The sequence below is a fragment of the Cenococcum geophilum genome (assembly GCF_001692895.1).
Source record: "Cenococcum geophilum 1.58 unplaced genomic scaffold K441scaffold_43, whole genome shotgun sequence".
In the NCBI taxonomy this organism is placed as follows: Eukaryota; Fungi; Ascomycota; class Dothideomycetes; order Gloniales; family Gloniaceae; genus Cenococcum; species Cenococcum geophilum.
Window position 1 is genome coordinate 292,957 of NW_027137601.1, and position 72,089 is coordinate 365,045.

Below are 72,089 nucleotides of genomic sequence, written 5' to 3' on the forward strand. Positions count from 1 at the left end.
GGCTAGCTTAAGTAAATGGGAACAACAGTTAACCAATAGGAATGCTCTTAAATTGCCTTTGTTATCGCATCTGCCGGGTTATCTTGGCCATTAATCTATTGAATTTTAAATAGTTCTTGATGCTCTATAAGGACCTCCACGAGGACCTCTACGAGAGCCTCTACGAGGACCTCTACGAGAGTCTCCACGAGAACCTCTCTGAGGACCTCTATGAGGACCTCTATGAGAACCTCTGCGAGGACCTCCATAAGGACCTCTACCAGGACCTCTACCAGGACCTCTACGAGGACCTCTGCGAGGACCTCCATGAGGATCTCTATAAGGGTCTCCACGAGAACCTCTATAAGGGTCTCCACGAGAACCTCTATAAGGGTCTCCACGAGAACCTCTATAAGGGTCTCCACGAGAACCTCCATTAGTGCTTTATAGCCGATATTAATCGTACCCTCTACCGTATTCCAATTCCCTGCTAAACTTCTCCTAATCTTGCGGTAGTAACGTAGATCTAGGTTATTGCGGAGGTTATTACGGATATTGCTACGGAGGTTACTGCGGAGATTGCTGCGGATATTACTGCGGAGGTTGCTGCGGAGATTACTGCGGAGGCTACTGCGATGGATATAGAACTAAAGATAGAGGTGGATACTAGGGAACTAAAGACGGAGGTAGAAGCGATAGATACTGGGAAACTAAAGATAGAGGTTAAAGTGATAGATGCGGAACGGAGGAACTTATGCTTAAATTTCATTGTAAGCTAAGCTTCTTTTAGTGCTTAATCTCTTATAAAGTCTATTTGTGCTCTTCTTCTGCGTTAAGGACTTGCTTCTAAATATTGTTTCTAATAATACCCCTATCTATAGGGATAAATACTCTACTCTCCCGAAGAAAGTCTTAAAAATTCTTAATAATATTAATATTGCTAAGCGCCTAGGTGTCGGCGGTCTATCCTATAAAATCCTCCCTAAAATATTCCCATAGTTGTAAATCGGCGTAGTATCTACTTTGGTAGAATAAAATCCGGTATAAGAGAAAGCTATTAACTTATTATGCGGTATAAGTTGTTATATTAAAGGCAAATTTATCCTAATCTTTATTAATGAGTTCCGCGTATATAGCTACCCCTAGTAGTAAGGAGTCTCTCTAGTTATTTATAGCCATGTTTTCAGAGGAAGGGAAGTATTATTTGGTACGCGTTTATGATATATATTTGTGATTATAGGGCTCAAAACCAGTTCTGGCCTTAAATCGCGAAGACTTATAAAGCGTGTTGTTCTGCGTAATAAACGCAAGAATCTGTAATCTAGGGAAGGCTTAGGACCAGTTCTAGCCTTTAGATCCTTAGATTCGTGGAAGAGTTCTATTTAAGGTTTAGGACTAGTTCTGACCTTAAAAGACAGCTTCCTCTAGCACGAGTAGTACTGGTATAGTGGCTTGTCTCTTCTTAGTAAAAACCTTACTATTCTATAGTATAACAGTAAAGTTAACTACTAATCAGTATTAGACTTATAAGGGGATATTACGTAGCTACGGTTCGTAGATAGTATAATAGTTATTCTATATATTTTTAATAGGAATAAGGAAAGGGGTAAGGAACCTAAGGTTCCTCACTACGCTAGGGCCACGTTAATACGTAACGACCGCTTACCTTATTCCCAACTGTCGGGAATAAGGCAAGTTGCCGCCACGTACGGCAAACTGCCGTCACGTAATAGCAAGTTGCCATTACGTGTCGCCGCGGTACTAGCGTGGCGAGGAGCCTTAAGTTCCTCGCCTTCCCTTATTCCAATTAATAAGCTTTATTAACCAATATCACTATAACCCTACTCAAGTAATTGTTATTGGTGAGTCACCCTATATAACTAATACTAATTAGTGGTTAAATATATAGTTAACTATAAAGTAGCTAGGTTTTTAAATAGAAGAGACAGTCTTATATAGGGGTGCTATATACGCTTATATGGAATAGATCCCGGCAATATTATGCTACTTTAGACTTACGGAAAACTAGTAATAGAAGTATTACTAAGTACTAGAAGATACCAAGTTGCGTCTATTATATAGAACAACCGCGTTTACAAAGATTTGGTTAAGTACTTTAGGTTAGAAGTGTCACTAAACCTAAGGTCCTAAGTTAACGTCTAAAACGCATTAAACAACATCTTAAATTGCCTACCTTTTGACAGCAAACCTACGAGATTCTATAAAACCAAAAATCCTACCTACCTTTAACATACGACACCCCGTCGATCTTCTTACCTACTATAGCATTAACCTACCCAAAGAAGTATAAGGAAGATATTAACCTAAAGATATAAAATAAAGCTATAATTAACCTTGCAAACGCTAATAAATAAGACTTAAATGGATTTTTATTATACCGTATAGTATATTATAAGGACAGTAAATATAATAATACCGCGCTATAGGAATGTATAAAGGAGGACTTTGTTAGATAGATAAAGGAAATATAGGCTCCTGTGAATAAGGATATCGTATAGGACTTTCGTAACTTCCTTTAGGAGAATAGAGTATTTGTCCCTAAGGACGGGGGTATTATTAGAGACAATATTTAGGAGTAAGTTATTAATATAAAAGAAGAGCATAAATGGACTCCATAAGAGATTAAGCACTAACTACGCACTATAAGGAAGCTTAACTTATAATAGAACCTAAGTAATATACCTCTAAAGACAAACCTACCTCTGCCTTTAACTCCTTTATATCTAATTTAACCCATAACCTTAACATCGGATACTATACCCTAATAAGAGCAGGTATAGAATCCTATTACTTTATAATTTAACGACCTTTAGACTCTACCAACTAAACCTATGTCCCTACTACAGCCTATAATACAACTCCTACCTCCTCTACCTTAATTTTAAATTGGAGGTAGTTTAAAATTGCTTATAAAGCTTACGAAGCTCTACTCAGATTAGGAAAAGAAGTTTGGTGGGGAATTATATAATATTCTTAATTCGAAACTACGTATCTTTTATAACTGTTACTAGAAAATAGGAATAGAGTCTAATTAATACTATAACGCCTATTCCGTTATGCTTAAGGGCTAAGCTAATACCTTCTATTATAATTATTTAGCAGGAAAAGGATATAATTTTAACCGCATAATATATATATTAAGATGCCACTTTAAAACAGAAGAGAATAAGTAGCAGTATATATTAGAATAGAGAGAGACTACCTTTCTAAGGATTATTGCTACAAACCTAGGTGTCCCTTAGCTTAATTATCTTTAAAAGCTCTTTAATTAACTTTAGATAATTTAGTGTGGTTTATCCGAATTATATTAAAAGGATTTTAGCCTACGTAATTAAGTTATTAGCATATATTAAGGCGTTAAAGAATATAACCTTACTCTCTTTAATCCTGTAAATACTTACAAAGGAGTATATACTTAATTAAGATCTTCTATTAGCACCGCTCTATATTCTTAAAAAGTATAATAATTTAACGCCCAACTCTAACCTACTTTAATTAACCCGCCTGGCTAATATAATTATAATTAGACTAATTAAATATACGGTGGCCATGGTGGGCAATACAGCAAAGGGTATAATTAATAACTATAAGGCAAAGGTGGAGGTCCTTATAGAGGTTTATTTTGAAGTAATCGCTAGAAGAAGTACTATATTTATAAGAAACTAAATTACTAGTTAACTAGGCATTCTCTTAATAAGCGAAAGGAGGTATATAATAAGTTTCGCTAGAGTATAAAAAACGTTGGAAATTGTAAGGCTACTACGGCTTACTTTTAAAGCTTTCTAGTTTAATATAAAGGCGTAGAAGATCTTAAGGGTAAGGTTAATAAGGCTAAATAGCTCCTTATAGATATAGAAATTAAGGACTACTCTCCTAACTAATACTTCACTAAGTATAGTAAGGTAAATAGCACACAAACCGTTACTGTTTTTAATAACTAATCTACACTCTATTCTATTATGAAGTTAGATATCTTTAATAAGCTAAGGAAGAGTTCCGCGTTCTCCTTTAATAACAGATACTCGGTAAACGTCTTCTATAGTATTATGCTAGATACTAGAGCCGCAGGAGTATTTATAGTAGGAGAACCTTAAGTTTAAGCCCTTTAGCAGCTTAATAGCTCTGTCCAGATTAACCATTTAACGGTAGGCCAATACACGATTTGTTTTAGTAAGGGTACTATAATCTCTTTTAGCATAATTAGGGTCCAAACCCCCCTAGGGTATATCACTTTCTATATTATCCCTATAAACACCCCGTTTCTATTTTACATTAGAGATATAAATAAATTAGGTATTAAGCTTAATAACCTTAAGAATATACTTATTTAGGGAGATAATCGGGTGCCTATTATACGTAAGTAGGGTCACCCCTAGTTGCTCCTTTATTAACTAGAAAAAAGTGTTACTTAGAGCTACCTAACTAAGTTAGAGTTACGTTAACTATACCGTCGTTTTAGTCACTTATCTGTTTATTAATTGCTTAGGGTTCTTTAGTAAATAGGCTATAAAGTTAAGGTTAAGGCAATTAAGCACCTTATAAAGTACTGCTATAACTACTAAATAAACTAGAAGTCCCCTAGCCGATTTAAGTTCACCTTTAAAGATAACTATAACTTTAACTTCTGTATTATTGTCGACGTTATATATCTTAGCAGCAAGCTAGTACTCTAAGTTGTTAACTTCTTAACCTCCTTTTAAGCCGCACGTTTTTTAAAGAATATATTAGCTAGGAACACATAGGATACCCTTTAACTATACTGGATTAATGTCTACCTAGGACCCCCTAATTAAATTGTCTACGACGTAGGAAAGAACTTCTTATCTATGGAGTTTTGATAATAAATAAAGGCAATAGTAATTAAGGTTAAGGAAGTCCCTATTAAGGTATATAATAGTATTAAAAAAGTAAAACGATATTACGCGCTATTATGCCGCGTATATAAGATTATCTCTTTAGAACTAGAGGACGCTAGCAAAGAACTTACCTTATAAATGGCTGTTAAAGCTATTAACGATTCCGCTGGCCCGGATAGACTCGTACCTATATTGCTAGTCTTTAGCGCCTACCCTTAAATGACTAATAATTCTCTACTATCTCCCTTTATCATATAATAAGCTAAGGCTATTTATAAGGCAATAAAGGAGGTATAATATCTCTACGCTATACGCCAGGTTAACGACGTACTAGAAATAAGAAATGGCCTAAATACCTTAACTACGCTTAACCTGCTACTCTAGTCTAAGGTATATATATAGCGTAAAAAGGGAGGATAGTTAGGCCTATATTAACTTATTATAATTAATGGTTAGACTTATACTATTTAGATGCCTTATAGACCTACTTAATTCCGTTTAACTGTTATTAAGCCTTACTATAAAGATAACAGTTCCGAGCCTTTATAGGATACTATAAAAAATGCCCTAAAGGAGAGCCACGATTAATATGCTCTAGAAGGCGATAACGATTCTAATATAATTATAGTAGATACGCCGCAACTATAACGCGGTAGAGGTCGCCTAAAGGGATCACAAAACCGCTAACATCTTATTAATTTTAAAAAGTAATTTATTGCCGCTATTAAGAACGGAATCGAGCTGTTAATGGCCTTTATAATAACTAAGGAAAAGGCTAACTTTAAGCTTGCAAAATAGCTCTAAAAGGAAGGTTATATTATAACTCTAGGAGCTCCTTTTTAAGTATCTAATAAGTAGGAGATTGATAGTCTTATTATAAGAGGAGTCTTTAAATTCGAGAAGTATAACTATACTAAGTTTAATAGAGTTTACATCTTTAAGTTAAGAATAGTTAACGAGATTAAGGGTAAAGCTACTAATGCCCTATTTAAGAAATTAAGGCTTATTATCTAAGGCTATAACAATAATAGTAAGGAGGTAATTCTTATATAATCTCCTATAATTTAACAAGCTAGTTAGCAAGTTATTATTGCGCTAGCTTCCTCCTTAATAAAGAATAGAATGGCGGTTTATTTATAAGATATTACTTAGGCCTACACCTAATTAGAAACGCACCTTTAGCGCTTAATATTAGCATACCTTTTAGAGCAAATTCGCTACTAATATCCTAAGGATACGATTATGGTTGTGCTTAAGCCATTATATAGAATCGCAGAGGTAGGAACCCATTAGTAGGCTACCTATAGCAAGCACTATAAAGAGAAACTTTTAATAACTACTTCTATATTCGATCTATACTTCCTTATTATAACTATAGGAACCCTATTTAGAATTATNGGNATANAAACTAATNATATAATTATNTTAGGAGACGACNNATTCTTANCNCTTAAAGAAGATAAGCTAGTAAGGGCAAATCTTATAGTAAAGCTAAAGAAAAAGCTTAATTTAATAACACTATTACTTTTTAATAAATGCATCCTCTCCCTAAATAAGGATTTTATTGCTTTACGCCAGAAGGGTTAAGGTAAGAAGATTAACGTTATTAATATTAATTTCCTAAAGCAAGGATACGTGGAGCAACGCGCTTACGGAGCTTATATTGCTTCTATCTATTAACCTAAGGCTTTATTTAATCTCTCTGTTGCTACTTAATACTAAGAACTAACTAAGGATGACGTTCTTGCCCTAAATAAACGTCTTTCCTGGCAAATAAACTATCTTAATTAGGGACTACTTTATATGCCTATTAGTCTTCCTACCACTAAACTCTTTGTATTTATTAATAGATCGTTTATAAATAATAAAGATTTTAGCTCCTAGTTAGGATATAAGATTATTATTATAAATAAATCTACTAGAGAAAACAACTTTATGATCTACGGCAACCTTATCTATTAAAGCTTAACTAAGAGTAAGTATGTTACTTAAAGCGTTCTGGCGTTAGAGATATATAGAATAGTTAGCGGAGTTAATATGGCAATTATAATTAGAACTACCCTAAAGATAATTATAGATTAACTCGAACTTCCTGTTATCCCTATAATTGTATATACCAACTTATACTCCCTCTATAAGTATTTAGTTAAGCTTAGTACTATAAAGGAGAAGCGCCTTATAATTAACATTATAGCACTTTATTAATCCTACAAACGTTAAAAACTCTTTAAGATTTAATGGATTAATGGCTAAAATAACCCAGTAGATGTAATAACGAAGGCGAACCTAAATAAGGCACTAGAGACGTTTGTTAACACGAATACTCTATATATATAAGTTAAAGGTTAGGTAAAAAGAGAGTCCCTAGAAATGTCTTAGTTATATAAGGCCTTAAGATATCCAGAAACTTTAACTGGCGGTCAAAGTTATCTAATTAGTCAGATTCTATAGACCCTAACTTAAACCAGCTAATTAGGATTTTCCATCCCTAGGATAAAAAATCGCTATTGGCTTGCTTATAGCTAGTGCCTTGGCGGCCCTAACGGCCCTAACATAATATCTACCTATAACTCCTTAGTAAGAAAGCACCGCGTGCTAAGAGGTAAATTTTGGGACAGCGAGACTTATACTATAATGGCAATAGTAAGCGAGGAGGGTTTATATTTATTACGATAGTTAAGCAGTATTTGTATATAGATGGCAACCACAAAAGAAGAGTTACTAGTGTTAGGAATAAGGCAAGTTGCCGCCACGTACGGCAAACTGCCGTCACATAATGGCAAGTTGCCATTACGTGTCGCCGCGGTACTAGCGTAGCGAGGAGCCTTAAGTTCCTCGCCCTCCCTCATTCCAATTAATAAGCTTTATTAACCAACATCACTGTAACCCTACTCGAGTAGTCGTTATTGGTGAGTCACCCTGTGTGACCAACAATATTAATAATAAGTTATTACTTAGAGGCAAATTTGATAACTAGACCGCCAAAAAAGGTATTACAGTAGAGTACTTAGCTTTAAGTATACTAAAATAGAACGGTCCTACAAAATATTTTAGGGGGGTAATTATAACGAAGTCTTAATGTATGCGAATTAAAGCACAACTACTAGAGGAACTCTGGCCTAAAGTTTTTAAAGTAGTAACGTATATAACGAATAGGACACTAAGCCAATAGCTTAACTAGAAGACGCCCTTTAAAAAGCTTTAGTTAGCAATAGGTCTCTTATTAGCTAAGCCAAATATAGCTTACTTATATACCTACAGCTATAGAGCCTATCTACTTAAATATAACATTCTACGCACTTAAAAACTTACTTCTAGAGCCTATATTAGGTATCTAGTGGGGTATAATTTAATAAATATCTTTTAAATATATATACCAAGCGAAAAAAAGGTAATTTAAATAAGAGACGTTACGTTTAATAAGCGACTCGTTTATAATAATAGCAAGCCAAATCTTGTAAATTTGCTTTAAAAGAAAGCCGATTAAATACTAGAGGTAATTAATATAATTAACCTTAATAGGACGCTTTAAGAAGACTTAAATAAGGACACGAATAAGGAAGATGAGATTTTTAATAAAATTCAAGTAAGTACTAATGGAAATCAATAGGTGGATTCTAGTGGAAATTAAGGATAAATCGTTGACCGTAAGCAGATAGATACTTAAGGCGATAACTTAATTATAGTAGATACCTTAAAAGATAATCCTTTACCTAGCCTTCCTACACCAGAACTAATGCCAGAACCTTAATTAAATCCTATAAATATAGGTCCCTTAAGCTCCTTAAGCACCTCCAGATCCTCCACACCCTCTACCTATTAACGCCCCGGTTTTAAATACGTTAAAATCAACCCAGAGGAGTTAAAGAAAGGAGACACAGCTAAGGTCTCTAAGGACAACATAATTAAAGGAAGAAGATTAAAGAAGCTACCTAAACGATATAGAGCTTATTTAACTTACCTTAAAGAGGTAGACACCTTCTAACTGCTTTAAGCAGCCTTTTACGTAGGGCTTAAATATTAAAGGAAAATATACTATAATAAGCTTCCACCTCTACCTAAGAACTAGAAGGAGCTTATAAGACACTAGTATAAGGCAGAATTTCTAGCAGCTGCTATAAAGGAGTATACGGATCTAGATAATCGTAAAACATTTAAAATCGTAGATAAGACTTAATCTATTAAAACGGTACCCATTACCTAGGTATTTACCTATAAGATAGATATTAACGGATATCTTACGAAGTTTAAAGCTCGACTTTATATAAGAGGTAATCTATAACAGTTAATCTATAAGGATACGTATGTAGCAACTTTAGTAGCTAAAGTCTTTAGAGCTCTCGCAGCAATTATTATAGCATTTAATTTAGATATCTGGTAGGGTAACGCTATTAACACATTCGCAAATAGCCTAATTAACGAAATTGTCTATATTAAATATCTAGATGGATTTACTATTAAGGGTAAATATCTACTACTACGTAGAGCGCTCTATAGACTTTAATAATCGCCATATCTTTAGTATAACAACTTTAGTAATTAGCTCGTTAAATTAGGGTTAAAGCCTGTTAGTGGTGAGCCGTATCTCTACTACAATAACTCACTGATCGTATTCTTCTACGTGGACGATATCTGCGTCGCCTCTACTAAAGAAAATCAATTAGAGCTCTAGAGCTTTAAGGAAGCACTAATAAAGAAGTATAAGATAAAGGATCTAGGTAACCTGTCCTAGTTCCTAGGAATTTAAATTATAAGAGACAGAACTTAAAGAAAGCTTTAGCTCTATTAAGACTCCTATATTAAAAAGATTGCTAATATATTTTACCTAACTAACATACGCTTAATTAGTACGCCTATAGGCACTAACGAGCTCCTACTTAACCTAGAGGAAGCTTTAAAATAGGATATCTACGTCTACCAAAGGATGGTCGGATTACTACTTTATATGACCTATATTACAAGACCTAATGCAGCTAGAGCTTTAGGTAAGTTATTGGAGTTCCTACGCAATCCCTTACCTCTACACAACGCCGTAGCTTAATAAGTAATTACCTACCTATATTAGCATAAGACCCTCGTAATTAAATACTTAGGTTAGAATGTAGGAAGCTAAGCTTTTACAGGAGCAAGTAACGCGGTGTTTGGAGACGATTTAATAAGCAGACGCAGTATAGAAGGATACTTATTTACCCTATTCGGAGGGGCAATTAATTGGCGCTCTACTAAGTAGATAATAGTAACAAAGTTAAGCACGGAGGCAGAGCTTACGGCTCTGTTTTATGCAGGAACGGAGTTAATCTAGTAGAGTCGCTTCTTTAAGGAAATTAAATTATCCTTAGATAAGGAACAAATAATCAGCTATAATAATCTATAGACGATTAGACTGCTTACAAAGAACGGACAAGAGCTCACTATAAAGCTTCGATACGTCGATATACACCACTACTGGCTTCGCCAAGAAGTACGTAATAGCCGAATTAAAATTAATTGGACGCCTATAGCTGCTATAGTCGCAGACGGCTTAACAAAGGCCTTACCGCGTTAGAAGCATAAGGCGTTTGTTTAATAGTTAAATCTCGTTAATATTAAGGATCTAATTTAATTCGATTTAAATAATATTAGGTAAGGTAACTATAGAGGATTTCCTTTAAAACTTAACACCAAATTGCCTATCGTGACTTTTCGTTTTATTTTCTATCCAGCTGCTCAGTCAAGACTGAGCAGCTGGGGGGGTGTGTCGACCGTTGAGGTCACTCTCAGGTATCACCTTATGACTCACCACCTTGTTCTCGTATGTCTTACTACTGTCTCGGTCAACGACTCGGTCAACGACACGGTCTACGACTCGGTTTACGACTCGGTCTACGATACGGTCAGCGAAGTAGTCTACTACCTATTTTCCTTATGTATTTATAGAGGCTCTAGAGCCACATTCAATAGACAGAGTTCTTCTCAGTGACTTGTCCGTCCGACAGCATCTCTCTCGCACCTTACTCCTAGTAAACGCCAGGCAAGTGGTTTGACTACAGTGATTGCTTCAACCGTTACTGTTGCTCTCGTTCCAGCCAGTTCTTGCCCACCCGACTACAACCCGAACGTGGCGCCGACGCCGGATTGCTTTATTGAGGCTGGACCTATTCGGGACGTGTTTGCCGCCATGGGAGATTTCTTCGGTTCAGGAATCGGGGCAGGAAAACAATGGATGGACCTTGCAGAGAAAGACCGCTGTAAGCGGGGAGATCAGTCGGTTGGCTACCAGCTTTACTTGGAGCCGAACTGGTGGTGGAACCCTCATAACCACCACGACGTGAACTATACCGCTTGCTCTGGCTCCAAATCGTCCGACATGTTCAAGGATGGTCCGGACTTTAAAGGGGAACCCCCATAGAATAGGCAGTTTGCAGCAATCTAAAACGATGCTGCCGTGCTCTGGATTGGTGGAAATGATGCTCACTTTTTCAAAACCCTGGATGGTTGCGTGTACAACTTTTATGGCCCATTTTCGATCGGCTGTACTGATGCCATAAGAGACACTCTGCTTACACTACAAACGGATGAATTCCGGCAGCATCTCACAACAGTATACGCGGAGATCCTGCAAGCAGCGAACCCGAAAGCTGAGCACTTTACGCTCTATGTATTGGGCTATCCGCGCTTCTGGAACCAGGATACCAGCGAATGCGACACTTCCCGAATGGCCTTTTGGAACTGGTACCCTGGTCCGGAACTCTTACAGGAGAATCGAAGAGACATGAACGACTTGACTCTAGAGCTCAACAACGTGATCAAAGACCTGGTCGCACGCATCGGAGCCGGGCTGGTGGGCGATTCGCGAAGGATCCGATATATAGACACTGACCCAGTGTTTGAAGGTCATCGGTTCTGCGAACCTGGATCCAAGGAGCTTAATCCAAGTAATCCGAATAACTACTTCTTCCAGCTCTATGATTTGGATCTCTCGCCAGACGGAACCCAGCAGGACAATTTGCCCTTCTGGCCTAACAGTAGCAGCACTGGGGTTGCTAGCCTACCTAACGCAGATGCGTGCAAATTTGCTCTCCAAGAACCTGGAATAAGTGAATTAGATTATGGTGAGATTGCGACGTGTGAGATATCGGTGGTCCTGCAACGGTACCCAAATGTCACCTTGGACGGTAGCGCATATAAAGCGGCTCGAGGGTCTGATTATTCGCAGGCGGCGTACGGTCGGATATTCCATCCGAAGTCGATGGGGTACACTAAGGTGAAGGATTTGATCATGGCTAAGATAAAGGCAGATGAACAAGGGTCAAGCTGAAGGTTTGGAATTTCCTACAATCAACTACTAGAATGATGATGCATCCGCTCACCGGCAAAATATTTTCGCTTACAGAAAGACTCGGGTTGGACTCCCAAAGCTCTTTAACCTTTTTTAATATAGGCTTAACCTACTTTGCTTTCCAGTTTGCCTTAATATACTTTATACGACGGTTTGGATGGGGAATAAGGGCGACGACGTAAAGGGGTAAGTCGTCCGTTTTGCTATAGTACTTATCGAAGGTCTCCCACCCCTTTCTAATTCGAGAGCTGAACTCCTTGTTAGAAGCATATTTAGACTATTATACGGTATTGATGTCGTCTAATCTAGGAGGAAGTCTACTGATAGGCGCGGCTTTAGAGTACCAAAAGGCTGGACGGAGGCTACCAACGCCGAATGGCCCGCCAAGGCTGAGTGCATGGTATAGTACGAATGGTTGATGAGAAAGTGGATCGCGAGAGGGTGAGGGACGTGACCAGACCATACCGAAATGACCGCCACGACAAGCTACGACGTTCGAGATCGCCTTGGGAGGAAGGACATGTATGGCGCTCTGCTCATGTTGATGATTGTCGGAACTGTCAGTCTTTCCCTCGCCTCCAAGGCCGCTGTAAACTACGTTAATGTCCTTGAATAGGTAGCTTCATAGTAGGTATTAACGGAGATCAGAATCGGAGAAGATAATCTATTAAGGCAAAGTAGAATGAGGTGTTAAAAATGATCACTCTGCTAACTGTTCGTTTAGTGCAGTCACAACCGTAGTATTTGTGCCTTCGCATACCAGGACGCCAAGACTTGAGCTAAATGCTAATGATAGATTTGCCCTAAGACCGCACTGTGCTCTCGAGTGGCGCAAGCTCGTGAGTGCTATGCAACGAAGTTTCGTTCCATGGCTTCCCGTGGGAAGTAACCGGGATGGTTAAATCTATCGAATCGTCCCTGAGGTATAAGATTTCATCTGAACTACTCAGATCTAAAGACCTATTGCGAGCCTATTTGGGAGAACTTCTTTGGCATATATGCAATACTGTCTGAGGGGAGCTAGAAATTGAACAGGTCCGACGGCTCAGAAATTGTGGGCTTTACTCTCTGATCAAATTGGAACACTTCGAGATTGGGTTGACTATCCTAGAAATTTGCAAAGCGAGGAGGACCTGATGTCCGACCAGATTTTGCGTGGTAATGAAATTCGACGCGAGGGGCGCCACCAACGGTCTCTACCTCATCTACGATTTCTGCCTAAATTTTGTTTGGAACCCTCGACATCTGCTGGACTGAGATACGGCAAGTTCCCTTCTACACTTCAAAAATCTTCTGAGGGCTCTTCGTTTGGCCTTGGCGTCGGATTACTTTTAAAGCAACCCCTCAATGTTCGCATGGAAAGAATGCATCATTGCCCCAGATCACACTACCTTCAGTAGCAAAATCTTGCATTTCTTTACATGTCTGGCGTGCAACGACCCAACCCTGAAGCGCTTTGCCGACCAGAAACCCTGGAACCAATAAAGCTATTAGCATCCATTTAACCCTACGCTAAGATCCTTGGGTTTTCTTTCTGAAAGGACTGCCAGCGGTCGGTTTTCCATCTTTAGAGAGGTTTTGCTGGGGAACATTCAAATGCTGGACCATTCACGTGCAGATGATGAGTGTGAAAATGGAACTCCATAGAATGTTCAGAGTTCCTCGCACTGGTGGGCTAGAAACTAACTTAATTGTATGTCCTGGCAGTGCGTAAAGGAAGAGGCAGCTGGGGTCTTCAGAAATGAGCGAGGGGAGCCGTATAAAGCAGCCGTGCTGAGCTGAGCTTACAGAAATAACTAACTAATGACTTGCGCAGTAACATGAAGTTTTGTGATTCTAGCAATTTTGTAAGGAGAGGTTTCCGGTGCTTCAATTCATCGCGCTGTCGTATGTCTGAAGGAGATCTGAGACGACGAGCAAGGCTCGAAGAAGACACTTAGCTGAATTGGTTTTACTTAGCTGAGACTCAGCCCCCAGCTCTCAGCCCCAAGGTTGCGGCTGAGAGGTTTCGTAAAATTCCTTTCTTATAAGCATGGTGTTGGTGGGCGGCTCAGCCAACCGAACGTTTCAAAGTCTTGGCTGGTCAGTGAATCTTTTGTGCCTCGCCCGCCCACAATGCTTTTCTTTCTCCACACCGTTCGTCCGCTGCAAATCCACGCGTGTCTCTTTGCGCCCTACCGCCCTCCTTCGGCAGTCCAGCTGTTGTCTCGTGCGCTGTACTGTGCCTGGAAAAGTAACCCTACAGTACACGTCATTCCGATTCTTGTCCGTTGCTCCAAGCCGAACCGCTGTCCTCAGCTGTTGAATGCCTGTGACTCGGACAAAGACCAACACCAACAACTCTAAGCTGTATATCATTCTGTGACTTTGACTAGTCATGGCTGTTCTAACCCAGTTGGCCTGTGAGTTCTGCTCGGAAGCGTCGCCTCGACCGCTTACTGATTCATGCGTGCTCCCACTAGATCGCACCTCGAAGGGCATTGGAATACTGAATGCCGCCCCAGTATACGAATCATTGTCTGCCTTTATTCGGTAATGAAATGACCCTTCAATTAAATGAGGTTTTTGATGCTCATTATACCGGTGTCACAGACCTGAAGGCAATCTCCGATGCTGCTGCTATTCTCCAGACGGTAGATACTTTGCATGGGCATCACCCGAACAGTAAGGAATAGCCAAGTCATAACAATTGTGAACATGTTTAATATTGCTGGTGGATAGGGTTTCGGTCATTGATGCCTCGGTCGGCCATATTATCACCACATTCCCTACTCCAAATGTTTACGAGCTGGGATTCTCGCCTTTGGGTACCTATATCATTACGTGGCAACGACCTGCCAAAGACGAAGATGGCAATGCCACAAAGAACCTAAAGGTTTGGAGAATTGTGACTGAAAATATTGACGAAGAAGAGCAGGTGCCTGTTGGCCAGTTTGTGCAGAAATCTCAAACTGGCTGGAACTTGCAATACACATCGGATGAGAAGCTATGTGCCCGCTCGGTAACGAATGAGGTGCAATTTTACGAACCTGGAGACTTGGGGGCTGTTTGGAACAAGCTCCATGTCGAAGGAGTAACCAATTTTGCGGTCTCGCCTGGCAAGAACCATTCAGTTGCCGTTTTTGTCCCAGAGCGAAAGGTATGGCTGGNTTCATCAGGCATTTTCTGGCATCGTGCTAACCTTACTCTCCTTCAGGGTCTCCCAGCTGCAGTCAAAGTCTTCCAGGTTCCTCAATTTAACTCGCCGATATCGCAGAAGACATTTTTCAAAGGAGATAAAGTTCAGTTAAAGTGGAACGATCTGGGCACAAGCTTAATTGTTCTTGCACAGACGGAAGTTGACAAGACAAACAAGAGTTACTACGGTGAGACGAACATGTACATTTTGAGTGCAAATGGCGGATTCGACTCTAGAATTCATCTTGGTACAACTCATCTCCTTGACGAAGTTGGGTTTGTGTTGACTTTACATTATAGACAAAGATGGTCCTATCCATGATGTGTCCTGGTCACCTAACTCGAAAGAGTTTGGTGTTGTGTATGGATATATGCCTGCTAAAACCACTATTTTCAATGCTCGCGCCGTTGCCACCCACAGCTTCAACCTTGGACCTCGCAATACTATACTTTTCTCTCCCCATGGTCGTTTTGTTCTCGTGGCCGGATTTGGAAACTTAGCAGGACAAATGGACATTTATGATCTTGAAAAAGATTACACTAAAGTCGCCACAGTTGAAGCCAGCAACGCTAGCGTGTGTGAATGGAGCCCCGACGGTAAGCATATCCTTACTGCTACTACAAGCCCGCGCCTACGCGTTGATAATGGCATCCGTATCTGGCATGTCACTTGGCGTCCTCAGTCAACACTTACTCATCCGCTGGAAAATCCACTCCATCCGGTACCTACTCCGCACGCGTCTGCTTTTGCCTACTTAGGTACAGTAAAGACGCCTTCTAAGCCGGCAGGGGCATATCGTCCACCCGGAGCTCGCGGAACAAGCACCCCACTTCACTTTAAGCGAGAGGATGAAGGTGGTGCGGCATATATCAATAATGGCATTTCATCAACAGCAGGGGGTATGTCTAATGGCTTTGGTAAACCTCGACGTCGCGAGGTTCCCGGTGCCGAAACTATTGAGTCTCTCCCATCCGGTGCGGCTCCTGGTGGAGGCGTCAGCCTCACTGGCACTGGACAAGGGGAGGAGGCGCTCTCGAAAGCAGCGCTGAAGAATAAGAAGAAGCGTGAGGCTAAGAAAGCGAAGGAGGCGGCCGAGAAGGCTGCGAGCCTAGCTGCGAACCCAGACGGGGAAACGCCACCCCCTGGAGGTGCAACACAAAATAGGAGCCCGGAAAGAAGGGGCGGAAGAGGCCATGAGAGGAGCCGTAGCAAGAATGGGGGTTTCGCGAACCAGGGTGGTCGCAGCACGAGTCAGCAGAGAGGGTATCAGGGACAAGGACATCATAACTCGCATCATCGGCATGGCTCGGGCTATGATGAGAGCCACAACCACAATCACCACCAACATCAACATCAGCATCAGAACCAGCATCACCATCGCGCGGGGTCTGGATTTTCGAAACCACAACCAGAGCAAGCCCAGCCTATCCAATTGCAGACGCAGAATCAGGCACCTACCCTAGCATTGGCACCTGATCTTACCGTCACGTCTCCTGGAGGTGGGAGCCCGCAGGATAAGAAGGTCCGTAGTTTGCTGAAAAAAATTAGGGCGATTGATGATTTGAAGATGAGGCAGGCTGGTGGTGAGAAGTTGGAGGATACCCAGGTTAAGAAGATTAGCACCGAGGATTCCATTAGGAAAGAACTAGAGGGCTTGGGGTACCAGGCATGAGTGTCAAGTAGGAGACAAGCAGGGAAGTTGTAAAGTTTAAAATTTTGGAAGGGCTTGGCAAGAAGAGTAATTTTTGCATTCCTAGGCGTGCTGGCGCGCAGGTGGCTCGTAGCGCGCGAAGCCTGGTCTGGTGCGATTTGTGATCTACTATTAGGTATTTGCATGCAGTGGAACGGGGCCAGCTGGCATCCGCAGGCGCTGTTGGATGTTGAAACCGGGTGTTTCCAGGAATGAGGTGTGTACAATGCCCTCATCGCCAATTCAATGTAGATGGTGTTAAGTAAACGAAAAAAAAAAAACAATTGGAAATACATATCATTGTTCACCACAATCGTCAATAACCAGCCGGCATGCCGGATTTCTAAATCATTCATATTGATTTGAGATGTAGCAACGTCCCATTACACTTAAGAGTCTCAAAACGACTCCAAGTGCGCCGTCACCGTCATCACGAACAGCGCTCTAAGGCGCAGCCGCTCAAGTTCCGGTAACCCTACCTGACTACCGAAGCGGCGGTAGGGTTGGGTTAGGAATGTTGCGGGCCCGCGAGAGCTATCCAGACTTGCTACTAGCCCTGAGGGACATTCGCTTATCGGCGACTACGTCGGGCAGAAAGTTTGATATATCGCGTGTAAATACTGAGCTTCAAGGAAGGAACTCGCCTTGTGCTCCACCTTGTACCGCGAAGAAAGCCGTGCTTCTTTGGAATTGCTGAAGATGATTGTAAAAGTAATATTTTAAAGGAGTGTCAGTCGGATTAACGGAACGAAACTGAATTGTACCGAACAAAGGGGTATATTGACGTTTTATTCAAAGGTCCGTAGAGCTAAAAGTTTGGAAAGAATGGACACTATTTTTACCGTGGTAGCTTGCTTGCTTACCTCATTTCTAACACTCTGTTGTCTATGCTGTGATGAGATCTCATGACGCGAAAAGGACCTTCCTAGGATTCCCCAATCCTGAAGTCTTGACATCTGCGGCGCTAGACTCCATGCTGTCAAGCAAGCGATCCATGCCTCCAAGGTCTAACTCTCCCTGGGCAAGCAGTGTCTGATCTGCCCGCCTCATATCATCCTCCTCCGCTCGATCTTTGTCAAATAGCGTTGACCCAAGGTCTCTGCCTGGCTGCGCAATCGTACTCGTTAGTATAACTAACCTGTGCTCAGCTACAACCAGCAAGTCTCTTGGTATCGCCATGCGTGCTGCGGCTGTTGTTGTATCAAATTGCTGGATGGCTGTGACAGATTCTCCGTGCAATTTTAGGCCCTGGATTCGTGCGAGACCGGGGCCGTAGAGTGAGCCTCCGCTCCCAGACGCGCTGCGCGCCCAGAACTGGCTTAGATTCGGGATTCGGTAGGCGTCAGAACCGTACCATAAGATGACGGAATCTTCAGGCGCACCGCCTGGGGTGGAATGGAGAGTTGCAACAGATATACCACCGCGTGCGATGTTGGATTGGTTGGAGGTGGAACCCTGGAAGAGGCTTTCTTCTTTCGTGCGGCGTGTATTGGGAGTCATAGGTGCTAACGAGGAGCGGTTGCCTCGAGGTTTGGCGCTTGAGGCAGTTGTAGAAATGCTGGGTGACGCATTGATGCTGACGAAGCCACGGAGGGAGAAAGCGGAAGGGTTTGCAGGAGGACTTGGGCCGGATTGGTCAACATCCCAAATCCCCCATTCGCCATCGGTCAGGATGGCAATGATGCTCCGTCCGTCAGAAGCCCACGAGGCATCAAGGATGCGTTTGCGATGTGCAAGGCCTGGTGCTGCAGGTGAAACATGTTTCGGGATTTCAAACGTGGTGTAGAAAGTAGATAGCCATGCACCCAGCTCTGCGCTAGGTTCATCTGATCTTAATCGCGAGCGATTTTGTCGTGAGGCAAGTGGATCGTACACTCTTACAATGCCCTTGGGTTCCACAACCAGAAGTTGGGAATGCCGCCTCTTTGGGTACTGAGAGGGACTGAAAGTTACATGGGAGGCTGGGGAATTGAGATATTGTGTCCTATAAGGCAGGATGGGGCTGGCCGAAACTATCCGCGTTTTGGATTCATCTGATTCAATAGGAAAACGCCAAACTCGCAGAAGTCCGCTAAGCTCCGCAGAGTGAGACGCAACTAACAAATCCCACCCATCGTTTTCACTAGTTTGTCCTGAACGAGACCGGTTACGCATCACGCGAGATGATCTGCTATCTCGACATGCATGCTCGTCTTCATCATCATCAGGCGCCTCTTCCTCAGAGTCGTCCACGAGTGTTGATTGTGTCCTCGAGGTCCATGTCATTGTGATTCCACTTGGTATGCTTTGGTGCCCTGTTTGGCTCTTGATCTCTATTATTTCCTCTCCCCACCGGTACTGGTGCTTTCCCGCAGCTAGCTTTGCCTTTGTTGCGGCGGAGGGAGGGCTCAACGGTAGTGTGATGATTCGGACACTGTAGTCTACACATGCGACTGAGATTACAATCTTCTCACTAAATATCCGCGGTATTGTATCGGACGGTCGCAATGGGGTGGCTGGAGGTACTCGTGGAACAGCGATGTGCAGGGTTTCGGTGTTGAGCGACACGTCAATTTGTTGTATTATTGATGGATATGGCTCCTCAGGGTCGAGCTCCTCATCTTCAGATTCGAACTCAGCTTCGTCTGAGGGTTGGTGATTGGCAGCTTGCGCAGGGGGCTCCTCATCATCGGAATCAATGATCATGATGCTGTCGTTGCCCGTGCCGTTGACCTGAGGCGGCTTTGGCTGGTTTTTAGACTGAACATTCTGCTTGATTGGCCGCCCCCCCCTCCATAGTATTCGAATCCCACTATCATGGCCATATACTACAATAGTGGAGCCATTAGGAGCTTTGACGGGGTATATTTTAGAGTCATGAACTCGGTGCGGGAGCTCATAGCTGTGTGGAGATAACTAGTAGTTAGTAAACCTTCCGCTAAGCTGGAGATGGCTGGGACTAGACCTAAGCTGAGTTGCCTTTCCTTTCCTAGATACTGCGGGCTTCATCTGAACCATGTAGTCTTTGTTAGAGGTCATGTGAAATGGATTGGTTAATTTTGTGGTAGAAGTGGTTATGATGGAGACAAGCCAAGCTCTAATGGTCAATTTGTTTGCGAAACGAATCAACGCGTCGACCCGCGATTTCTTTCGTCGAGTCCGCCGACCCGCCCACGAAGCTCTACAAAAACAAATAATTGTAACCAGCCTCCTCCCCATGTCACGACGAACAGATAAATGGCATCTCTACGGTCACTGGGCGTCCACAAGCCCTCCGCGCTCTCATACCTAGTCGCCGAGTCTATTCTCTCCGAAGATGCAACCGAGGAACACTATACCTGGGAAACTTTTAACGATGATGAGTCGGAGGATTATGGGGAAGAGGAGGTGGTCACAACTGACTACTACGTAGTCTGGTCCCGTGGTGGTGTTGTGCGGAAAGTTTTCAATTTCGAAGTTGAAGAAGAGAAGGTCGTTCAAGCTATTCTCACCTGGTTTCCCTCTGATGAAGCTCCTACGTCTGGTACTCGGGTCCAGAAGGGAATAATAAATGGAAGCAATGAGAAATTGAGGACATCTCTTGCCCAGGGAACACAGCCCGCTACCAATCCAAACGATACAGGCCATTATGCGTCTTCTCAAGGATCAGCGGAGTGTCGCTCTCGAGCTTTAGTCGTTCTTCTCAAATCTCAAGCACACGTATTCTTTCTGTCAGGGTCCACTCATATTGTTAACCTTCCTTTTGAAGTAGAGAGGGCATTTCCAGCTCCCCGTGGCTTGATCCTGCAGCGGAAAATTCCCCAATCAGAAATTGTTTCTCCAACGCCAGTCCTCCCACCAGCTCCCCAGAACTCGTTTCTCTCTTCTCAATCCTTTTCTCAACCTCATCGTCGATTCGGGTCATCCTTTACCACCGTGAGGCAAACCAAATCTCTGAAACCGGGGACACCAAATGCGCTCTTTCTGAAGGATCTCATCAAGAATTCTACTTCTCCAGCAATGGATGGTCTTCCTCGGCTCTTCTCCTTCACAGATCCGTTATCAGAGCTAGGATTGGTCGTCAATGTTGTCTCTTCTCCAGAACGAAGTTCTCTGCTGGCCATCAATAGCTCTGGTCATCGAAGTCTGGAGCCAGTTGAGAAAACCGAGGAATTGGTATATGTCTCCGCACAAAATGAGGTTTCTTTCGATAGAGAGAGTGGGGATAAACCATTGATTTTGGTTATAACGGCAAACTACGAAACAAACTTTTATACAATGTGGACCGCATCCTACATCGAGCTCAAGTCTATATCATCCGTAGGCCGGCGTCGCCAATCTACTTTACCAGTTAGCAAAGTAAGACGTCGTAGCTCTTATGGCCCTACTGCTCCGGGTACGGGCGCCACAACACCTGCTCTGAGGGCTCGTGATGGAATGAGGGAAAGCTTTGGAGGCGTTGCTAGGAGCAAGACTGTTCCTGCATCGTTCAACGCGAGCACTAACCAGAACAAAGATAAGGCCTCTGATCAGACGGCAGAAGATGCACTGGCTTCGCAACTAGACCCCGATTTTGATCTTTCAAGACAGCCGAAGGAGTCTAGGCGCGTGAGCTCTCTCCTTTCGAGAGCCGAACTTTCCACAAGCTTTGACAGATCAGCGTTCCAAGATCTTGCGACCCATCGAACCAGCATGGGTGCGAGCTTTGGCGCAAATTCTCGTAGAGGACCGTCATTTGGAGGCTATGCCGATAGAAATAGCTTCGGAGGTCCGTCGCAAATACGAAATAGGGTGTCAACACCAGGAAGTATATCTCGATTGAGTTTTGGAGGTGCGTCCATTGACGACACTCTTGAAGGTATCATGGATGAGGACAGTTATGACACACTTGACGACTATGACGAATTGGATGATATGTTTGCTGGTGGAGGCTATGGGGGTGCATTCGAACAAGGTCCTATGAATGGGTTGAGAAAAGAACTTGTTATGAGTAAAATTGCTGAAATACCTATTGGCGACCACCGCTCGAAAGCCAGTGCACCAACGTACAATGGCACTGATTCCGCAAAGGTAGACAATTCTCCATTTAGCCAATCTAAGGCACTTCATAGTAACCTCAACCTAACCTGAATTGTTAATGAATAGGACTGCCTGAGGATTTTCACGTTACCAGCACCTTGCAACTCTGGCGCAATACATGAACGTAGACTTTTCGTTCATATTGTAAACGGAAAAACCCAGAGCCATATAGAATGCGAGTTTTCCGTTTTGCGAAAGCGGTTACCTACGTCAACCTTCATCTCTAGACCTCACAGTAAAGATGTTGTTCCCCGACATGCTCTGATTCCAACCCTTCTAAATTCGCGGCGGCTGCCGAAAAATGTCGACGCACTGAAAATATCTGACCGAGGAATTGAACGAGTGTTATGCTTGAGTCGAGAAGAATCTGGCGAATCTGTAATTTCACTCTATACAGGTTGGGGTCAACATCTACCTATGAGATTTGCTCTAGGTCCCCTCAAGCTCTTTAACCCTTACAAAATCGAGAGCGATTCGCCGTCATCTAGGAAATCAGCGGGGCAAAAGAGAACATTGAGTGCTCCCCGAGACCTGCAGAAGCTGCTTTCCCCTGGACTAAGCGGTACCTTTGACGTTTTAGACGGTGAATGCAGTAGGCATCGACTCCAGTTGCAGCTCGCTCCGCGCACAGTACCTGTTTCAAAAACATTTGAAATCTGTTTAGCTGTCCTTCCAAATAACGTTGGTGATTTACTTATCGGAATTTGGTGGAGCGTTTGCAAATCGTTACTAAAGAATCAAGTTCTGAACGTCGAGTGGACAGCATTAGTAGTTTCTCTATTTAGCCTAGCAGTCCCTTTCATTGATCAAAGCTCAGTAAAACTAACAGACACCAATAAACTGTCTCAGAAGGCGACCAACTCACGTCAAACGACTTCTCAGGCCAAGGCAACTAAACTCTCTTATCCTTCCGCATGGGACACGATGTGGAACCATGAAACCACTCGACCTATTGCAAAGAGTTGGGAAGCTGCATCCTGGTCATGGATAAGGCAACCTAAACCGCTGTCTTCCTTGATGATTCCACCAAAGCCTTGCTCGTCCACTCGATCTTCGTCGGACTCTGAGATAATCCCCCAGCAATCACGGGGCAAGAGTGATTTTATTCCTTTTTGTGCGAGTTTCGCACGCAAATTTACACAATCTCCCATTGGCAAAGCTGCTAACGATCACTGGAGACGAATTTCTGCCCCAGAAAATCAAGATATGAGATGTTTTTATCTGCCAAAATTGTTGGTAGCACTTCATCTGCTGCGGGAAGAACGGAAACTTGAAATTCTTTCCCAAGACTACTCCACGACCGATGTAGGGAACCTTACCCCAGTCCTTGCGCAATTGGGCCACTGGATTCAGTGGGATTCTTGGAATTGGAGTCGAGGGGACTATTACGACCTTGACGGAGGAGGGGCTGATCAGTGGATCTTTGAGGAATGTACGTCAACTTTGGAATACCTAGGTCCCAGCGCATCTGGGCATGATAAATATTCCCTTGGATTTCTCGTCTTACACATTTCATCGTAATCCTTATTTCTTTTTCTTATTATGTTGGATGTGGGTGAGTGGAAGCTGAGCCGTATAGCAATTATGAAAGCCGACGTTATTTCCGCACCATGGGAAACGCCTCCCTCCATTTTTGAATGGCTCAACAGGGCAGTACACCCAGAGCTTTCTCCGCAATTTCCAACCCTCGCTTTGCTCATGAGACAGCCAAAGAGCTCTCCTCGCCCGCAACCGGATATCGAACAATATGTGTCTACGATTACTCCAAGAACGATTGCTCTTGGGAAATATCTCAGGAACGTCCGTTCCAACTCAGATTCCTCCGTCAAGGCTGTCGAGTTCATGGCACAGTCTGGTATAAGCATTAGAATGCTAGAGACATTGCCCGAAGCTGCAATGGCCCCATTACGAGAAGCCATCGTGAGATGTCAGACCAGTCCACCCACTATATGGACAAGCTCGCTCCTCAAGCTTGTTCAAAGAGAGGATCTTGATCTCCATTCAACATTTTCGGCAGAGTCAATGCTTGACATGCAGCAGGCCTCGACTAATATAATTGGCGTTCAATCGAATCTCCCATCAGGAACGCGAGATGTTCATTCCGTTTGTCAAACCACCGAACAGCCGGAGCCACTTCAGTCTGCAGCTGAAGTGGAAAGGCATTTGATAACCCGCCTCATATTCTCCGAGGATCGTCGTTTCTTTGAGGCCTACAAACTGCTTGAACCACTGAAGCAAGCGGTAGCCGAATGTATACCAGATAGTCGATCGGAAGAAGCGGCTGTCCTGGACGCGCAAAAGAATCTCATGCAGTGGGTCATGGTGCGGACCTTTTCGCTGCCTTCTGGAAGTGCTATGATTAAGTATAATAGTAAAAAGCCTTTACTGACTGAGAAATACCCGCTTTATGGCTTCACGACTTCCTGTCTGATGAAACCGATGAACAACGTTGTAACTGCAGACCGGTCGAATTATACGGAAGAGAAATTTGGCTGGGCTTTCTTCCACGCAGGAGTTGCTGCTGGCCTAAGTATCTCACGTGAAGCTCAAGGTATCGACACATCTTGGATCATGTATAACAAGCCCGCTGAACTTACAAATAAGCACGCGGGCCTCCTATTGGGCCTTGGCCTCAATGGTCACCTGAAGACGATTGCCAAATGGCTTTCGTTCAAATATCTTACTCCCAAGCATACCATGACCTCCGTAGGCTTGCTGCTGGGACTATCGGCATCCTATTTGGGGACCATGGATACACTTGTAACCCGATTATTGTCAGTACATGTTACTCGTATGCTGCCCCCTGGCGCAGCGGAATTGAACCTTTCACCTTATACTGAAACAACCGGTCTTATGGGTATCGGACTCTTATATTACAACACTCAACACCGCCGCATGAGCGAGATAATGCTGTCTGAAATTGAACATGTTGATCATCCTGATCCTTCAGAATCTCCCGACACTCTTCGCGACGAAGGCTATAGGCTTGCAGCAGGTTTTGCTTTGGGTTTCATTAACCTAGGCAAAGGCAAAGACTTGAGAGGCCTTCATGATATGCGCCTTGTTGAGCGCCTCTTAGCAGTTGCGGTTGGCCCAAAGCCCGTTGATATCGTTCACATCCTTGACCAAGCCACAGCTGGTGCTGTCATAGCAATTGCACTGATATTCATGAAAACCCACGACGAAGCTGTGGCGCGCAAAGTCGACATCCCGGACACACTCCCACAGTTTGACTACGTCCGACCTGACATATTCCTCCTCCGCACCCTTGCCAAACACCTTATCATGTGGGACAGCATCCGCGCGGAGTACCGATGGATTGTTAAAAACCTGCCTCCAGAACACCGGAATGACCACCAATTAAAGAACATTAAAGTTCTTCGCAGCGAGTACATGCCCTTTTTTAATATAATTGCTGGCCTATTATGGAGTATCAGTCTCAAGTATGCCGGAAGTGGCGATACCAAGGTTCGAGATTTCCTCGTTAAATACCTCGATCAATTCATGCGCATTTACCGCTTGCCCGCGTTGAGATACGATGCTAAGCTCACACGAAACGCTGTAAGAAATTGTCAAGATTTAGTAGCGCTCGCTTCTGCCACCGTCATGGCCGGGACAGGAGATCTGGACGTTTTCAGAAGGTTGCGATCACTTCATGGCCGTGTCGGTCCGGATACGCCCTACGGTTCTCACGTGGCGGACCACATGGCATTTGGAGCTCTATTTATCGCTGGAGGAACACACACGTTCAGCACATCTAACAAGGCCATCGCCTCTCTGATATGCGCCTTCTACCCCCTTTTCCCGATGGATGTTCAAGATAACAAGGCCCACCTGCAAGCTTTCCGCCACTTTTGGGTTCTAGCTGCGGAGCCCCGTTGTCTTGTGATTCGCGACGTCGACACGCACCGCGCGGTATCAGTCCCCATCGCAGTTAGGCTGAAAAACGGTAGCGAGAAAGCACTTGTCGCGCCCTGCCTCGTGCCTGAGCTCGACACTATCGCTAGCATCAAGACGGCCAACCCGGAATACTGGGAGGCAACACTCGATTTTACAAACAACCTCTTCCATCTCGCGAGTTTCAAGGTCAACCAGACTATGCGCGTGCGCCGCCGCTCAGCGCATGATATGCACAGCTCCACCTTCAGCACGATCCTTGTTGCGCTCAATGATGCACAGGCTGCCCGCACGGCGCGCATTATGTGGGATTGGCTGTTTGCGCTGCCGGCACTTAACGAATTTGAGAAGGCGGATGTGGGCTTCATCATCCCGCTGGATCCGAACAGTAGCGTTCACACAGATATGAATGGTACGGTCGTGGATGAGAGGTTGGTGTTGAGGGCACAGGCAAGAAGCTGGCGCAGGGATGACCTATGGGATTTGCGGGTGCTATTTGAGTGGGCAGAGAGGGCACAAGAAAGCAGCGGAAAATTGAGATGGTTGGGAAGGGAGGTTGTGGAAAGATTAAGGGCTGTAGTTTTGGAGAGGGGAAGGGGGGTTGGAGAAGTGAACTAGGGGATAGGTTTGGGATTGGAGCTGGTGGTAGGACGTTTCTACGTGATCAGCAATTAAGCAGTGACGACGACAGTGGCTTGAGCGACAGCGATTGTGATTCCCATAGCGACGAAGAGATGTTCGAGCGAAGATGAGCTAGGGCGGTCCAGTATAAGGATGAATATCAAATGGGAACCTCTAGATGAGCAGCGCTTGCTGACATACAAGAAAGAGGGTAAATCTTGGGAGTGGATCTTTGACTTGTGCCTGACTGCTTGGGGTATTTGTGATGGAAGGATTCACTCACTTTCAAGCCATCCGATTTAAGACGGCCGGGACCAGCCAAAGAGACGGTGTCGTTAAACCCCAAAGCAGAAATCCGGTGAACCGCATTTTCCTATGAGGTCTATTGTATATGTTTGAGCCATGTATATTAACGAGAAAATTCTATTTGTACCTCTGCAGCACTCCCTGATATCCTTCAGCTTGTCCAATCTCCCTAAAAAATCCCCTTAAAAGTTCCCAGAGAGTATCTGCAAACCTGCGCTGCTTTTGATCCCTTGTGTCTCTTGGAATTTCTGCATGATGAAAGTGGAAGGAGGATGTGGTGGAGAGTGGGAAAGACGGAAAGAGACGCAAGGAGAAAAAAGTCAAGCGTAGGTTTAGAAAGACTTTATTCTGAGCAATCAAATGGGATAGAATGGACCAAAATCTGTTGTTTGTAATGTTCTTCTGGGAGGGTGATCTCCATCCAAAATCTGAGGCGTTCCTAATATCGACGGTGTCTCTTCAAAAATGGCTTGTGTCTGCTTCGAATTCATGTTCAAGTCAAAAATGGAGAGTGCATACTTATACTACTAATATTTCAATGGAACTGGCAGACCAAAGGTGTAGTACTCGTTGGTTGAAGATGATATATGAAGGTTCACCGGGATAATCCAAAATTAGCCTGAAGTGGCTTCTGGCTGCGAAATTTTAAATTCGGTACGCGCATCCAGTCTCGCTTGTAATCGAAGCGAACGGCTGTGGCTACGCGCAAGGACCTTTTTGGTTGCCCTGGAAGACGTACACTTCCTCTTCTCCCCCTTAACTACACCTCCGCTGTGGCCGCCAAAACGCGAATACAGCGCTGTCTCCGCAGAGAGGTCGATGAAATGTGGCAATATCGTACAGGTGGAAACCTTACGACATTTAACAAAGATTACGGCACTGCGGAGGAAGGCCGATTGCGAAGGTTCTTGCAGCTAAGCATACGGCTTCGCTACAATTACTATAACGTAATCCACCCCCAAGCTGGCCATACCTTATCTCGGTCCCAGACGATCAGCCAATCATAAGCTGCTTACATAACAGATTAATCATCTTATGTTATTGTCGTCTGGTACACGGTTCGGAAATTTATTAGTCCCTCGCGCCGATTTATATATAATTCTTATATAAACTTATACGCCATACTATTTTTTTAGCTACTAATTAACAACAAACCAATATCTTTATAAATAATTAGCAAACGTTACGTTCTAGAACTTTATAGGGCGATTCTAACGCTACTAAAATTATTGTAAACGGCCTAGTGGTTACCGCTACGTTTCGCCTTAAATATTACCGCCAAAACAGTAAATATTTAGCTAGAGCCATCAACCATCACCAATCCTTAACGTTTGACCTCCTATATCAATATTTATAGTAGATAAATACCTAAATAGCTAATATATTGTATCTAGATTAATTCTGTACCTTATTACCTGCTTTATTGCTCCTCCGCTGCCTGCACTACCCAAACATTAACCTACAAACCCTATATCGACTCTATGTTTACTAATAAGCTACATAGCGCCGTTTAGTATAAAGAAACGATTAAAGGCCTTAATGAGGAGGCTAAGAGCTAGACATGCGCCCAGTATAGTACGCAACTATCCTTGTATTACTAGCGAGGTAGTAAATAATACTATTAGTGTAGTAAACGTCTTTAAAAAGCAACGCTCTAATAATAAGGTGTTTTAGTTACCGGTAGTAGATAATAAAGCTCCTTAGTTACTGCGGATAGATCTATAAATATCTTAACTCTCTACTAGCTTAGCTAGCTAGGATACACCTTAACTCTCTACTAGCTTAGCCAGTTAGAATATACTAAAGATACGTATAGCTAGAGCTTAGAGAAAAATCTAAGATAAGAAGAAGCCTAATATAATAACTTAAGCACGAGATAACGCAATTTAAGGTACTATATTACTGCTATACGGCGACGAATTCTATATAAAAAATAAGTAGGTAACCTATATTCGGAGGCTAATCTATAATCGTATTAACGTTATCCTTATTATATAAACTGGCTTTGGTAAAAGCCTTATTATATAAGTAATTTTAATCCTTTATAAAAATACTACATTGCTAGTGTTTCTTCCTCTAAACAAAATTGCAAAAGAGCAAGTTTAAAAGGTTAATCAGATTAGTAGTAATGCGCTACTCCTTAACGCCGACGTTAAGGATATAGATAAAGCGCTTAAGAATATAAGAGCCGGCCTATATACCTATATCTTTATTAGTCCTAAGCTTACCAGTATACTATCTTTCTAAGATCTACTTAAAGACCCCAAGTTTAAGAAGCGATTGGCCTTGGTTATTGTTAATAAAGCCTATCTTGTTATATAATAGGGCAAGAAGTTTCGCCCTAAGTATACGCAGCTACGCTATATACGCAATCTAATTAGAAGCTCGGTTCTATGGTTTACCTATTCTATAACTTTTAATTTAGAAATATTAAAAACAGTAAAGAAGTCTTTAGGCTTTAATAATACTAATATATACTTTAAGTAAACTTCTATTTCCTATAGAGAGCTTATCTTTTGTCTTAGCTAAATACTAAAGAATATAATTACTAAATATACCTCGCTCCGCTTCCTTTTTAATAAGGCTATTAATCCTCCAACTATTAAAATATATATTAATCCTGCCGTCTTTTAGGGAGGGAGCTGCTTAGCTACTCCGCATAAGATTCTAAAGACTATTATATTCTTTAATACTAGAGCCTAAGCTATAGAGGCGCATAGAAGTATATCTAAGTACCTATAGCAGCTATATACAGCTTAATATACTAAAAATATCACCTACTTAATTATAGCCGTATTCTATTAAACAACCTTATTATTTAGTAAGAAGTTAATACTAGATAAGTTTAGGAAACCAGCAAAATCTTCTAAGATTTAAATTATTTTTGCTATAGAGGCTATTAGGCTTAGTATTAATCTTTTAGACGTCCGTAAAGCGGTTATATATATAATACCAGCGCTTAAATAACATTTCTCTCCTCTTCTATAGCGTGGTAGTCGAGCTAGTCGCAATAGTAGAAGGGCTAAAGTAATCTTTCTATTTAAATACTAGTGCTTTAGTAAATAAGACCTACTCCTATAGCTAAAGCCGAAGGCAGTATACCGTTTAAATGCTCGCCGACAGCAACAGTTCTGCGTACTATTATCCTACCCTTTTTCTACCTCTTAACTATTACTATTACACAGATCCTAATTACCGTTAGTTAATTCTATAAACTTAGATAACTTATTAGCCAGTAACACTATCTAGTTAAAGTAAGGAGGTAAAAAGGAAGATAAGCAGAAGCGTATAGAGATAAGAGATAAGTTTTTCTAGCTATATAACGATTACAAGTATATTAAGGAAACACTATATAAGTATTTCGCTAAGCCTAATGCTTTAATTGCTGCAAATACTAATAAAGACTCCTACTGTAGTTACTATAATGACTCCCTTTAGTTAAGAACGCCTAAACGTAAAATATATAATAAAAAGGGGGCAAATCTAGATGCTAAAAAAAATTATATCTTTAAGAGACTTTAGATATGGGCTTAAACATTAGCAGTACCTATAGCTATTAGTAGATCTGCTCTATTTCTAATATATTACACTATTGCCGTTTTATATACTATACTATATTAAATAGTATATTAATTCCACCTAATTACTATATATAAATACCTTAACAACTATATAAACGAATAAAAGCACGCAGATCTACTATCTAAAAGTCTATAGTAGGAGCTGCGTGCAGCCGGTCTTAAATATAATTATATACTATACCCTTCTTTATAGGGTATAGATGCGATATTTAGGATTTCTAGTATTAATCCAACGCCGAGCCAGAGTTAAACTTTATTAATTAACTCCCTATTTAATGCTATTATATCTACTACTACCACCAGTTAAGCTATATTAGTTGCTACTATATCCGCTATATAACCGCGACTCTCTTTAAGCCTACCCCCGCGCTAGCCTCCCCTGCGTAATACTTAGGTGCTATTACCTATAAGATATAGCCTATTAAGCTTACGAAGCCTAAATATATAATATATCCAAAATATACCAGATATAAGGAAGAGAAAAAGGCTTTAGTTATTATCGCGGTTATAAAGGGAAGGTAAGCTGTTACTATTCTAATAATATTTTTACACTCTATATATATTCTGCTAAGCCCTATTACTAATAAGCTGTTTAATATATATATAGTAGTATATAGGAAACTTTAGTTTTATAGCCGGATTAATATTACTACCGTTATAGGTAGTATAGAGGGGCAAAGCCTAACACTAAAAGGTAATACTTAATTAAGTATTATAAATAAAAGAATGGAATGACTTAAGTTATACTAGAGAAGTCGTTAATTAATAGAGGGTAGAGGAGAAATTATATTAAGTTAAGGTAAGGTAAGGTTAAAACCTAAGCTCTTTCTGTAATATATAACCCTAAGCCTTATATATATAATAAGAAAACAAACTAAAATAACTAAGGGGCATTTAATACTACTATATTACCTCCCCTACCTAAAAGGTTATCCCCTAACGTTTCCTTATATCTCCCTTAGTAGGTAATAAATGCCCTAAAAAAGAAGACACCCTAACGCCTAACGCTCCTCCAACTTCTCTAAAGCTGCCTACACTTCCTCCTTAATTATCGCCTCCGCTTCTTCCGTATTATCCCTATCCATAATACCTTCTACTTTAAGTTCTATACTTATATCCTCTTATATCCTCTTATATATTAATAGCATTAGCCTAAAGGCTTAAAGACACTCTTTCCTAAGCAGTAGCTATTTTTACTTAGATTGTCTTTTATGTAGGAGATTATAGAACGCTAGAATTAATTACCTGCTCTTCTAAAGCAGCACCCCTTTCCGAAATTAGTAAAGGCGTTAGGCGGTATAATGCTGCTAGTTTATTAGTGTCTTCTAAGGTACTAATAACCGTTAATAATTATTTAGGGGCAGCATCCCAGAGGCTATCTCCCTTAGGCTTACTTAGATCCTTTAGTTTACGGCCAATCTCTATAGGCACTACTTTATTATTAAAGATATTAGGACTAAGGTTTAGAGTAGTAGTCCTAGCGCCTTAAGGTGTAATAGCCCTATCCTTACCTTTAGTATAGCCTTTAGAACTATACTTAGTTAATAGGGGAGCGCTAGAAGTTATACCCTTATTTTCTAAATCTAAACTTAGGTCTTTAGGGTATTCTAAGTTATCTACGGGACGCCTATATCCTTATTCTTCTACTAAAAAGTAAGACTTCGCCCTAAATACTTCTTACTTAAATTCCTCTAGCTCCTTAAAGCTATCCTAAATAGCCTCTATAATACGCACCCTATATCTTTCTTAAAATGCTTCGTATTTATTATTTAAGGTAGGATCTAGGATTATCCGCTATTCTACCCTTACTTAAGGATTATCCTATAAAAGTCTTCCAACCAAAGCATTTAAAAGGGCACTCTTTACCTGCAGTTATATATAGGCCGGGAATTTATAGAGAGAAATACTAGTAATAGGTTCGCTAGTAGGAGTTAATACCAGGGGAAGACCAGTTAGATTTATCTATATAACCTCCTATTAGCTCTTAAGCCTAGGGATTTCTAATTTCCTAGTATTTAGTAGGATTGTAATTAAGTCTAAAGTAATAATTAAGTGGCTTAATATTGCTTAAGATGCTCCTTATATAATAGTAGCTTTTATAAACTATACTTCTCTAGTTTTTAACACAATGGGTATCTAGTTAAGCTTAAACTTTTTAGCATTAGCCTTAGTCCAGGCCGTCTCCATATTCTTAATACACCCCTTATTATTAAGTTCTCCGCGCTCTTAAAGCAAGCCTACCTATTCTAGTATATACTAATATATTCCGGGTAGGAGTTCTATATAAGACTAACTCCCCTCCTTAATTAAGGAAATATAAGAATAAAGCCAGCTATCTCTAAAATCTAGCCCTCCTTTATATACCCGGAGAAGATTAATTTCTAAGTTTTATTTTTTAGGAAGATAGCTATTAAGAAACTAGAGCGCGTAGCTTAGATATATAATAAAATAAGTAGTATTATTAGTGTGTAAAGCTACGGTGTGTTTATAGTGCTCTAAATCTATATAAACTACCTATTATAGTGTCACGGAGTAAGCACAAGCGGTGATAATATATAGCGAAGTAGGTATTATTAAGCTATGTACATGAACTGCGTAATAAAGTCAAGACGTTGCGTAAGGAAAGAAGGTAGGAAAACGGGAAGAAAGGGCATATATCGTTAACTTGGTTGCTTGGTTAACACGTATATAGGTAGAATAGGGTTTAGGTTGTGGTCCTGGCAGAACTTAGCAGAATTTGGTGGAACTTAGTAGAATATGGCAGAATGCCGTAGATTGCCGTTAGATTGCCATTAGATTACCGTTAAATTACTATTTCGCGGTTAGTCTCTAATTACTAAGTTAGTGGAAATAGGTAGATGTGTGCAAGGTGTTACGGGGGTGTCCCGTAATAGTACCCCCCCTTTAAACTTAAGCTTCTGCGAGATGGGGCTGTAGTAGTTCTAGGTAGAGTTTATAAAAGTCTTCTGCGGCTTATATAAGTCCTATAGAGTTAACGGGTTCCTATAAGGACTTAGTAAAGCCTCTCCATTTTATAAGATATATATATTGGCGTTTCCGTTTATTATATTTAATATTATTAATTCTTTTAACAAAGTACTTGTTCTCACCATCCACTTTAACTAGTAGGGGAGGGTCTTATATTTATTTAGGCAGGGCGTCTAATATGGGGGCAGTAGGGTGGAGGACTAACGTATAGAATACGGGGTGGATTTTAACCGTATTAGGGAGCTTCAGTTAGTAGGCATAAGGAGAGATAACCTTTTTAACCTTATAAGGGCCAGCGTTCTTCTAATTAAGTTTCTTAATAGGTTGTTTTGTGTTTAGATTTCTTATATTTAGCTAGACGAAATCGCCAATTTAGTAGGCTAGTGCTAGGGTTCGTTTCTTATTTACTACGGCTTTATAAATAGATTAAGCCCATATTATCTTATTAGTAAGGAACTATTATAGTTCCTCTATTTTCTTTATGAATTTATTTGCTTCTATAACTTATAAGGCGTAATAAGCAGGATAAGGAATATTACTAAAGGGTTTAAAACCCATTTATAGGTGCTGGCCGTAATTAGCTAGGAATAGGGAGACTTTTGTGGTTTCTAAGACGGAATTATTTATAGTAAACTTAGTAAATGTGAGCTAGTTAATCCAGTTATCCTGTAAATATGACGTGTATATCCGAATATACTGTTCTATTATAGCATTTACGCGTTCCATTTAGCTATCCGTTTCTAGGTAATACGCGATAAATAATAGTGCTTTAATATAGAGTTAAGTAGTTAGTTCTTTTTAGAATGCTAAGACAAACTAGCTGCTTTTATCGGAGATAATTGTTTTAGGGAGTCTATGGAGTTTCCATATATAATTTAGAAATAGTTAGGCAACAGCAGGCGTTAATATATTAGGGTAGGCAATTAAGTGTCTTATTTTAGATAGTTAGTCTATAACTACTATAATATTTATACAGCCTCTACTATTAGGAAGGTTAATAATAAAGTTAATTAAGATATCCTTCTATCTTCGGTCTAAAACAGGTAGCGGCTTTAAAAGACCGTTATACGTCTTATATAAGGCTTTAGCTCGTTAGTAGGTATAGCAGCTAGAGACGTACCTTTATATCGTATTATGTATATTCGGCTAATAATACTCCCATTAGAGTAGTTCTAGGGTCTTTTTTTAGCCTAGGTGGCCGGCGACAGGTAGATCGTATACGTGTTTAAGAAGTTTAAGCTTAAGCTTATTATAATTAGGGATAACTAGACGGTTCTAGTAATACAAGCGGTTTCCACAGGCTTTATATTTACTTAGAGAAATCTTTTTAGAGCGTCTAATGCTATTTTGTATTAGCTTAAGCGTCTCTTAGATAAACTTGTTATTTAGGTATTTATTAACTATAATCTGTTTAATTGATTAATTAGTTATTTTAAGGACGTGTACCGTAAGATCTTTAGTAGGAGGGTTAAATAGTTTAGGGCGAAGCAGGGTCTAATTTTAGTAAGAGCGCGCTTCTTCTAGGGCTGGCGCGTCTTGCGAGCGTTAGGTTAGGGCATTAGGCTTCTAACCTTAGACGCCTAGGCGGTACGTAATTAAGAATCGGAAATAAGACAGATATTCTAACTAGCGGGCCTAACAATAACTCAGCTGTTTTATAGTCGTGAAGTACTATAGGTTCTTATAGTCGCTAAGGACCTTAATTAGAAATCCAGCGCCTTCTAGTTTAGGTTGCTATTATTTAAAACACCTAATAATAGCTAACAATTCCTTATTGTAGATCTCGTAGTTATATTTAGCTAGGCTTAGTTATTTTAAGAAGTATACTATAGGGTATAATACTCTATCTTCGTTATATTAAGATAAAATGCCTCCAGTAATATAGTTAGATAAGTTGGCTTTTATAACACTTATTCGGTTTAGGTCAAAGTGTTAGAGTATAGGCGCAGTAGTAAATATAACCTTTAAATAGGTAAAGGCCTTCTTATATTCCTTGTTAAAGATAAAAACTTTATCCTTTTAGGTTAGAGCTATAAGGGGTAAAACCAGGGTAAAGAAGTTATTAATAAACCGTTAGTAGAAATTAGCAAATCCTATAAAGGCTCTTACGTCCTTAACGTTCTCGGGTTTTTGCCAGTTTATAATTGCTTTAACTTTCTTTAGGTCCATTTATATACCATTTATAGAAATAAGGAGTCTAAGGTATAGAACTTCCATTTTATAAAACTTATATTTATCTACATCTAATTATAGACTAGCTCCGTACAGGGCTTATAGGATAAGGTTAACGTATTTCCGATATTCGGTCAGGTTATTACTATATATTAAGATGTTGTTAATATAAGCAGTATAGAAGATATTCAGGTAGGGGCATAGGGTATTATTTATATAATGTTGAAACGAGCTTAGAGCGTTTGCGAGGCCGAAGGGTGTTACTAAGTACTTAAATAGTCTATATTGGGTACGAAATACAATAAGCTATTTATCCCCTTTTATAATACGGAGACGGTTAAATACAGAGATAATATCGAGCTTTATATAGTAACGAGCCTTACTTAGTTAGTTTAGTATCTCTTATATTAGCGGGATCGGATATCAGTTCTTAACGGTAACGGCATTAAGAGCTTAGTAGTCTACACAGAAGCATAGACCGCCGCTAGGTTTCTTAACAAAGATTACTAGTACGGCTATAGGCGACGAGCTTACTCTAATAAATCCTTTGCTTAGGTTTTTGTCTAAATACTTTCGTAGCACTTAGAGTTTATTTTAGGATATCCCGTATAAGGGTCTAAATCTAGGCTGCTTTTCTTTTTTAAGTATAATCTTATAGTTGTATAGTTAGTGTTCTAGTAGCTTATTAGCTTCCTTTTATAAGAATGCATCTAGGCAATAATAATACTCTATTGGTACCTTTATGGTAGGGTTAGTATGCTTCTTTAGTACTAAGGCCTTCTTAATATCGGCTATTATAATAGCGAAGATTATATATTCGGGTTTCTTAGTAAGTTGCGCTAGTAGGGTAGCTCTAATTATACGGATATCTAGGGTGCTAAGCTTGCTTAGATTGTCTATAGTTTCTTATTTAGGTTTAGGTTTAGTATTAGGTATAGAGTTAGTATTAGATTTAGGTTCGGGTTCTTTAAGAATCCTTTTTATAGTGGAATACTAGTCCTTCTAGTATTTTTATATATGGAGCTTAAGCTTTTGCTTAGCTTAGGGCGGTATAGTGCTTAGGGCTAATTTGTGGAGTTTAGTGGAATTCCCGGATCCTTAATAGATATTAGTGGAAATCTTACGCTGGTGGAATTCGGTGGAATTCCTAGGTTAGTGGAATTTAGTGGATTCCTTAGGCGTAGGGTAGACATTAGTAGAAATCTTAGGCTAGTGGATCTTAGCGGATTTCCTAGATTTTAGTTTGGGGTTAAGGCGGTATATTATATAACACTTCTACTTGCAATAAAAGGCGGTAAATAGAAGCTTAAGGTTATCTTAATTAATAGTTACCTTATATAGCTTTATCTAGGGTTGTTTAAGGATTACTAGGTAACCTAGGGTAGTAATAAAAAGCTTAATCAGTTCTTTATAGTTTAGGTATTAGAGTCTTAGGGCTACCACGTGGGTAATACAGCCTAAGACAGTACGTTTGCTATTAAATCCAAATACGTTAATATGCCGGTTAAGGGGGGTTAAGGTAAAACTATTATTTTGCGTAAAGATCCTGTTAATAAATCCTATGCCGCTAGCTCCTGTATTAATTAGAATTTAAGCGTTAGCCTTTTAACCATTCTGCTAAAGGCGGTAGTTAATAGTTATGCTACGGTCCTAAGAGTCGGAGTTTATAACATTAAATGCGTTTAATGAGATCCTGTAGTAGAGCCGTCCTAGAGAGCGACTTAGCTCTAAGACCTTCCTTTTAGAGGCAATTAGGGCGGGGTTCTTATAGGATATTAGTTAGAGCTTTATCCTTATAAGTAGTGCTTATTAAACGTAGGGCTAGAACTAGATAAAGATTAGGGACGGTAACCGGAAGATTAATATGGTAAACGGCTGCTAGTGCTAGCCATTTATAAATTGTTTTGGGGTATAGGGACAAAGCAGTAGTTTAAGAGGTAGGAGCCGCTTCTATATTTAAAGCAGAGGCCTAGCTTAATGCGTTATTCTTATTTAAAGGACCCTAATAGGGCGTATCCTAGGGTCTTAGTATTAATATCTATGGCGTTAGGGTGCTTAGGTTAAGATAATAACTTAGTAGGCGTTTATAAGGTTATCGTATTATACTAATAAATGGGCTTCAGTATAAGGCGTAGTATATTATTATACCGTTTATTAATAACGTTTACGCAGGCGTTAAGAGTTTCTAAGAGGTCTACGCCTATTAGGGAGGTTTTTAGTTTAGGGCTTAGGGATTTAATAAGGCTGTTAATTAGTATAGAGTTATTCTAGCCTATTTCCTTTACGTAGCGGTTAAATTTGGAGAAGTATACTAGGAAACTTTTCTTTTCTTAAGTTATTTAGTTTATCTTTCTTTAAGCGGTAGCTTAGCGGTTTAGGTTACCGTATATAGCTTTAAGAAGTGTAACTAGGCTTTATACTAAGTTTGGTTGGAAAGGTTTAATAAGGTTAGCTACGTCTCCTTTTAGTTAACTTAAGGCGTAATAGAGTCAGTTAGCTTTAGTTAGGTAGCAGTTAGCATTACCAGTTAGCTTATTCTTAAGCCGGCTTAAAAATAACTAAAGCTTTTGTCGTTTACTAGTAAATACTAGGGGGTTTAGTAGTTTCTTAGATTGTTTTAGTGCGGTAATTAGCTCTATAGGGTAAGTAACTACTACTAATTTAGGGCTTGTATTCCGCGTATTTATCTCCAAAGATAGCGTTTAGTCTTAGGGCCTTAATATAGGCATCTTAAGGATACGGACTTCTTCTTAAAGTGCTTTAATTAATTATTATTATTGTGCTTCTTGTTTAGCTTACTATTAAGTTAAAGTGGCTTAGTGCTGTGCAAGGGCGTCTATAAAGGACTTCTGTATACCTACTAATTATTCTTAAAGTGCGGCTATAATAGCGTCGGCTATTACGGGGGCTTTAGGGTCGTTCTACATTTTTAGAGGGTAGTGTAAGTTTTTAACGTAACGTAGTATTACGGAGTAAGTATAAGCGGTAATAATATATAGTAAAGTAGGTATTATTAAGCTATGTATATAAACTGCGTGATAAAGTTAAGACGTTATATAAGGAAAGAAGGTAGGAAAACGGGAAGAAAGGGCATATATTGTTAACTTGGTTGCTTAGTTAATACGTACATAGGCAGAATAGGGTTTAGGTCGTAGTCCTGGCAGAACTTAGCAGAATTTGGTAGAACTTAGTAGAATATAGCAGAATGCCATAGATTGCCGTTAGATTGCCATTTCGCAGTTAGTCTTTAATTGCTAAGTCGGTGGAAATAGGTGGACGTGTGCAAGGTGTTATAGGGGTGTCCCGTAATATATAGTAAGGAATAATATATAGTCCGGAGGATACCATTTTTCTCTTCCCTAGCAGTCTTTTATAAATAGTGCGCGTATATATTAAACTCTTCCTTAAAAATGCCTAGAATTCCAATATCTTCCCACTATTTAAATAAATCGGCATAGTAGATTCCAAGCAGGTCCTATTTAAGGTCCCCTCTTAAGCCTAATATAAGCTTTCTTAATCCTACGTAGTTAACTAGATAATTGCTAGGCTATATAATAGAATATACGTAAATTCTAAGGTTATCGTTTGCATACTTTAAGCGATTATTCTTTTTAAACTAGAAATAGGAGCTTTTAGCCGTCCGGAGAATGTTAATAGTATTATAGTTCTTAGAGACTAAGCAGATTCGTAAATATAAATTAGTAGAAGAAACGCTAGTATCTAATTCTAACAACCCTACTATTTTTTAAAGATGCATCTAGTATAACGCGCGGACTTCTATTCTATTTCCCTACTAGGCTATAATAAATTAATGCAAGATAGAAAAGATACCATTTTTTAGCTCTTTCTTAGAATTAAGGGCCTTAATTAATTTAGCTGGCGTTTTAGAATAATATAAGCATTTTATTTTCCGCTTCGGCTATACTTTCCTAATAATTACCTCTCCTTTAGTAATTATTGCTGCTTTTCCCTTCTGCCTATTAGCTCTACTAGAAGCTAGAGGTTCCGCAGGTCCTATCTTTAGCTTCTTTCTTAGGGATTTCTTAGAAGCTTTCCTAGCCCTGCGTTTCTATAGGGAGCCGGTAACAAAGTCATCCTCTAAAGGCGTAGATTTATTAGATTTAGAGTCTTCTCCTTACGCTTTAGGTACCTTACCTCTAAACAGAAATAAGCTACGCAGCATTCTTACGTTTAAGCCTTTAACCTCCTTAAAAGGTAATAATAGAGGCGCTGAAGTAACTAGCTCTAGTACAGATTCCTCTTTAGTTTTAATAGTTAAGGCTAGTATTAAAAGCTTATAGCCCTAGCTTAGATAATAAACGAGCTTCTATTTCTTAATTAACTCCTTATTAACTACCGATCTAAATTTATAGGCGGTAAGAAAGTCTAAGGGTGTTAGGTATAGAGTCCTTAAGATCCTAGCCTTTAATAGTTTTAGGCGGCTTAGTATTGTATTATTAATTATTTCTAACGCATCCTTCCTAGAGATCTAACTTCTTTTTACCTAATTAATAAAGATACGGATGCTTTTTAGTGCGTAATACGTGTAGAAGAGCTTATAAGGACCTTTTAAAAGTTCCTCTCCCCACTCCTTCTTAATTGTATTTTGCACCGCCTTAGTCTTATTAATTTTATAGGTAATCTTAGAGAGCTTTCTAATGTCCATAAAGGCGTTTTCCTAATCTTTATTTCCCAAATTTCCCTTAAGCTCGTTATCCTTCTTAATCTCAACTATTGTATTTTTCGCAGCCTTAACTATATTATGCTCCTAGTTTATAATAGCCTATATTAAACTATAATAGATATTTACGCGCTAATTAACTAGGTGGCTTTAGGCGGCCCTAAGGATAACCTCTATTGTTTATGCCTTTCCTTAGTATATAAGGACCATTAACCGAATAGTAGGAGGTAGAGGCGTAGGAGGCAGAGGCGTAGGAGGTAGAGTCGTAGGAGGTAGAGGTGGCGGCTTTCCTTTTAAGCGGAGTTCTATAGTTCTAGATATTTTTATAGTAATATTTCGTGTGCGTAATAGGCGTATAGGTAGTATTTTAATACAAGAGTTATAATAGTATCTTTTTAATATAAGAGAAAAGTAAATAGGCGCGTATAATTAAATAAGACGAGATAACAAGAAATTAAAATAAAGGCCTTATAGTATTTTCTAGAAAAAGGTGAATTAAAAAGGACCGTCACGTAAATTATTAATATGTTAAGAAACTTCGACCGACAGTTAAAGTTATTTAATTAGTTAGATTTTCCTTACTAAGGCTTTTATATGGCAATAACATTATAGTAAAGCCGCGTTTTAACGTTATCTTGGTATACCGTTTATCTATAGTATACTAGTTAATAGCTAGGAACAGTTGATTTTACTATAAGGCATATAAGGCTTTATATTTAAATTTGATACGCCGTTACGTTTAAAGCTCTCTTATATAAGAACGGTATAACGCGAGCTATTATAGTGTTAGAAACCCTATTTTTAGAGCTGATTTAGGCGCCTAATAGGAGGTTAACTATATATATCTACTTTATTAATCTATAGATTATTATAGGGGTGGTTTAAATTCCATCTCTACTAGGCGTAATTTAGCGCTATATATTAACCCCTTGCTCTTAAGCCTATAAACCAGCACCGCTGCCATTAATATTTATTAATTTAACACCCCTTTTGCCCTATATAATAGCGAAGTCTAAGGACCTTAAGCGCCTTTACCGCTATAGTGTTTTAGAGTATAAAAGGTAGTAGATCTAGGTATACTGCTATAAGAACCCTAGAAAACCTTAGAGACACTACTTACTTTTTTACTAATTAATTTTAACACCCTCTTTAATAGTCTATTATATTAGACTTCTTAAAGCCTAAATATAAGTACCTTAATTTACTCGTCCTTTAACATAGCTAGGAGGGCTTTAAGAGGTATAGAGCTCCTAATAATCCTAAGCTTAAAAAAGCGCTATTTAAATGGTAATAGTAAATGTAGGTTACTAATATATTTATTACCGGCGACCTTATATAGGCTATAGCAATAAAGCTTTAAAATATAATGGCGTATTATTAGGGTTAATAATAGCCTAGCTTCTTAAGCGGTTAGGTTAATAACTTTAAAAAAAGGAATTAAATATTAAAACAGAAGCTATATAGTAAGGCTAGGTTAGTAGATATAGAGGCGCTAAGGAGCGTATATAGGAGTTTAGGGTTATTATAGATGCGTACCTAAATTAAGATGTTTATAATATAGATAAGGCAGGGCTTTTCTATAAGGCTATGCTAGATATAGGATTTATAAATATAGGGTAATTAGGTATTAAAAAGCAGAAGAAGCGTATTATAACTATTACGGCTCTATAATAAAATACGGATATTACTACAGGGAGCCTAGTTAGGGGCTCGCTTACCAACTTGGCGCTATATATATAGACATACCCTTTCTTCCACCTCCTTCTACTCCTTAGCTTAATATCCTTATTATAGGACAATCCAATTATACAGGTTTATACGCCCCGTTATGCCGTACCTATAGCCTTAATTAACTAAGTTTGTAATAATAACCGTCTACTATAGCAATACAGACGGCAGCTATATTATACCTCTATAGATTATTAAAAGAGCGAAAAATCCTTAATATTTTAGTACGCAGTATAGTAACCTAAGGGGCCTTAACTTTGCCTAGAGGTTTAATAAAAAGGCATAGATAACAGCGTTAATATTCCTTAATTATATTAAGTGGTTTAACAGCTTAATAGGCGGTAAAAAGGTCCTCCTACTTATTAATTCCGCTCCTAGCTATACTAGGGGTATGCTTATAATATTAGAGTACGCTAACTTACTTAATACTAGGGTTAAATTCCTACCTAAAAACATTACTTCTCTTTATTAGCCTCTAGATTAGGGTATAATTTAAACATTTAAAGCCTATTACCGCCGCTACTAGCTATCCTATATAGTAGGTTAAGTAAAATAAGATAGGAGCCCCCTTAAGATAATAAACGTACTTAGGGCCGTTTAATAGGCTATTATAGTATAGTATAAAATTAGCCCTTAAACCGTAATAAATTGCTTTATATATTTAATAATCTTTAGACCCTATAAGGGCCCCTAGAGTACACTAAGCAGGTATAGTAAGCCTTAGCTTAAGGCTAAATTAGAGGTATATTTATAGCGGCTTAGCTAGGTAGGGCAAATCAGTTAATTAATAGCTATTAGTAATTTTATTAATCTAAATAGGGAGGATAGAGCCTAAGGCCTCCTTATTACAGGAAGTAATTAAGGCCTTAATTATAGCTTTATATAATACGCCAGATAATAAGAAAAGCAATAATAAGGTTAAGCTATAAGTTATTAAGCTTAATAAGGCTTTAGATGTACTAGAGTGCCTTAAGCTCTATAAGGGGCAGTAAGAAAAGGGTAATAACTCTAATTATAGCTCTTATAAAGGCAGAGAGAGTAATTTAAGGCTGTTAAGTTATGTAAGTAAAGCAGACAACTATTATAAGCTTCTTTAAGTAGTTATAGATAAAGAGAAGAGTTAATTTAGCCCCTTGCGGCAATTAATAAGTAAGCTCGTAATATAACGTTTCTATATAGTATAACGTTTAAACCCCCTACTACCAAGCTAAATGGTATAATAAGGTTTTATTATAGTACTAGAAATTTCAAAAGAGTAACTAAGAATTGAATAATACTTGACTAAGGTTTCTTAAAAGGAAATAAAAATGCTAAATTGAAAATTGTAGAGCGTAAAAATATAAAATACTTGTAAGAGATAGTTACTAGTAACGAGGATAAAAGGAAGAAGACTACTTCCTTATAGTATTCCTCGCTATCTACTACTCTTTATAATAGTATATTCTTCTAAATAGGAGTCGTTCCTTAATCTTAAATTTAACTGCCTTGCGTTTAAAGCTTTTAAACTCTTTTGTGTTTATTTCTTAAGGTCTTTAGAGTGTTAATAGCCATTATATAATCTTCTAGTATTCTTTAGAGTATATATTATTAAGCAGGCTAATATTTAGATCCTTATTTCGCAGCACTATCTAGTTTATTATATATGTAATACGCCTAAGTTCTAAATTTATAAAGTCTTCTAGGTCCTTAGGCTTATCTTTTAACTCTTTTTCTTGCGTAGGTCGCTGGGACAAGCTATCTACTATACTATTCTTCTTTCTAGGTATATATTATATATTAAAGTCCTATAACTAAATCCACGCTAACTAATAAATTATTAGTAATCTAGGTAGATCTATTACTAACCTATTAAGCTAGGATACTAGGGTATTAGTATCTGTTTTAACTATAAATTATACTTTATATAGCTAGACTTAAAACTTCTTAAGCGTGTAGAGTAAAGCCCTGCATTTAAGCTTTCTAAAGTTGTACTTCTGTTCCCCCTTTAACTATATTATACAAAAACGTTAGGATATATAGTAGGTGGGTATAGCTCTAAATTTAAGATATCTATATAGGGGCAGCAATAACACTAAAGGCTCTACCCCTTCTACTGCTTTTACCCTTCTTCCTACCTATCTTACCACCTACTGCTCTATCTACCCTACCTTTTCCACAGCTAGTATAACTTAGGTAAGGCTTAAGAGCCTATATAGGCAAGGCATATACTTAGTTAGCTAAGCGGCACTTACTATACGTGTGCCTAAGACTTCTATTAGTATAAAAGGCTAAATAATACTACACACTAACCCCCACATAGTATACTAGGCATAAGCCGCCGGGGCTAGCTCGCTGTATAGACCATTTATTATATAGACGTAAGCCCCTCACTATAGTAAGACTCTAGGCTATTCTATAAAGCCTAGCCCTAGTAACTAAACTATCCGGCAGCGGCATTAATAGTAGTAGTATTTGTTAAGTTAAGTTAATGCTATATAGGGGACGGGAGGCTAGTAGTAGTAGTAGTAGGAGTTAGCGTAGGGCCAGAGAGAGGAGTAATAGTGGTAGTAGTAGTAGTAGCAGTGGCTCTAGAAGTATAATTAATAGTAAAACGCTAGTGTTAATATAATATAATATACCTAAGCCCGCTAGCAGGCCCGCTGCGTTTAAGATTCTTCTTATCTAAGAAGGAATATCCTATACGTCTCTAGAGCTAGCTACTTAGTAAGAGCGTAAGGAGCGAGATAAGCGGCCAGACAATGCTAGCGTAGAGAATAGTAGTTACGGAGGCTGTTGCGGAGGCCGCTATAAAGGTAGTAGAGGAAGCGGTAGAAGCTATAGTGGAAGCTAAGAAAGAGGAGTGGATTTAAAAATCTTATTAAGAATATTATTAAAGTTAAACTAAGTATCTAATATTTTAATAAGCTTATAGGTAAAGCTATAGGTTAATTAGATCTAGCTACTTTTTAAAAGGGAAGGTAATATATAGACACTAATCTAATTATAGTAGTGAATAATAGAGAGCTAGTGTGGAAGGGCAAAGCCTAACTCTAAAAGATAATATTTAATTAAGCATTATAAGGGGAATAAAACTAGATAAGTTATACTAGAGAGGTAGAAGAATAACTAGAGGGTAAGTTAGATTTTTTTTAGAATAAGGTTAAAGCCTAGGTTCCTTCTATAATATATATAACCCTAAGCCCCCTATATATAATAAAAAATAAACTAAAATAACTAAGGAGCGTTCTATACTATTACATTACTACCCCTACCTAAAACGTTGTCCCCTAACGTTTCTTTATAGACCCTATTTAGTAAGTAAGGAACGCTTAAGGATAAAAAAAAATAACCTAATACCTAGTACCCCTTTAACTCCTCCAAAGCTGCCTACACCTCTTCCTTAATTATCGCCTCTATTTTCGTCTACATTATCTACGCCTTCCGCCTTAAGCTCTATATTTATATTATCTTATATATTAATAATACTAACCTAGAGTTTCAAAGACACCTTTTTACGGATAGTATCTATTTCCGCTTATATTGTCTTCTATATAGGAGGTTAGAGAACACTAGAATTAATTATCTGTTCTTTTAAAGCAGTACCCTTTTTTAAAATTAGTAAAGGCGTTAGGTAGTGTAATACTGCTAGCTTATTAGTATTCTCTAGAGCATTAATAAATGCCGGTAAATGTTTAGAAGCAGCATTTTAGAAGCTATCTTCTTTAAGCTTACTTATATCCTTTAGCTCCTAGTTAATTTCCATAGGCGCTACCTCATTATTAAAGATATTAGGACTAAGGTTAAGCATAGTAGTCCTAGCGCCCTAGGGCGTAATAGCCCTAGCCTCGCCTTTAGAATAGCCTTTAAAACTATAATCGGTTAGTGGGGGAGCGCTAGAAGTTATACTAGTTAGGTTATTTTCATATTCTAAATCCGAAACTAAGTCTTTAGAATATTCTAGGTTATCTACAGAACGCTTACGCCCTTATTCTTTTGCTAAAAAGTAAGACTTTACCCTAAATACCTCCCGCTTAAATTCCTCTAGCTCCCTAAAGCTCTTACAAACAGCCTCAGCAATACGCGTCCTATATCTTTCCTAAAATACTTTATATTTATTATTTAATAAAGAATCTAGGATTAACTATTACTTTCTTCTTACTTAAGGGTTGTCCTATAAAAGTCTCCCAACTAAAGCATTTAAAAGAGCGCTCTTTACCTGCAGCTATATATAGGCTGGAAACTTATATAGAGGAGTATTAGAAATAGGTTTGCTAATAAGAGTTAAAACCGGGGGAAAAGCGTCTAGATTTATCTATATAATGGCCTACTAGCTCTTAAGCCCAGGAATCTCTAATCTCTTAGTATTTAGTAGGATTGCGATTAAGTCTATTATAATAATTAAGCGACTTAATATTGCTTAAGAGGCTCCTTATATAATAGTAACTTTCGTAAACTGCACTTCACTAGTCCTTAACGTAATAGGCATCTAGTTAAGCTTAAACTTCTTAGTATTAGCTTTAGTCTAGGCAGTTTCCATATTCTTAATACGCCCTTTACTATTAAGTTCCCTACGTTTTTAAAGTAAGCCTACCTATTCTGGTATATACTAATATATACTAGGTAGGAACTCTATATAAAACTAACTCCCCTTATTAATTAAGGAGATATAAGAACGAAGCCAGCTTTCTTTAAAATTTAGCCCTCCTTTACGCATTTAGAGAAGGTCAATTTCTAAGTTCCACTTTTTAAGGAGATAGCTATTAAGGAACTAGAGCGTATAGCTTAAATATACAATAAAACAAGTAGCCCTATTAGCGCGTAAAGCCACTATATACTAGTAGTGCTCCAGATCTATCCAAACTACCTACTATAGTAGAGAATAGCATATAGTCTAAAGGATACCGCTACTTTCCTCTCTAGCGGTCTTACGTAAATGATACGCGTATATATTAAACTCCTCTTTAAAAATGTCTAGAATCTTAGTATCTTTTTACTATTTAAATAAATTGGCCAGGTAGATTCTAAGCAAGTCCTATTCTATTTCCCCTTTTAAGCCTAATATAAGCTTCCTTAACCCTATATAATCTACTTAATAATTACTAGGTTATATAGTAAAATAAGCGTAAATCCTAAGACCATCGTTCGCATACTTAGGACGACTATCCCTTTTAAACTAAAAATAAGAGCTTTTAGCTGTCCGGAGAATATTAATAGCATTATAATTCTTAGAGATTAAGTGAATTTGTAAATATAAATTTATAGAAGAAGTACTAGTATCTAGTCCTAGCAATCCTACTATTTTTTAAAGATATATCCAGTATAACGCGCGGACTTCTATCCTATTTCCTTACTAGGCTATAATAAACTATTATAAGATAAAAGAGACACCGCCTTTTAGTTCTTTCTTTAAATTAAGAGCCTTTATTAATTTAACTGGCGTTTTAAAATGGCATGAGTATTTTATTTTTTATTTCGGCCGTAGTTTCCTAATAATTACCTCTTTATTAGCTTTAGCAATTATAACTACCTTTTCCTTTTATTTATTGGATTTACTAAAAGCTAAAGGTTCTACAGGTCCTATTTTTAGATTCTTTCTAGGAGATTTCTTAGAAGCTTTTCCGGCCTTACGTTTCTACAAGGAGCTAGTAATAAAGACATCCTCTAAAGACGTAGATTTATTAGATTTAGAGTCCTCTCTATTAGCTTTAGAAACCTTACCTCTAAACAAAAACGTACTATATAGTATCTTTACATTTAAGCCTTTAACCTCTTTAAAAGGTACTAATAGAGGTCCTAAAGTAGCTAGCTCTAGTACAGATCCCTCTCCTTTAACTTTAACGGTTAAGGCTAGCACTAAAAGCTTATAGCCCTAGCTTAAATAATAGGCGAGCCTCTATTTCTTAACTAGCTCCTTATTAACTTTTAGTCTAAATTTATAAGCATTAAGGAAATCTAAAGGTATTAGGTATAGAGTCCTTAAGATCCCAGCCTTTAAGAGTTCTAGGCGGTTTAGCATTATATTATTAACTATCTTTAACGCATCCTTTCTGGCAATCTTACTCTTTTTAGCTTAATTAATAAGGATATTGTCGGGAATGAGGCAAGCGGTTATTATATAACGCCGCGGCACTAGCGTGGCGAGGAGCCTTAAGCTCCTCGCCCTCCCTTATTTTAATCAATAAGCTTTATTAACCAATATCACTGTAACCTACTTAAGTATTCGTTATTAGTAAGTCACCCTATATAACTAATACTAATTAGTGGTTGAATATATAGTTAACTATAGAGTAGCTAGGTTTTTAAACAGAAGAGATAGTCTTATATAGGGGTGCTATATACGCTTATATGGAATGGATCCCGGCGATACTATACTACCTTAAACTTATAGAAAATTAGTAACAAAAGTATTACTAAGTACTAGGAGATACTAAGTTGCGTCTATTATATAGAACAACCGCGTTTATAAAGATTTAGTTAAGTACTTTAGGTTAGAAGTGTTACTAAACCTAAGGTCCCAAGTTAACGTCTAAAACGCGTTAAACGACGTCTAAAACGCGTTAAACAATATCTTAAATTGCCTACCTCTTAACAGCAAACCTACAAGATCTTATAAAACCGAAAATCCTACCTACCTTTGACGTACGACACCCCGTTAATTCTATACCTATTATAGCGTTAACCTATTCAAAGAAGTATGAGAAGGATATCAACCCGGAAATATGGAATACCGATATAATTAACTTTATAAACGCTAAGCAACAGGACCTAAACAGATTCTTATTATACTGTATAGCATACTACAAAGATAGCGAATATAATAACACTATACTATAGTACTATATAAGGGAGGACTTTATTAGATGGATAAAGGAAATATAGACTCCTATAAAGAAGGATATTATATAAGACTTCTATAACTTCTTGCGGGAGTATAGAGTATTTATACCTATAGATGGGGGTACTATTAGAGATAATATTTAGGAGCAGGTTATTAACGCAAAAGAAAAGCACGAATAGACTCTATAAGAGATTAAGCACTAACTACGCACTATAAGGAAGCTTAACTTACGATAGAACCTAAGTAATACACCTCTAAAGACAAACCTACCTCCGCCTTTAACTCCTCTGTATCTAATTTAACCCATAACCTTAACGTTAGATACTATACCCTAATAAGAGTAGGTATAGGACCCTATTGCTTTACAATTTAATAACCTTTAGACTTTACCGACCAGACCTACGTCCCTACTATAGCCTATAATATAACCCCTACCTCCTCTATCTTAATCTTAAATTAGAGGTAGTTTAAAATTGCTTATAAAGCTTACAAAGCTCTATTTAGATTAGGAGAAGAAGTTTAGCGGGGAATTATATAATATTCTTAACTTAAAACTATATATCTTCTATAACTATTGCTAAAAGGTAGAAATAGAGTCTAATTAATACTATAACGCCTATTCCGTTATGCTTAAGGGCCGAGCTAGTACCTTCTATTATAATTAGTTAGTAGGAAAAGAATATAATTTCAACCGCATAATATATAAGTTAAGATGCTACTTTAAAATAGAAGAGAATAAATAGCAGTATATGTTAGAATGGAGAGAGACTACCTTTTTAAGGATTATTGCTATAAACCTAGGCGTCCCCCGGCTTAATTGTCTTTAAAAGCTCTTTAATTAACTTTAAATAATTTAGCGTGGTTTATCCGAATTATATTAAGAGGACTTTAGCCTATATAATTAAGTTATTAGCATATGCTAAGGTGTTAAAGAATATAACCTTACTCTCTTTAATCCTATAAATACTTATAAAGGAGTATATGCTTAATTAAGATCTTCTATTAGTACCACTCTACGCTCTTAAAAAGTATAGCAATTTAACGCCCAACTCTAACCTACTTTAATCGACCCGCCCAACTAATATAATTATAACTAAACTAATTAAATATATAGTAGCCGGGGTAGGCAATACGGTAGAGGGTATAATTAACGACTATAAGGTAAAGATAGAGGTCCTTATAGAGGTTTATTTCGAAGTAATTACTAAAAGAAGTGCTATATTTATAAGAAACTAAATTGCTAGTTAACTAGGCATTCTCTTAATAAGCAAAAGGAGGTATATAATAAGTTTCGCTAAAGTATAAGAAATGTTGGAAATTATAAGGTTACTATAGCCTACTTTTAAAGCTTCCTAGTTTAATATAAAGGTGTAAAAGATCTTAAGGGTAAGGTTAATAAGGTCAAACAGCTCCTTATAGATATAGAAATTAAGAACTACTCTCCTAACCAATACTTTACTAAATATAGTAAGGTAAATAGTATATAAACCGTTACTATTCTTAATAACTAATCTATGCTCCATTTTATTACGAAGTTAGATATCTTTAATAAGCTAAGGGAGAGTTCCGCGTTCTCCTTTAATAATAGATACTCGGCGAATATCTTCTATAGTATTATGCCGGATACTAGAGCCGTAGGAGTATCTACAGCAGGAGAACCTTAAGTTTAAGCCCTTTAGTAGCTTAATAGCTCTGTTTAGATTGACTACTTAACGGCAGGCCAATATACGATTTGTTTTGGCAAGGGTACTATAATCTTTCTTAGTATAATTAGGGTCCAAACCCCCTTAGGGTATATTACTTTCCACGTTGTTCCTATAAATACTCTATTTCTATTTTATATTAGAGATATAGATAAATTAGGCATTAAGCTTAATAACCTTAAGAATATACTTATACAGGGAGATAATCGGGTGCCTATTATGCGCAAGTAGGGTTACCCCTAGTTGCTCCTTTATTAACTAGAAAAGAGTGTTGCTTAAAGCTATTTAACTAAGTTAGAGTTACGTTAACTACACCGTTGTTTTAGCTACCTATCCGTTTATTAACTGCTTAGAGTTCTTTAGCGAGTAGGCTATAAAGTTAAGGTTAAGGCAATTAAGCACCTTATAAAATACTATTATTACTACTAAATAAACCAGAAGTCCCCTGGCCGATTTAAGTTTACCCTTAAAAATAACTACGACTTTAACTTCTGTATTATCGTTGATGTTATATATCTTAGCGGTAAGCCAGTACTCTAAGTTATTAACTTCTTAACCTCCTTCTAAGCCGCACGATTTTTAAAGGATATATTAGCTAAGAACGCATAGGATACCCTTTAATTATACTAGATTAATGTCTACCTAGGACCCCCTAATTAAATTATCTATAATGTAGGAAAGAACTTCTTATTTATAGAGTTTTAATAATAGATAAAGGTAATGGCAATTAAGGTTAAGGAAGTCCCTATTAAGGCATATAATAGTATTAAAAAAGTAGAGTAATACTATACGCCATTACACCGCGTATATAAGATTATCTCCTTAAAACTAGAGGACGCTAGCGAAGAACTTACCTTATAAATAGCTATTAAAGCCGTTAATAATTCCGCTAGCCTGAATAGACTTATACCTATATTACTAGTCTTTAGCGCCTACCCTTAAATAACTAACAATTCTCTACCGTCTCCCTCTATTATATAATAAGCTGAGGCTATTTATAAGGCAATAAAGGAGGTATAACGTCTCTACGCTACACGCTAGGTTAATAACGTACTAGGAATAAGAAATGGTCTAAATACCTTAACTACGCTTAATCTACTACTCTAGTCTAAGGTACGCGTATAGCGTAAAAAGAGAGAATAGTTAGGCCCACATTAACTTATTGTAATTAATAGTTAGACCTATACTATTTAGATACCTTACGGACCCACTTAATTCCATTTAACTGTTATTAAGCCTTATTATAAAGATAGTAGCTTTAAGCCTTTATAGGATGCTATAGAAAATGTCCTAAAGGAGAGCTATAATTAACGTGCTCTAGAAGGCAACTATAATCCTAATATAATTATAGTAGATACGCCGCAATTATAACGCGGTAAAGGTTACCTAAAGGGATTACGAAATTACTAACATCTTATTAATTTTAAAGAGTAATTTATTGCCGCTATTAAGAATAGAGTTAAGCTGTTAATGGCCTTTATAACAGCTAAGGAGAAGGCTAACTTTAAACTCGCAAAACAGCTCTAAAAGGAAGGTTATATTATAACTCTAGGAGCTCCTTTTTAAGTATCTAATAAGTAGGAGATCGATAGCCTTATTACAAGAGGAGTCTTTAAATTTAAGAAATATGACCCTACTAAGTTTAATAAAGTTTGTATCTTTAAGTTAAGAATAGTTAATAAGATTAAGGGTAAAGCTACTAATACCCTATTTAAGAAATTAAGGCTTATTATCTAAGGCTATAACGATAATAGTAAGGAGGTAATTTTTACGCAATCTCCTATAATTTAACAAGCTAGTTAGCGAGTTATTATTACACTAGCTCCCTCCTTAATAAAGAATAGAATAGCGGTTTATTTATAAAATATTACTTAGGCCTATACCTAATTAGAGACGTACCTTTAGCGCTTAATATTGGCATACCTTCTAGAGTAAATTCGTTACCAATATCCTAAGGATATAATTATAGTTATGCTTAAGCCATTATATAGCATCGTAGAGGTAAGAACTTATTAGTAGGCTACCTATAGCAAGCACTATAAAGAGAAGCTTTTAATAACTATATCTATATTTAATCCCTACTTCCTTATTATAACTATAGGATCTCCGTTCGGAATCGTTGGCATATAAACTAACAATATAATTATCTTAGGAGACAACTAATTCTTAGCTCTTAAAGAAGATAAGCTAGTAAAGGCAAATCTTATAGCAAAGCTAAAAGAAAAGCTTAATTTAATAACACTATTACTCTTTAATAGATATATCCTCTCCCTAAATGAGGATTTTATTGCTTTACGCCAAAAGGGTTAAGGTAAGAAGATCAACGTTATTAACGTTAATTTTCTAAAGTAAGGATACGTGGAGCAACGTGCTCGCGGAGCTTATATTGCTTCTATTTATTAACCTAAGGCTTTATTTAATCTCTCTGTTACCGCTTAATATTAGGAACCTACTAAGGATAACGTTCTTGCCCTAAATAAGCGTCTTTTCTAGTAAATAAACCATCTTAATTAGGGACTACTCTACGTGCCTATTAATCTTCCTACCGCTAAGCTCTTTATATTTATTAATAGATCGTTCGCAAATAATAAAGATTTTAGCTCCTAGTTAGGATATAAGATTATTATCGCAAATAAATTTACTAGAGAGAATGACTTTATAATCTATGGCAATTTTATCTATTAGAGCTTAACTAAGAGCAAGCGCATTACCTAAAGTATTTTAGCGTTAGAGATATATAGAATAGTTAGCGGAGTTAATATAGCAATTACAATTAGAACTACCCTAAAGATAATTATAGATCGACTCGAACTTCCTATTATCCCTATAATTATATATACCAACTTATATTCCCTCTATAAGTGTTTAGTTAAGCTTAGTACTATAAAGGAGAAGCGCCTTATAATCGATATTATAGCACTTTAGCAATCCTATAAGCGTTAAGAACTCTTTAAATTTTAATAGATTAATAGCTAAAATAACCTAGTAAATGTAATAACGAAGGCGAACCCAAATAAGGCACTAGAGACGTTTGTTAATACAAATACTCTATATATATAAGTTAAAGGTTAGGTTAAAAGGGAGTCCCTAAAAATTTCTTAGTTACGTAAGGTCTTAAGATATCTAGGAACTTTAACCACCGGTTAAAGTTGTCTAATTAGTTAGATTCTATAGACCCTAACTTAACCTAGCTAATTAGGATTTTCTATCCCTAGAATAGAAAATTGCTATTAGCTCGCTTATAACTAGCGCCTTAGCGGCCCTAATATAATATACACTTACAACTCTAAGTAAGAAAGCACTACGTGCTAAAAGGCAAATTTTAGGATAGTGAGACTTATATTACAATAGCAATAGTAAGTAAAGAGGATTGGTATTTGTTACGCTGGTTAAGCAGTATTTATATATAGATGGCAACCATAAAAGAAGAGTTGCTAGTGTCAGGAATAAGGCAAGCGGTTATTACATAACGCCGCGGCACTAGTGTGGCGAGGAGCCTTAAGCTTCTCGCCCTCCCTTATTCCAATCAATAAGCTTTATTAACCAATATCACTATAACCTACTCGAGTAGTCGTTATTAGTAAGTCACCCTATATAACCAACAGATATAAATACTTTTTAGTGCGTAATATATATAGAAGAGCTTGCAGGGACCTTCTAAAAGCTCCTCTCCCTACTCCTTCTTAATTATATCCTATACCGTCTTAATCTTATTAATCTTATAAGTAATCTTAAAAAGCCTCCTAATATCTATAAAGGCATTTTCCTACTCTTTACTTTCTAAGTTTCGTTTAAGCTCTCCATCCTTTTCAATCTTAATTATAGCATTTTTCGCAGCCTTAACTATATTATACTCCTAGTTTAAAATAACCTGCGTTAAACTATAATAAATATTTACGCGCTAATTGACTAGGTGGCTTTAGGCAGCTTTAAGGATAACCTCTATTATCTACGCCTTTCCTTAGTATACAAGGGCTATTAACCAAATAGTAGGAGGTAGAGGCGTAGGAGGCAGAGGCGTGGGAGGTAGAGGCGGCGGCTTTTCTTTTAAGCGGAGTTCTATAGTTCTAGGCATTTTTACAGTGAAATTCCGCGCGCGTAACGGGCAATTTAAGAGAAGAGTAATAATAGTGCCTCCTTAACGCGAAGAAAGGTAAATAGGCGTATATAATTAAATAAGATAGGATAATAGGATAATAAGAAGTCAAAATAAAGATCTTATAGTATTTACTAAAAAGGTAAATTAAAATAGTTGTTACATAAAATCTTAAAATATTAAGGAACTTTAACCGCCGGTTAAAGTTATTTAATTAGTTAGATTTTCCTTACTAAGGCTTTTATATAGCAATAATATTAATATTAATAATTTTTTAAAAGAATAAATGAGACTTAAATAATGCTTAACTCTAACCTCCGGTATACTTAACCAAAACTTCTTAAAGTAAAGTAGCTCTTCTCTTAACTTAAAAGGAAACTAAAATGTTAATTTAAAAATTGTAGAATATAAAAATATAAAATACTTATAAGAGATAGTTATTGGTAATAAAGGTAGAAGGAAGAAGATTATATATATAGTTATTCCTTATAAGAGTAGTTGTTAAAATAGAGGATTTAAAACCAGCTTTAAAGAGCTAAATTCTTTTCCTAATTCCTCGTGGCAGTAGGATAAGGTAGGAGTGTAGTAGAAGACGCTAATCCTTATAGTTACTTTACGTGTTTATTATAGAGGTAGAGAAAAGAAAGTAAATAAGTTACTGCTTATAATAATAGGTGTCCTAAGTAATAGCCTATTTATAGAAGAATCTTTATAGAAAACTACCTTTTTAGTAGGGTTATATAATCTTTAAGATACGGTAAGATTGTGGTATAGTTAGAAGGAAGGGACGTATATAAAGGACAGGTGTAAAGAAACTCTTTTATAAGTAGTAACGATTAAATTGCTTAAATAAGAGGGTAGGAGGGCTTTATAGACGAGAACCTAGCTAATTCTTCTTAAAGAACACCTTTCCTAACAGCTAATATCACTTTATACTATACCAAAGTTTAGCCTAACTTTGCTTTTTATAGGATATAGAGTAAGTTCCCTTCCCCTACCTAAGAATTCAACTATCCCCTAGTTAAAGCGTTTATACTCACTACTATTAAATATTAACGGCTTAGTTATTACTACCTTTTATATTAACCTCCTTCTTTATAAGGCTTTATCTAGTTCTTATACTCACTTTTACGCCCACGTCTATTATAATAGTAGTTTAGTTATTAATTTCTCTACTTATGCCACAGCCTCCTCTTTAGGTACTTCTTCTTCTGTAAAGACTTCTTCTATATTATAGTTGCTTTTATTTATATAGTCTTCTAGTTTAATCCCCTTAGGATCTTATACACAAAACTATTTCAACCAATTCCTATATAGGGTGCCTCCTATTTTAGTGCTATTAAGGTCCTTAATTTTATAGAACCCTTTTTCTAACGACCCTTTAATCTAAAAGGGGCCCTACTATTTTAGCTGCGGCTTTTACTATCGCGACGTATCCTTTACCTTCTTTGCATCCTATACTGGTATAAGCTCTCTAAGCTTAAGCTTACTTTTACAGGTATTTTTTATCTTATTAAAGTACTCTTTATTAGCTAGATAATAGCGGCGTACCCTCTTCTAAGCTTCTTTGTTATTTATTTCTTATCGTTTAAACTATTTTATTCTTAAAATAATTAGTTTCTCTATTATTTTTATCTTATTTTATAGAAGTGTCTGCTATATAGGGAGGCAAAGGTTAATTAGGAGCACATATTCTTATCTATAGAGCATTTACGCTAGCGTTATTCCCGTTATCCCCTTAACCGTTATTTAGTTAGCTTAAAGCGCTTTTATTAAATTCTGTACCTAGTTACCTCCGTACTTTACTAACGCTACTATTAGAGGTTAATGTCCTCTCTTAATTAGGCCTTGTCTTTATAGATAGTAGGCTAATATAACCACTTAATAAATTCCGTATACTTTTATAAAAGCGGTTACTATATCCTTATTCTTTAGTTATTTATTAATAGAATATTATCCAAATACCCCCTATCTACAGATAACCTCTTCCTATAGGAATTTTGCTACCGCTTTAGATATTATATTTATTAGAGCTCTTACTTCCAGCTAGCCTAAAAGGTACTCTCTAACTACTACCAGATACTGCTTCCCTAATTTAGCCGTTAGTATATATATAATATCCATTAAGACCTATTCCTAAAGGGCGCTATCTAGGTTAGATATAAGGCCTCCTTTTTTTGCCTAGATAAGTACTTCTAGCACTTAAAACACTCTCTTATATATTTCTTAACCGTTTTATAGAGTTTAGGCCACTAATATCGTGCTAATACCTTTATAATGTTCCTTTCTTCCCTTAATACCTGTTCTTATTATATATCTCTTATACTACTTTCTTCTAGTATTTCTTACTATCTACTACTTTTTATAATAGTATATTCTTGCTTATTTTTCTAAATAGGAGCTAATTCTTAGTCTTAAATTTAACTGCCTTGCGTTTAAAGCTTTAAACTCCTTTATAGTTATTTTTTAAAGTCTTTAAAGCGTTAATAGCCATTATATAATCTTCTAGTATTCTTTAAAGTACGTATTATTAAGCGGGCTAACGTTTAGATCTTTATTTCGTAGTATTATTAAATTTATCGCATATATAATATACCCGAGCTTCTAATCTATAAAGTCTTCTAGGTCCTCCTTAGGCTTATCCTTTAGTTCTCCTTTTTATATGGGTTGCCGGGATAAACTATCTACTACGCTATTCTTCTTTTCGGGTATATATTGTATATTAAAATCCTATAGCTAAATCCACGCTAACTAATAGGTTATTAATGATCCTAGTAGATCTATTGCTAACCTATTAAGCTAGGCCACTAGGGTATTAGCATCTATTTTAACTATAAATTGTGCTCCGTATAGCTAGACTTAAAACTTCTTAAGTATATAAAGTAAAGCTCTACACTTAAGCTTTCCAGAGTCGTACTTCCGTTCTCCCTTTAACTATATTCCGCTCTTAAACCTATATAGGTAGCTTCTATCTTCTTTATTAAGTTAGTTTAACGTTACTCCCTATTTAGTACCGCTTAAGTCTACCATTAATATAATTTCTCCTGCCCTAGGCGAATAGTCAATTTGGATTAGCGCTGGCGCTATAGTAGTGGCTGTCTTTAAAGTTACTATTACTTATAGCTACTCTAGTCCCTAGTAAAATACTATGCCTTCCCTAAGCAACCGAAATAGAGGCTCCGCCGTAATAAAAAAGTTAAATAGTTATATATTAATTAGTGTTATACCTTATAAGTAAATAGTTAACTTACTAATTAAATAGAATACTAGAACTAGATAGGAAGTCTATAAGATTAGGTATTAAGTGTAGCTCTATTAAGTAAGGTAGTAATTAGTGTTATCTTAGGCTTATCTACGTCAATATTATTAAGGCCTTCTACTACAGTAATACGCCCTTACAGCTTTGCATTAAAGCTATTAATAAGCGAGTTATAGTAAGCTAGTCGCTTTGGGATTCTTTACTTTCTAGCTCTAGAAGATTCTAATTATAATAAGGTTAATTTAAAAGGTAGCTTTATAGGCTGTCCTTCCTTTAAACCCCTAGAAAGCCTTTAAGTTCTAATATTAACAATATCCTTACAGCTAAGGTAACTCTTTTGTCCGCTAGGCCGCCTTATAATAGTAGTTAATAGCTTAAGCGCAAGATAATATATATTAGTAGCTGCGTTAGCTAGTATATAATATATGCTGTTAAACTAGCTAAACGCGTCCTCTATAGTATACCGCAGCTCTAGGCAGTAACTAGCGGTAAGTAATACTTAAGTAAATAACTTAGTCACATCTGAACTAGTTCGCCGTCGGCTTTAAAGAAGAAGCTTAAGAACAAGATTGTAATATTTGTTAAGTTAATTAATTTTAAACCAACTATTTTGTTAGCCTCTACAATTAACTAATATACTAGTAAGTAATGATCTTTAGAGGATTTAATCCGCGGCTTTAGTTACAAGCAATTTAGTAAGGTATAAAGCTAACTATATATATTAACTCTTTGCACTACTAGTAAAGAGAATATAATAATAAATAATCACCCGTTTAATAAGCCTAATATTAGCGTACTTAATAGCAAACTTTAATATAAGGTAGACCTCTATATCTTATATAAATCGAACATAGTTTTAGAACACCTTATTAACTGGTTTATTACTATAGGACCGTTAGCTAGGCGAGAAGAACTCCTCTTAAATGCGCTATAAGGTAGCAAGGAATCTTACTCTTACTATTACCGTTTTATTACCTCTTCCAATATCTTATCCGGTAATTTAATTATTAACCCCCTTATTACCCTAGTCCTTAATATTTTAAGAAAGAAGATTAAGGAAGTAGGTAGTAATTTAGGCGTTAAAGGACTTAATTACGACCTCCTCTTTATAATAGAATGGCGTCCTATAACCCTAATGCGTGCTAAAATAGACCTTACTATAATCTAACAATTTAAAGCAGTTAGATGGTCCGCGGTAAATGTTGTGTATTATATCCATATAGTTAGTTCGCTAATAAAACAATCCAGCCATAGGAAAAAACCATTTTAGCTATTTATAGTGACGCTCTTTAAGATAGCGCTCTTACTATATAGATTGGAGGAGGCCTATAGTCTTCTAATCGCCATTAATTAAGACTAATTCACTATTATTAAAGGATTTATCCTTATACCCTAGCTAGCCCTCTTAAAACCCGCATTTACTATTATCGCTACTAAATATATTTCTAAGAACACCACACGTACCCTCTAGAGTGCCCTTATTTTTTAGAATTAGACCTAATATAAAGTAGCGTAGCTTTTGTGGAAGGAGACAATCTATAATAGGCATACTAGGCTAGAAGTCTGCGGCAATATTAAGCTCTTTAACTTTTAGTATTATATATATAATAGCCTTAGCAATCTACCTAATTGCTAAGATAATTAAAGATTACGCTATAAGTAAGCTGTTTTATAGGTTTAAGTATAAAAGTATAAAGACCGTTATACGGAAACTAAAGGTTAAGTATAAGCTTAGAAGTAGTAGTAGAGAGGTACTTATTAGTGTTTAATATAGTCTTATATTAAACCCTTTTATTCTAATTAAAGTTATTATATACAACCGTTAGCTGGTTCCGGTTCTTTAAAGTAGTTGCCTTAATTATACGCTATAAGAAAATTACTATTTATTATACCAGCAGTAACTAAGACGCCTTAAGTACGCGATCTATAGCTAAGATACCTTAACTATACCCTCCGCTTGTAGTGACGGAGGCGTTTTATCTAAACCCTTAAGTATGGAAGTATATACCCTGCTAACTTCCTCTAGTTCCTTTTATATTTTGGCAAGACCGGTATATAATATTATAACTCCTAACTTATAAAGAAGCGTAATATACCTTTATTTAATACCTATATTATATAAATAAACCCCTAAAGCAGTATGGAACTAGTAGCTAGCTTAAGGGGCTTATACATTTGCTAGGATTACGCATACTATAAAGAGCTTATTATAGTAAGGCGTAATATTACAAGAATTGGTATATAGCCTTTGCTAAACTAAAGCTATAAGGAAGCTCTATAGCGTTAGAGCAAGGCGCTATACGTCGGCAGTAATTATATTAAGCTCGAGCTTTTTAACTAGTTCTTTAGCGTTAAATTATCTAAGCCTACTAGGAATAATAACTCCGTTCTCTTTTTTTAGGCGCATAAAATCCTCTAACTCTTACTCTATCTGCTTATATAGAGGTTCTTAATAGAGCCTTTCTAGCTAGTGATTACTATATACTATAAGCCGTTCCTTAACTTCTAGCTCTTTAAATATTACCTTCTATAGCCTATTTACATGTTACTCTAGCGTATTATAATTAAAAGGGCCAGAAGCGGTTATATAATACTTAATAAAAATTATAATGCCCTAGCGGTACTTATACAGCTGTTCTAATATTAAATTAACTCTTTTGCGTTCTAAATAAAAGACTTATAGTCCTTAATTGTTATTTAAAGCTAGCTTATCAGTTTAGGTACTCTAGCTACAGTAGGAAGAGGGCGGCGGTAGTTGTGGGAGAGGTGCGGCTGCTATAACTTGGGGGTATTAGACGTGACGACAAGATAATAAATTAGAATTAGGCAAATCGGGCAACGTAGCCTTCTTCGCCAGGTTTAATTTAGTAATTCTAGCCATTAGGAATAGCTTAGGGAGTTATAAAAGTTAAGATAATTTGGCTTAAAATAGGTGTATATAGGCCTAAATACCCCACGCGGGACTAATAAAAATCTAAACCGTGTACTAGACCTTCTAACAAAGGTCTTGCCAAAAGCGGCTAGCGGCTTGGCAAGGTAAGCCTTGGCAAGAAGGTCTAGAAACAAGATAAGCTTTACCCCTAAGCTGGCCACCCCACCTAAAACGCGACGCGTTACTTAGCTACTACCTTAATGGCTATACCACAATAACAAGAAGCCCTTTTTCAAGAGGGTAGAATTAATCTAGCTATCTAGGCGTATAAGTAGAGCCAAATTCTAAGTTTTCGAGTAGCTACTACTACCTATAATATGCCCCGAAGTACCGCCTAACTACGCGTTAAAGGCATTAAATTAAAACGCGATTTTATACCCAAAAATTAACTCCTTACACCCCTATAAGAAGAGGCTCTTAAGTAGTGGATTCTATTAATAGATTAACGCGGTATACCGCCCTAGATTGCGACTATAGGGCAGATAGGTGCTATTCTAGCTACCTAGAACGCGTCGCTAGCTACTCTACAACCTATTAGTAAGAATTAGGCATAGAAATATATCAACCGCCATAATAGCCTAAAGTCGCAGTTTAATCGCAAGTATAACTACCAGCGTGCTAAGTGCGAAGATCCTATGCTTATTTGCGCCTAGTTTAAGCATATTTAAGATATAAAGATCTAATAAGGCATTCTTAATAAAGATATCTAGAATTTTAATAAAACTAGCTTTTAGATAGGCGTTATTATAACTATAAGAGTTATTATAGGAACTAATAGGGCTAGCTGGCCTCGAATAATACAGCCAGGCAATTAAGAGTGGTTATAATTATTAAGTGCATTAACGCGTTAGGGGATATAATTCTACTACTTATTATCTTTAAGGCCGTAATATACTAAGCTGCTTAGTATAATATTATTCTATATAACTGGTTAATTAGTATTAGCAAGAATGGATAGATAATAAATGAAATAGGCCTTACCTTGCTTACTAAGGTGTTCTATAAGTATATAAAGGATCGCATAGTTAGCGCGCATCGGCTACTTATGCTAGATGGCCACGGCAGCCACGTTAACCCCGAATTTAATTAATTCTACATAGATTATTAGATAGTCGTCCTTTGCATACTAGCGTATTCGTTATATCTACTACAGCCGCTAGATGTAGGCTGTTTTTTAGCGCTAAAGTAAGCCTATAGACGTGGCGTTAAATAGATAATAGCTAGCGGCGTTAATTATATTAATAAACACGAATTCCTACCGCTGTATATATAGGCTAGGTAAACGGCACTATATTAAAATAATATATAGGCAGGATTTGCAGCCACTGGCCTTGTTCCATATAACCCTAATTGCGTACTAGCATAGCTACATGCCGAATATCAGACACTACCGCCCCGTCCACTATTAAATGTATCTTAGGCAGCCGAAACACTATATAATATTGCTAAATTGCAGCAGCAAATAGTCTTGCTAAAGCGCTATCTTAAGCGCCGTACATATAGCCCACTAAGTCTAACAGAATAAGCCCTTAGCCAGCTTATAAAGGGGTGCGAAATAGCAATGTTGAGCGCTGTGCTGCTTATAAGCGAAAATGAGAAGCTATCCCATAAGCTAGTAGAGGCCACCTCGAAATGTGGCCCGTGCGCAAACACTAAAATATTGACAATCGGCCCAACTAAATACACCAACAAAGCTTCATAAGCTAAAATACAACTACTATGGGCCGCAATCGTGTTTCTAATGATGTGGATTTTGTCCAACTTAATCAATACATTATTCCACCAAACAGGAAGGTAAAGCAGCCGCCGCCCGACCCAAAACCTTTACCCTATTTCGAGCCTCTGCACATTAAAAGTCCGTACATTGGTGGAGCGCCTAATCTTCCACCTGATGTCAATCCTACCGATCCCTATGCCTTATTTAGGCTTATATTTACAGAGAAGTTGCTTAAGGAGCTTGTTGCTTATATAAATGAGTATATAAAGCTTTATCTAACAAAAAAGAAGAATGCGACAAAAATTCGCCCATGGACGAACACGACGACGATAGAGCTCTTAGCGTACTTTGCAGTGATAATTTATATAGGCATACACATAGAACCTGACATCGCTAATTACTAGAAGTAGACCCGGCGGCAGGGGACGAAGCATTTTCTAGTTTATAAGCATATATCGTTAGTGCGCTTCCAGTAACTTAATCGAATATTTTATATATTAAAACTAAAGCCTACTAACGATCCTAGGAAGGAAGACCCGTTTAACAAGATAGCTACACTTAGTAAGCACGTACGCTAGCGCTTTCAACTATTTTGGAAGCCTAGAACCCACCTTACTGTTAATAAGATAATTACACGATTTACTAGGCGCGCATTTAAGCTAGTTAATATACTAAGCAAACCGATGCCTAAGGGCTTCAAAATATGGGCTTTGGCCAATAAGGGCTATATATTAGACTGGCTGTTCTATACCAAAGGTGACAAGAACAGCCCTATTAATTTGGATACATACTAGATAAAAGAGGAACACTTTTTAAAGACGCAGGCAGTAGTGCTAGATCTCCTTATACAGGAAGATAAGGTAACTGGGTAGCGCTACATTCAGCTAAATAAGCATATTATTTAGCTAGATAATCTGTTTATAAGTGTTAAGCTTTTATCTCAGCTTTATAACAAAGGGATTAGAGCAGCAGAAACCGTATAAACGACTAAAATAAGATATAAGGTTATTGATAAGGATTTCAGCCCTACTATAGGGCTAAGGAAATATACACCAAAAATTAATCCTCCTAAGCAGATCGACAACTCGTTAGCGGAGCTTAAATTAACCTATAACAGCTAAATTACATAGGGCAAACTCTACGGAGCGCTCTTAAAGGACGGTACCGTAATGCAGTTCGCTTAGAAGGACGCTAATATAGTGCTTTTTATAAGTACTATATTAAATGGTAAGATTCTTACCTCTAGATAAGGCTCTATTACTAATAACGTTATATATCACTAGGTCGAGTTTAAGTTAATTAATTACAATAACGTCCTACTACGACTGCCACAGGCGCTGCATAGACTTAAAAGGTCTTCGGGGACTAAGCTGTAAAGGAGCTATTAATACTAGAGTTTATTAATATATATAATCACTTTATAGAAGGGGTTAATTGGGCGGATTAACTAAGGTTATATTATAACACCTAGCGGGTATATAATAAGTCTTAGAAGCCTCTATAGCACTTCCTTATTAATATAAGCCTTATAAACTGCTACAAGCTATCGTCCTAATCCTCCCCTAGCCACTAGCCCACTTATAGCGCCCATAAAGCCTTTTAATTAGAGCTTATTAAGTTACTATTTAATTACTTAGTAAGGCTTACAAAACAGAAGAAGCTACCCGCTATAATAGAGGATAAGGATATATATAAGGCACCGGCTAAGGAGTATAGGTAAGGACCTGTTCTACTATTTAGGAACTACAAAAGCTACGCAGCTTATATTGCAGCCGGTAGGAAGTTAAGCAATACTAAATACCCAAGGAAGCCTCTTATAAAGCTTTCAATAAACACTATAAAGAAGCCTCGTAATAGTAAGGATTAGAAGAGACCTAAGCGTCCTCTAAGGACTAGAAACGGCTGCCCTCTATATAAAATACCGCTTTGCACAAAAGGAACCTGCTAGTAGTTTTAAGATTTATAATACTTCCTCTATAGGCTATTAAATTTCCTAAAATTATAGCTAATAGGTAAGGTCTTTCTTTCTACCTATATAGTAATCCTATTTTTTATACTATTACTAGTAAAATATAGTTCCTTATTACTCTACTATCTATTAGCGCTTTAAACTGCTAATCTTACTACTTAATTTATAAATTTAGTTACTATCCTTAAATTCCTTTAAGGGTTTAAGGCTTTACTACTAGCTCCCTTTAGTCCTATAGGCCTTACCTTTTCTTAATTATTAGCTTAATCCTACTATACTTAGCTTCCTTATTAGCTAATATCTAGTTTACTTCTTATCTTTAATATACTATAGATATATATTCTCTAAGTAGTCTTACTACTATTATCTATCTAGGCATTCTTATATTAGGAATCTTCCTAATTATAATACTGAATTATTTAATTCTGGTCCTTCTACTAAATACTAGCTATATATATACTTAGCATTTCTATACTTTTATTTATCTAGTACTTAATATATCCTTATAAGGTACATCTAATATTTTATCTTTAGCGCTTTATATATATTATACTAATTATCTATATATATAATCTATACTAATATATAATATACTAGGTACTTTAGGTTAACTCTAAGCTTATCTTCCTCTTTAAGTTTAAACCTCTACCTAGGTAATCTAAACGCTAGTCTATTATTTATAGGTACTAAAATTTACCTTTTACTTCTCTAGTCCTCTAATCTTCCCTCTAAGTCCTTTAATATTATAATTAATACCCCTTTAATATAACTTATACGTTTTTTAGTAATTAATATATTCTAAATAATCTTTTTATCTAACTATATATAGAAGTCTTCCTACTTATTATTACATTATTACCTATACTACTTTTAGTATAGCTATATAAGTATATATAGCTTATCTATAAGGAAGTATCTTATTATTACTATATTATAATAACCTTTTATATATCTTTTTTTAAACCTAATAAGAATCCCTAGATCCTCTTCTTATTTTAGTTTTTTAAGTTACTTAGCCCTAGGTATTCCTCCTCTAGACCTATTTATAATTCTATATATAGATATCCTATTTCTAAGTCCTTTTAATATTCTAAACTCCTAATATCCTTTTTATTCCTACTATTGCTTAATTTAGCTCTTAAATCCTATTTAGTTTTTGTTTAGCTCATACCTAGTAATTAAACTTTCTAAGTCCTTAAACTTTATAATTTTAGCATTAATATTTTAACCCTTAGACTAAATACTCTATTTATCTCTTATTAGAGTTATTACTTATTCTCTATATTTATCTTTAGGGATAAAGGAGCTCTTGCTGCACCTAGCCTAAAAAGACTAAAACTAACCAAAAAGAACCCTAAAAAATACCTAGAGAATCCCCCTAAGATGCATGCATTGCAGGGGAGGCACACGTCAACCGATGGTAGCTCGCACTCGCGCGTAACCGCTAGATCCACGCCTAATAACGGCCCTCTATAACAAAGACGGGCGAATACCACACTATAAAGTGGAAATACCTCTATTATAAAGGTATCTAATAAAATATAAAGCTTACTAAACGCGTCTAGTATCTAGAATTATAGGGGAGTAACTATTATCTATAATAAACTAATATAGCTAGCAGAATAGCTCCGCTAGTTTAGCAAACCTTAGGCGCCCCTCTAGTAAACCCTTAATTAAATCCTCTAACGGCTAAGTAAAATTAAAAATAAATAAAAAACCCCCTTACTGGTAAACCGCACCTAGGCCACTATAGCTATACTTTTATAGCATAGGGAACCTACCCCCCTTAAGACAATAACTGGGCATATAATTATAATATAACTAAATATAGAAAAAGTAGAGGGGCTTAGGGGATAATTAGAAACAAAAGTCCTTATAAAGATTTATAAAGAGGTTTATAACATAGTTATAGTCCAATACCTTAGGAGTGGAGATATTAGAGTTACCCTAAAGGACTAATAGGTAAAGGAATAAGCTATAAGGGTAGGGGATAGGCTAGGAGAATATATTAGCATAAAAGTGCTCTACAAAAATTACTTAGTTAAAGTCCTAGCGGTTCCTATAAGCCTTAGGGTAGAAAAGGGATGCTAGGTAGATAATATAGTAAAATATATAGAACGCCTTATACTAGGCCTTAAGATTACCTAAATCTAATAGCTTTAATAGGAAAATATAAACTAAGTAAATAATAAGAATAATAAGAGGATATAAGGGCCGCTAGAGACTTGCTAGGGAGACGCTAGTTAAATATATAGCTCCCTTATTATTAGCACGTATATACTAGGAATATAAAAACTCCTTATCTAAAAAGGAATAATTAGAAATAGCCTTATATATAACGTAAGGCTCTATAACTATAGACTACGCCTAGAATAATGCTACTATTATATATAATAAGGATATACCTAATCTATATACGCAGTATAGGTATGCTACGGCCACTATATAGGCCCCTACAATATAAGACACTGCCTAAATTAAGACTAAATAAAATATATAAACTACCACTAAAGTATATATAAGACGTAGAAGAGAGACGACTATATTAAATATAGGAGGCGAAAGGTAAGGGCTTAATAGTTGCGGGAATAACTATATACTAGGTTATATAAATAGAAATAATAAGTAATAAGCTAGGAGGACGTAGGTGCCTTTTTAGCGTTTCCTACCTTTAGTATTAGGGGGCTAGGCTAGCTATCCTAAACCTTAACGGGCTAGAAGTAGCGCCGCGCGATATTACTAAACCGTATAGGGATATAAGGGTCACAGGGGATATAAAGGAAAGGACGCCCTATAGGAAGACCCCTATAGATAGCTATAGTAAGCTTAAAACCAGGACAATTAAGAATGAGATTTAACGCGGTAAATATAATATTTATAGCTAACCTATAAAGGGCATATAACCAGCTAGTAAGAATAGGGGAGGAATTAGAGATAATAATAGATTTAGATATAAAAGCGCTAGTAGGAACATAAGACATAGAAATAAAAAGCTCTATATAAAATAAGTAGCAACTAGGGTATAAATATAAGAGAAGTTCTAAATATTCTAAAGAAAGTAAAAATAGAAGAAGTAAGAAATAAAGGAAAGGCGAAGGACCCTCACTAGGGGTCCGCTACCTATCTATTATATAGTATAACTACGGCAATATAAACCACTATCTTATAAGGCCTTTACTAGATAGTCTAAACCTAGAGAAATACTATATCCTTACTATATAAGAGCCGTACTATAATACCTATATATAATTAATATACTGCCCCTAAGGATTTTAGCTCCTATATAAACCAAAAGCAGCTATATGCGTATACTTTATAATTAGCAAGGCTATTAGCCTATCCTTATAAATATAGCAGGCAGTTAACCTAGATATTACAGTTATAATAATCCAGACATATAGGGGACTGGTATAAATTATTAATATATATAACCCTAGGGTTAAAGGGGTCCTATAAATAGAGAACATTATATTAATAATAAGCTTACTAAAAACTAAAGGTATAGAGTCCATCTTACTAGGAGATATAAACCTCTACTACCCGCGGTAAGGGGGTATCTATATTACTGCTAATTAATAGGTAAAGTGCCTACTAAGAGCTATAGATACCTAGGGCCTTAAGTTAGCTACCCTTTTAGATACAACTATATAGTAATAAGGAACCTCTAAAAGTATAATTGACCTTATATTTATAGACGAAGGCCTATACTAAAGACTTAAAAGGTGTAACCCTAAAGAAGAATAAGCACTCGCCTTAAACTATATCCCCATCTAAATATAGCTAGATTTAGATATTAAGGCGCAACTAAATAGTAAAAGATACGTAATAAAAAAGCTTAAAATAAATAGTTTCCTTAATACAGTTAAACAACAACTTTAAGACCTAGAAGAAATCTACCCAATTCTAAATAAGTAAGGCTTATTAGCTACCCATAAGGAAATCGATTAAAGACCGGAAAGGATCTAGGCAGCAATTAAAAATAAGCTAAAAAAGCACTGCCTAGTCTTAAAACTGGGCCCCTATACACAATATATATGGTCTATATAATATATAGTTTTTATTACTAGCTAATAATAAGCAAGAAGAAAATATATAAGTAACTATAACCCTAAAGATAAGAGATAATATAAAGATATAAGAAACCAGTTAAAGAATACCCTAAAGAAAGAAGTAAGGAATAACTAAAAACGGTTTATAAACGAGCACACTTTTAATCTAAGCCTCCCCTATAATAAGGGCCTTTAGGCTATAGCAAAATAGGTAAAGAAAAAGGCAAGGCGCCTAATAGAAGACCTATACCTACTACCCCTATAAAGAGTAGGGGAATTATAGGCTACTAATAACAATAATAAGAAGGTAAAAATCCTTATAAAAAGGTTCTTCCCCTAACCGGCTCTAGCAGACCTTAGTGACATTATAGGTAAAACATTGGTAACTCGCCTAAGGGTTAACAGCGATATAATAATAGAGGAAATGGCTAGAACTATTAGCCGCCTTTTAAATAATATAGTATTAGGACTAGATAGGATTCTAAATAAGGCCTTAAAAACCTATAAACTACTTATAGCACCCTAGCTTACAGATATAGCCAGAGCTTACTTTACCGTAGGTTACTACCCACGACTTAGAAGATCTATAATAACGGTTATTCTATAAAAAGAATGTAAAGCAGATTACTTAATCCTAGGAAGCTACCGCCCTATTGCCTTAAAAAACACCCTTAGTAAGATCTTAGAAAAGGTAATAGCGGACCGTATAGTAAATATGGCTAAGGAATACGACCTACTACTATAAAGCCAAATAGGGGCAAGAAAGAACCGCTTAACACTATCAGCACTTACGCTACTCGCTACCACTATTAAATCCGCATAGGCGATGCGAAGGGACTTTGTAGTATTAATACTCAGCCTATATATTAGCGGCACCTACAATAACGTACCCTATAAGCGTCTCCTATATATCCTTAGGGTAAAAGGCTTCCTAGAATAGATTATATAATTTATTTAAGAGTTTATAGGTTAAAAAGAAATATTACTAGTCTTCAGCAAATACTAGAGCCCCCCTATTATAGTTATAACAGGAATACTATAAGAATTACCCCTCTCGCCTATACTCTTCCTTTTCTTTATAAGTAACTTACTTAACTTCTTTAAGGAAGGGGCGACCTAAAAAATAGGCTTTATTAATAATATAAACCTAATTATATACGGGCTAATAGCCGTAAAGAATTGCAGAATACTAAAGAAAGCTTATAACACCTATATAAAATAGGCAAGATAATATAGAGTCCAATTCTCACTAGAGAAATACCAGCTAATCTACTTTATAAGAAAACGTAACCAATCTACAGATCTTTAGCATATAATTTACATCTAAGGCTTTAGGGGTTAACTAGTTTAGGGCCTAAGGGTATTAGGAGTATAGGTAGATAATAAGCTCCGGTAGAGCGCATATGCGGTATAAACGGCCCGTAAGGGCTAAGTATAGTATATTACATTATCTAGGATCGTTAATTCTATATAGGGTCTATGCTTCTAGAGGTCACGCCTACTATATATAGTAGTTATCCGGCCAACTATAACATATAGGTCCAGTATTTAGGCCATTAGAGAATCTAAGAAAGGCCCCCCTAATTCACTCCTTAAACTACTCTAAAAGGTCTAAATAGCCTGCCTCTAGAGTATAATAGGCAGATATAAGCAAACGGCTACAGCACTGCTTAAAAAGGAAGCCAATATTCCCCCCCTATAACTATATATTAAAGCCGCTATAATATAAAGGGCGTAAAATAAACGCAACTCTAATATTATAAAGTATATTAAGACACGCCTAAGTAAACTATAGAGGGACCTTAGGGCGCCCTATAGGAGAACAAACTAATAACCCTAAAGTAGGGAAGACATATTAGAGAAACAGGTAAAGAAAGTAAAAGAAAAATAGTACTGCTTTAGGGCCTAGGCCTATATAGAGGAGAAAGGGAGACGCGTAAAAGGCTAGTAAAGATAACAGTAAGAGAGAGAAAGGAGCTAAAGTAGAGTATAAAAAAACGCTAGGAAACCATCTACCGCAATATAATACTGGCTAGACTAACGCTAGAGAGGTATATAGAAGTCAAAGGTATAAAGGCTAACTAAGGCAAGAGGAACCTAAGCCGTAGCATAGTTAACGCTATAGGGGGTAAATACTTTAGGGCTCTAAGAAGGCCTAACAAAAGCAAAAAATATAATAGCAACACTCTTAAGAATAGGAATAATAGGACTAAAAGACTAGCTCTACTAGGTGGGTATCCTAGTAGGTAGCCTAAGATACAAATATAGCTAGCCAAGATAGACACCAAAACATATAATACTGTTATACCCCTTATACACTAACCAAAAAGCAATGCTTTTAGTAGCTAGCATAGAGAACTATAATATACTACTCTTAATATAAAAAGGCCTTAAGGCGGTTACCTAGTAGCTTATTAGCTAAAATATACTAAACCAGTTCCGGGTTATAAAGGAAATAGCAATAAAGGGTAGGGGGAGCGAGTAATGGGCGCCCCCTAATGACTCTACAGTAGTAGAGTAAAGTTTACAATACTAGCGCGTCTATAGGCTTGTTATAGCAGCAGTAGTTCCTAAGAAGGTTAAAAAGTAAGGTAGTAAAGCACCATAGGTAACTTATAGGCGCCTTGTAGGCGCCTTATAGGCGAGTCCTAAAAGGTAGAAAGATAGATTACGGGGTTTTCTTAAATAGAGTTTTCTCCCTATATGTATATAAGGAGTAGTCCGCGTAAGCCCAATAGGGATTTAAATTAGACGTTAAGCAATAAATAATAATAATAATAATATTTATCTTTAGGAAGTCTTTATCCTATATTTATTTATTTATCTTTATACTAAGCTATTACTTATAGCTATTAATTTTTGTCTATTATTAGTCCTTAAGCTATCCTTATCTTATCTTAAGAGTCTTAAGTTTATCTTATCTTATTTTAAAAATCTTAAGTATCTCTTATCTTATCTTAAGAATCTTAATCCTATAGCCTTTTATCTTTATTAAGTAGTAAGGTAGTAATAGTAAATAGTTATCTACTAAGTTTACTCTAAAATATTCTTCTTTTCCTATCTTATAAAGTAATAGATATTATATCTAATAGAGTATTAATAACTATTACTAATTTAGTTTCTATTTCTAAACTAGCCTCTACCTTAATTATTATATCTTTAAGGCTTATATACTCCTAGTAAGCCGCCTTTATTATCTTATTATTACTACTAATAGTCTAATTATCTTAATCTTTAGATCTTACTACTTAGTAGAATTAGTATATAAGAACTTTCTCTACTAACTACTAGCTATATATACTATCTATATTTATACCTAAATATATTAAGAAAAGAGGAGCTCTTGCTATACCCGGCCTAAAAAGACTAAAGCTAACTAAAAGAACCCTAAAAAACACCTAGAGAATACCCCTAAGATATATATATTATAGGGGAGGTATATATTAAATAATAGTGGTTTGCACTTATGCGCGACCACTAGAACTACGCCTAGT

The 72,089-nt window shown here is 37.2% G+C and overlaps 6 protein-coding genes across 6 annotated transcripts; 4 read left to right on the forward strand and 2 right to left on the reverse strand.

Annotated features, from left to right (window-relative positions):
* Positions 1 to 10,914: 10,914 nt before the first annotated feature.
* Positions 10,915 to 11,295, forward strand: K441DRAFT_230050 (uncharacterized protein). Its single transcript, XM_067640639.1, has one exon. It carries the CDS (start codon positions 11,014 to 11,016, stop codon positions 11,242 to 11,244), a length of 231 nt encoding a protein of 76 aa, XP_067500442.1. The 5' UTR covers positions 10,915 to 11,013; the 3' UTR covers positions 11,245 to 11,295.
* Positions 11,272 to 12,153, forward strand: K441DRAFT_577143 (uncharacterized protein; the record flags this gene model as incomplete). Its single annotated transcript, XM_067644226.1, has 1 exon — positions 11,272 to 12,153. A coding segment is annotated over one exon (882 nt), but the record flags the coding sequence as incomplete, so codon positions are not given.
* Positions 12,154 to 12,283: 130 nt separating this feature from the next.
* K441DRAFT_577192 (uncharacterized protein) lies at positions 12,284 to 12,448 on the reverse strand (the record flags this gene model as incomplete). Its single annotated transcript, XM_067644229.1, has 1 exon — positions 12,284 to 12,448. A coding segment is annotated over one exon (165 nt), but the record flags the coding sequence as incomplete, so codon positions are not given.
* A 1,869-nt stretch (positions 12,449 to 14,317) lies between these two features.
* Positions 14,318 to 17,463, forward strand: K441DRAFT_665426 (translation initiation factor eIF-2A). Its single transcript, XM_067649502.1, has 6 exons — positions 14,318 to 14,576; positions 14,637 to 14,706; positions 14,767 to 14,838; positions 14,896 to 15,313; positions 15,371 to 15,599; positions 15,652 to 17,463. The coding sequence occupies exons 1-6, from the start codon at positions 14,552 to 14,554 to the stop codon at positions 17,022 to 17,024; spliced, it is 2,187 nt and encodes a 728-aa protein (XP_067500445.1). The 5' UTR covers positions 14,318 to 14,551; the 3' UTR covers positions 17,025 to 17,463.
* Positions 17,464 to 17,773: 310 nt separating this feature from the next.
* Positions 17,774 to 20,030, reverse strand: K441DRAFT_617044 (uncharacterized protein; the record flags this gene model as incomplete). The annotated part of the gene is made up of 2 exons (XM_067645778.1): positions 17,774 to 19,923; positions 19,987 to 20,030. 2 exons carry the CDS (start codon positions 20,028 to 20,030, stop codon positions 17,946 to 17,948), a joined length of 2,022 nt encoding a protein of 673 aa, XP_067500446.1. The 3' UTR covers positions 17,774 to 17,945.
* Positions 20,031 to 20,152: 122 nt separating this feature from the next.
* K441DRAFT_707488 (negative regulator of mitosis) lies at positions 20,153 to 26,531 on the forward strand (the record flags this gene model as incomplete). The annotated part of the gene is made up of 3 exons (XM_067653725.1): positions 20,153 to 22,070; positions 22,146 to 23,511; positions 23,659 to 26,531. Coding segments are annotated over exons 1-3 (6,051 nt in total), but the record flags the coding sequence as incomplete, so codon positions are not given.
* Between the last annotated feature and the right edge of the window lie 45,558 nt (positions 26,532 to 72,089).

What these genes read in the sequence shown, in the direction of transcription:
- K441DRAFT_230050 (XM_067640639.1), top strand. Translation starts at nt 11,014, where the DNA reads ATGGGAGATTTCTTCGGTTCAGGAATCGGGGCAGGAAAACAATGGATG.
- K441DRAFT_665426 (XM_067649502.1), top strand. Translation starts at nt 14,552, where the DNA reads ATGGCTGTTCTAACCCAGTTGGCCT. An exon ending in TCATTGTCTGCCTTTATTCG is followed by an intron (nt 14,707 to 14,766) that starts GTAATGAAATGA and finishes CCGGTGTCACAG; the next exon opens with ACCTGAAGGCAATCTCCGAT. An exon ending in GCATGGGCATCACCCGAACA is followed by an intron (nt 14,839 to 14,895) that starts GTAAGGAATAGC and finishes GCTGGTGGATAG; the next exon opens with GGTTTCGGTCATTGATGCCT.